This window comes from Lucilia sericata, unplaced genomic scaffold, assembly GCF_015586225.1.
Source record: "Lucilia sericata isolate MDLA Ls3-8-SP2 unplaced genomic scaffold, ASM1558622v1 Contig000105F_arrow, whole genome shotgun sequence".
Lineage (NCBI taxonomy): Eukaryota > Metazoa > Arthropoda > Insecta > Diptera > Calliphoridae > Lucilia > Lucilia sericata.
This window is the reverse complement of record NW_023994137.1, coordinates 383,234-455,322: the sequence shown is the minus strand read 5'-3', so window position 1 is coordinate 455,322 and position 72,089 is coordinate 383,234. Positions and strand designations below refer to the sequence as shown.

Genomic DNA, 72,089 nt, shown 5'->3' with positions numbered 1-72,089 from the left:
TTTTTACGATCGGTCCATAATTGGTCATAGCTCCCATACAAGATCCCCTCCCGAAAATCACTTAAACGCGCATAACTCATTACTAAATTAAGATATCCATACAAAATTTGGTATAAGTATTGGCCATATGCATAGAAATATTACTGTGAAAGTGTTTTCCGATCGGTCCATAATTGGTCATAGCTCCCATACAAGGTCCCCTCCCGAAAATCACATAAACGCGCATAACTCATTACTAAATTAAGATATCCATATAAAATTTGGTATAAGTATTGCCCATATGCACAGAAATATTACTGTGAAAGTTTTTTCCGATCGGTCCATAATTGGTCATAGCTCCCATACAAGGTCCCCTCCCGAAAATCACATAAACGCGCATAACTCATTACTAAATTAAGATATCCATACAAAATTTGGTATAAGTATTGCCCACATGCATAGAAATATTACTGTGAAAGTTTTTTTCCGATCGGTCCAAAATTGGTCATAGCTCCCATACAATGTCCCCTCCCGAAAATCACATAAACGCGCATAACTCATTACTAAATTAAGATATCCATACAAAGTTTGGTATAAGTATTGCCCATATGCATAGAAATATTACTGTGAAAGTTTTTTTCCGATCGGTCCAAAATTGGTCATAGCTCCCATACAATGTCCCCTCCCGAAAATCACTTAAACGCGCATAACTCATTACTAAATTAAGATATCCATACAAAATTTGGTATAAGTATTGCCCATATGCATAGAAATATTACTGTGAAAGTTTTTTTCCGATCGGTCCAAAATTGGTCATAGCTCCCATACAATGTCCCCTCCCGAAAATCACATAAACGCGCATAACTCATTACTAAATTAAGATATCCATATAAAATTTGGTATAAGTATTGCCCATATGCATAGAAATATTACTGTGAAAGTTTTTTTCCGATCGGTTCAAAATTGGTCATAGCTCCCATACAAGGTCCCCTCCCGAAAATCACTTAAACGCGCATAACTCATTACTAAATTAAGATATCCATACAAAATTTGGTATAAGTATTGCCCATATGCATAGAAATATTACTGTGAAAGTTTTTTCCGATCGGTCCATAATTGGTCATAGCTCCCATACAAGGTCCCCTCCCGAAAATCACTTAAACGCTCATAACTCATTACTAACTATAAAGTTTGGCAGAAGTATTGCTCATATACAGAGAAATATTACTGTGAAATTGTTTTCCTATCGGTCCATAATTGATCATAGCTGCTATACAAGGTGCCTTTCAGAAAACACTTAAAGGCACATAACTCATTAGGAAATAGTAATACCCATAAAATATTTGGCATTAATGCTATTTTTGTACACATAAATGTTATTCCAAAATTTTTTCACGATTAGTCCAACCTTGGTCATAGCTCCCATATAAGGTTCCCTCCCGAAAATCTCTTAAACGCACATAATTCATTACCAAATATTGATATCATACATTTAGCAAATTATTGCTCTTATATACATAAATTACACTATAAAATTGTTTTACGATCTGTCCATATTTGGTCATAGCTCTCATACTAGGTCCCCTCCAGAAAATAACTTAAATGCACAATATTCATTACCAAATAATGATATAGATACAGACTTTTGAAATTTTGTTTTTATATATAATTCGTCATAGCTCTCATACAAGGTCCTTTTACGAAAATCTCTTAAACGCACATTACTCATTACAAAATAAAGCCATTGATACAAAATTTGCCACAAATATTAGTTTTGTATACAAAAATTCTATTTCAAGATTTCTCACGATCCGCTCATAACATGGGTGCGGTCGGTCCCATACAAGGTTCCCTTCCGAAAATCACTTAAATACACATTACTTATTACTAAATTACGATATAGATATAAAATTTTACTGAAATATAGCTTTTATGTACAGAAATATAGCTTAAAGAATTTTTTACGATCGGACTATAATTGGTCATATCTAGGTCGTGCCCCTGAAAGCACTTTAACCGTATTTAACTAGTTGCATTATCAATTTGTGTAGATATATATGTATTTTGAAAATCCTTTAATTTTCACACACATGCATACATGCAAATTACTAAATATCGCTAAGTGCTGTAAAAATATAAAGAAAATTGCGTTTGTAATGTTCAATAAATCTTGGAATTGTAATAGATTTAAGCTGTTTAAATCTTGGGATTTTTCAATTTAAGACATGAGATAACTTATTTCTACAAATATTTGACCAATTAGAAAAGTCTTAATATAAAAGTAGCTGGTGGAGGGTATTTAAGATTCGGCTCAGCCGAATTTAGCACTCTAACTTGTTTTATTTGAAATGTTTATCTTAAACATAATACAATTAATTCTTACAACCTACTTATATAGTTAATTCCTAACACTACTTATTTTCTATAAAATAATCTGTCATATCGGTATACATATCCAGAAGGTAATATAAGTCCTTTAAATCTTCCTTGTTTTGAGATGATAGAGTTTCATAACAAATCCATCTTTTTCGCATAGTTGAAAGAACAGGATCAGAAGATAGAAGTAAACTATTAAAAATATATTCATTCTGTGATTGCCTGGAGCATTTTCTTGAGCTGAATAGTTGAACATGCTTAAAATCTCGATTCCTCGCTTCCTGGGCTTCTTCTGTTAACTCTCCAAGTGGAAGAATATTCGATTCAATTATTATTTGACCATGACACAATACTTTGTGTACTGTTGGTGTTAGTTCCCTCCATGGATACAGAGATACAAGTAATTTAGAAATTTCAGATGTATATTCCCCAAATCGATTTCCATTAATTTTATATTTACTATTCAGTGCCATTAAAATAGTGTTAACTCTTCGAAGCAACTCCTTGTCGATTCCAGTTATTTTTGAAGTAATTTCAAAATCACGAAAAAACCTTCTCGCCGTATTACCGTCATTTGTACTACCGCAACTTGAAAGTGGTTTGTCGATGTTTAATCCCATCTGAACTTTAAATTCTTCTTGGATTCTGTTCTTTTCCGCAGCTCTCAGTTCTTTCAATTCTTCATTATTTTTTGTTGATTTAGTAAGATTCTCTGGCACACTTCTATATTTGAGGATCGTATTCTGGCATGAAGTGGTGAAATTCCGAAAGACAGGTGTTCTTCATTAATACTTCTGCTTTTGTTTATATTTGAGAATTGCGACTTTTTCTCATTACATATTGAGCATCTCCAGAAGGAAGAAGTTTCTGTTATGGCATTGCTGACCTTTCCATCAATCACTGTTAAGCTTAGCTGATATGATACGTTAATAGAGAATTCCTTTATTTTTATGCAAATGGGCTCCAGTGCATTTATTTCATCTTTTAAATATTCCACTAAATCTTTTGTTGTTTTCTTTGACTCCTTTATATGTTCAAATCCAATGGGTCTACAAAAATTTTTTGAACCCGGAGTTGTATTGATATATATATCTTCAAATGAAATTCCGATGCTTGACGATGATGGATTAAGGGAATATGAACGAATTCGTAATGGCACTAATGATGACATAAATACACTTTTGTAGTCTGCTAATGTCCGACTTTTACAAGCTTGTTTGTATTCTGGAAGTGCTGATAAGCCGTCACATCCCCACTTACATATTAAGACAACATCACAGTTATGAATTTTCCTTAGTTGGTCTTCTGAAAAGTCTGACACAATTCTTGATCCTGTGTTTTCGAGCAAAGATGATATATCAATACACGCTTCCACATCATTAACAGCAATAGGTGATGGTAGGATAGTTTGTTTTTTTCCAAGATCGCCTTCTATGATGGTAATATATTGTGTCCTTTTTCATGCAGAGCTTTCCTTAATATTTGGTACTTATTTCGACTGAGACCCAGTTCCAACATAAGCGCTATTGCTTCCTCTTCAGTAAAATTTGATTATGATGTTGGAGTTGGTATACTTTCCACAATTCGCTTAAGTCGTTTTGGTGATGCATTAGGAAGAATAGTTGCAATATGTACGACATCCATATGTTGGTTTTCCTTTTTCAGCATTTCGTTAAATGTATCAGCAATTTCCTCATTTGAGATTGAAAAAAGTTTTTGTGTGACCCTCTTTTTTTTACCTTGAACATAAGTCTTCGTATGACTTGCAAGGCGCTCCTGTTGATGTGTTGTAAGTTGAGATTTCCGTAGTAGTTTCCATCCAACTACAAAATTTTAATCGAAATTTCTTTTGATTTCCATCCACAGACTTACTTTTTACATCAAAAAGTTTTAAAAAGTTTTCAATTTTTGATATGCCTGTTTTGTCTACTTTTCTACTATATGTAGTTTTTATATAATTTGAAATGTCTTCAATTCTTTCTGGCCCTTTTGAAGATATACTCCATAAAACGGAACACAACTCTTCGTACTTTAATGTAATCTTCATTGTAGATTTATTAAATATGGTACTTAAAATCTGAGAAGTTTACTTATATACCAATTCTTGTCATTTCCGATACAGGTATTCCAAAGTAAAAAATTACGAATTGTCTACCTATTAACATTTAGGACTATATTACTATAACCTGTAATTCAGTCATTGATATTTCTTATTAGTGAATGAATCGAAATTATCATTACCTGTATATTTTTACCTACATGATCATAAACGAAACAGAACGAAATGATCTGTCGAAAAAATTTAGGTAAAAAATAGTTATAAATTTTTGAAAATTTAAGCATAATAGGACCTTTCAATTATAAGGATAAGCAAACAAATAGAAAATAGGTAAATATAAGATTTAAATATGTGCTGTCATACTTAATACTAAAATATGAAAAAGATAAAATTAAAGGACACAGGTTTAAATGAACATATTTTTGAATGTAATTGAGATATTGGCTTGAAATTTTTTGTAAAGGGTCGAGAATTTCCATATCTAACTAAAAAATGATATTAAGGGATAAATATGGACTAAATTGTTGTAGCTATCTGCGATCCTATTAAAATTTTGATATAAATCATAGTTTTAGAAATTAAACAAATATGTAATATATGACAAAATCTTTATTTATGAACAAAACTCAATGAAATTTTCAACGCTTGTTAAATTTGTCATTTCAAATAAGAATATGCAAAAAAAAATTGAAAAGGTCAAAGGGCATCCCGCAATTCCCAAAAATAGGAATGAAAATCCCAAAAATGGGATTTTTTACTTTTTTGCCCATAGGGTCCACATTTCTTTCAGGGCTAGGAAAATACTTTTGGAGTAAATAGAAAACATATTGAGGTTTCCAAAAGTGCTTTCAGTTTTCTGATCCCAGCTTTGGGATTTTAGAACATGTCGCCCAAAGTTGAAGTTTTGATAAAAAATAGGTCATATTCGGAAGGACGCAGTGGCAACATTTTCAAAAAATAGGACAAGTTTTTTACGCCAAAGCGTTCTGCGTAAAGATACCTTTTAGAAAACTATAAAATTGTTATATGTTCTTAATAAAAATTTTATTTTATTAATAAAAGAGTTAAGACACATTTTTGGCAAAAAAACGCCAAAAATCTAAAATTTTTTGAATTTTTAAATTAAAAAACGTATATTTTTGGATCTGTAAACGATATTGATCTGAAATTTTTTGTATATTATTGGAAATTTTGTTGTCTAACTAACAAGAAAAAATTGAGTCCATTTGGTCCAAAATTACGCCCGGTATTCAAAAAAAGGCGGATCAAGGTATGGTAAATTTTGTATCACTAAATTTTTAAATGCCTATAACTCGGATATTATAAGAGATAAGTAGTATGTCCAAGCATGTTTTTTCAAGATCTCGTCGAGCGCTTTCACAAAATATAAAAATCTGTGTATTTGGGTGAAAAACAAAAAAATGGCACGAGCTTAAAAATTTTACATGTCGTAGGTACCCTACTTTGAGCCGCCACAGCGCCGTCCCTGGGGCATCTGCAGGGTTCATCTTCAAAACTTAAACTCGAATACTCCTTGGCTTCGCTCACGCCAAATTTTATCCCGATCGGATCAGCCGTTTAGAAATGCCAGATTTATTTCCAAAAAATTTCCATTCTGCCCCACTGTGCTTTCGTGAGAAGAGTATATATAAGTTTGTCATTCCGTTTGTAATTTCTACAATATAATTTTCGACCCCATATATACATATATTCTGGATAGCGGAGCCCAGATATCTTAGGGATCCAAATCTTCAATAATTCTGTCAGATATGCTTTCTATTTATTTATCCGTCCATAAATAATGGAGATATAAGCAAAAATCCGAGACAACCTCCGAAAATTTCATCATAAAAGAGAATATTTTGCATACACAGAAAAAACTAAAAATATGTTTCAATTATCAAAATAATTGTATCAAGCAAGTTTTGCACCTATCACCAAAATGATGATATCAATTATCAAATTTGTAAAAAAAATTAAAAAAATACTTTTTTTTCCAAATAACGAATTAATCAAAACAATTAATATCAATAATTGAGACAAAATTTAAAATTGATTAATTCATTAATTGTATAAATTAAATATTTAATAAAAATAAAATCTAATTTTTATTAATTTATTAATCAAATGAATTAGTTTGTTTGGTAGAAAATGTATTAAAAACCAATTAAGTTGATGATTAAAACAATCAAATTATTAACTGATTACTCACAATGTTAAAGGAATGCTTGACCTTTAACAATGCTTTGAGCATTTACAAAAAATATCACTTTATTATCAAATTTGAACATATAAAGTGTTTTATAAAATGTCTTGAAACTTGAATATTATATGCCTAAAATCGTATTGACTATTTAAGAATTATAAACATTGTTAGCATAAGAAATCAAAATAAAATATTTAAAAAAAGTTAAAATAGAAAAGTTGGCCAGAAAATTTTTTCCAATCAATTAAAAAACTAATTGAATCAATTAAAAATTTAATCAAATTTGTAAACTTAGGTTGTAAACAACAAAATAATTAAGACAAATAAAAAATTGCTTAAATTAAAACTAAAGAAAGAGAAAAACATGTTAATTGAAAATAAACTACTGATAATTTTTTCTGTGTACAGAAGCAAGATAACAACAACGCAAATATTGTATATGATTGTTGTTGTCGCTGGTAGATGATTGAAAACAAAAATAACGTTGAGCATGTGTGAGAAGAGCGTAATGTTATTATTGTAAAAAAATGATAGCGTTTCATTTCATGGCATTCAGTGGTTCTGTTGATTATGCTAATAATGAAATAATAATTATTGTGTTGTTTTTTTAAATGTTGATGTTCCTAACGTTGTTGTATTTAATGTACCTGCTGCTGATATTGTTGATGTTCTTAACGTTGCTGTGGTTGGTGTTACTGCTGTCGATAGATTTTAAGACGCGAGGGGAAAGACAGAAGGAAAAGATACCGAAACAAAGAGCGTAACAATGCGTTGTTCTCATCGTCCGTATATACATATGTACGTTTATGAATGTATGAGCTTTGATTGTTTTTGTTGTTTGACTACATTCTAATTTCTATTTCTGAATCACTTATTCTGTTGTCAGCTTTCAACTACAACGCAACTACAACCACCAATCACAACAACATTAGGAACATCAACGTTCCTATACACAATAATAAAAATGTAAGATTTTTCTCTGTTTTGAAAAATTTTTATTGACGATGAACGTACTAACGAAATCTTTTTTGCTTACACGAGTGAAAATTGACGATGTTGACTACGCTCGAACTAACGAAAGCGTACCCATTTACATTTACACCCAGATTCTGTAAATATTCAAACACTACATAGCAAATGAAATAGTTCAAAGCTAGTTGTGTACTGGTGAGGGTTTTTGCAAATTATTTTATATGAGATACGTAATTTTATTTAGTTTATTAAACAATATAAGACAAATTAAATAATTCAAAACATCTACATACATATACAAAAGTGTACAGTATGATGTGTTAGTATAACAATATTGACGACTAAACTTGATATATCATCTCACAACCATTGAAATTGTCGACGATCCTACTAACAGTCTCGACTTTGACGATGACGATCATCGTACTGACAATTGTTTTTTAGTAATCCAATGGATGATGAAAACTTGACCAGTACACCACTGTACAACCATTGACATTGCCGATGGTCATACTAACAGTATGGAAATTTATGATGATGTTGACGGTGGTTGTACTAACGCTAGTGTTTTTAGTCTTTTTTTACACGAATGAAAATTGAATATGACGACGATTGGGATTCGATCAATGTAAAAAAAAAACTTGAGCAGTATTTCAGCGATATTACAATATACAGTCTCTTTGTGCAGCTCAAAAGTGTTGACGTTACACATTGTGTTGTTGCTTAGGATGTTAATGTTCCTAACGATATTGTGATTGGTGTTACTGCTGTTAATAGTGATGATGTTCCTAACGTTGTTGTGGTTGATGTTTCTGCTGCTAATGGTGTTGATGTTCCTAACGTTGTTGTGGTTGGTGTTACTGCTGTCGGTATACTATATATTTTTTAAAAGCATTTCAAGACGCGGGGGAAAGATGTTTCTTAAGTACGATCATCGTCAATTAAAATTGTTCAAATAGGAGAAAAATACAACGTACACCCTCAACATTAGCAACAATATCACATACAACAATCTGTACACTAACACAATGGTCAATATCAATAACAATAGCTGTCGTAAAAGCTGCCTAGCAAACGAACTCAACGTACTAAATGTTTAAATGTTTATATTGTACATATATACTACCAAATATAGTAAATCAAATACGAAGCTTAAATTAACAAAAATTGAAATATTTTTTGAAAATATTTCACGATGCGAGAGGGAAGACAGAAGGAAAAGAAGCAAAAACATAGAGCGTACTTTCCAGTTTATGGATATGCATATTCAAAAGCTTTTTTATTACAAAACACAACCATTTAAATTGTCAACGAACGAAATAACAGTGTGATATGGAAGTATAAAAATATTGACGACTAAACTCGAGTAGTACACCACCGCATAACCATTGTCGATGATCATACTAACACTTTGGAATTTGACGTTGACTATCATCGTACTGACATTAGTGTTTAAGTAATAAATTTAGAATGAAAACTTGACCAGTGCACCACTGTACAACTATTGAAATTGCCAATGATCATACTAACAGTATGGAAATTGATCATGATGTTGACGGTGTTTGTACTAAAGCTATGTCTGCGCGGTTGTCAGATCTAACAATATTGTCATATCTAGCAATGTGCTGATAATGACCTAATATTATAAAATTGACAGTTCACACGGTTGCACGATATTTGTCCGAAAATCTGACAATACATTGCAAGGCAATTATCTGAGAACCATTTTATCTGACAATATTGTCAGCCAAAAAATTGCCAGTTCATACGGTAGTTAGAGTTGTTAGAATTGATTTTTGTCGCTCAAGCAATTTGATTACGCTTTTGTTTTTTTTTTATCTGACAATGACGCCATTGTCAGATGTTCAAACTCGTGCATCTAGCAATATAAAATGATCCGACAACGTCTGACAATTTTTCGGCAAATGCAACGAAGTGTGTTTACACGATTGTCAGATTTTTTACAATTTTGCTATTAAATTACGGTCTGACTGTGATATAAGATTTTTTTTTTTTTTTTTGACAATATTACTAGAAACAAATTGTAAGTTTACACTATTGTAAGACATTTTCTGTAAATTTTTCTGAAAATATTGTAAGTTTTGAAAAATGAAAGTTGAAGATGATGACGATTGGGATTCGATTAATGTCGAAAAAACTTGAGCAGTACCTCAGCAATATTCCATTATACAGTTTCTGTTTTCAGTTTAAAAGTGTTTATGTTACACTTTGTGTTGTTGCTTAGGATGTCAATGTTCCTAACGTTATTATGGTTGATGTTACTGTTGTTGATAGTGTTAATGTACCTAACGTTGTTGTGGTTGGTGTTACTGCTGTCGATAGATTCTATATTTTTACAAAGCATTTCAAGGCACGCGGGGATGGATAGAAGTGCGGTGATGACAATTACATCACCGCACAAAACTTGAAATTGTCGATGATCTCACCAGCAGTATGATGTTTTAGTATAAGAATGGACATTAACGATGAAAATAGAATATATATACTTTTGTGGGTCTATGACCAAAATTTCGATGTGTTACAAACAAATAAGCGCAGCCGACGAAAAAAGTGCTAGAATTGCACTTTAAATGCCGTTATGGCAACACTGATCATGAGTAGTAAGTTTAGAGGGGTTCTGGACAGGATTTTACAACTCGATGTCTAACATTAGCTTTCTTTTGTTACTATTATTGAGTATTAACGCTCAGAGTTAGAGGTCCATCTGTTTGGCGTTCGATGATTAATCAGTCAGTCAGTTAACAATGCTACTAGAATTAAACATTTTGCAATTGTAAACATTAAAAATATATATTTTTATTGTTTTCAATTATACAATGGTAGACATTAAATAATAATAAAATTTCAGCGCAAAAAGTGCATACTTTTGAGCTGTAAATCTCAGTCCATGGGAACGCTTGCATTAGTACGATTGTCGTCATCATCAGTTTCCATTATGTAGTACATACGAGTTTTCATTTCGTTTGTTTGGTCATCGTCAGTATCCATTGGTGTTATAAAATTGGAACTATTATGATTCATTTCATTTTTACATTTAGAAAGATCTATTGACATGGGTTCCATTTTTAGTTCAAGCTCTAGTATACTTTTATAATACATATACAATTGAACTAATTCAAAACAGGTAAAAATTTGTGCAAATTTCTTGCCTTAATAGCGTCGCAAGATTCTATAAATTTTATATAACAAATGAAATAGTTCAAAGCAAGCTGTGTGCTTGTGACAGTTTTTGTGAGCGAGGCGAGATTTTATTTATGTTTTAATAACTATATTACATACATAAATGAAATAATTCATAACATGTAGTGTATGCTACACTTTAACTCTAGCGCCACGAGATTTTATACATTTTCAAACATTATGTTACAATTGAAAAATGCTCAATGCAAGTTGTGTTCAACTGTCGATAGTGGGAATTTTTGAAAAGTTCAAATTTTTCCAAATAACTTTTTTATATAAAATCTTGAGGTTGCTGGTGCGGGTTTATAAAATTTTTTATAGACAGAATACAATGATACATACTATAGTTATGATTCAGCAAAAAATAAGAAATTGCTTTTCATACACACACATACTTATGTACGATGAGAGCCACGTATTGTTACGCTCGTTGTTTTTGCTTCTTTTCCTTTTGTTTTATCTCACCCATCATGGAATATGCATTTGAAATATATTTCAATTTTTGTTAAGAAAAGCATTCTATATGATCAATATTCTCTGGTCGCACATACATACACACATATGTATATAGCATTAAAATGTAGTACGTGTAGAACGTTTGCTAGGCAATTACTATGACTGCGATTGTCGATGTTGACCGTTGTGTTGGTGTATAGGTTGTTGTATGTGAAGTTTTTTCTGATATTGTTGATGGTGTACGTTGTATTGTAGTTGAGGATGTTCATGTTCTTAACGTTGTTCTGGTTGGTGTTACTGCTGCTGATAGTGTTGATCTTTTTTATTGTGTTGGGAGTTGCCTGTATTGATATTGTATATTGGGCTGTTGTTATCTCTGACGTAGTTAATGTTGATGTTTTAGATCATTGATGGTGTTTCTGTTGTGTATGCTGTTATTTGTGATGTTTTAGGTGTTTTTGCTGTTGTTATTACTGTCATAGTTGTAAAAAATCTCTCTGAACAGCAATGTTAGGAACATCAACACTATCACCCTCAGTAACACCAAACATAACAACGTTACTTCTATGTAACGTACCTTTTTTCAACTGTTTGACAAAAAATTTTATTGACCATGGCTGTACTAAATAAAACTTTATTATAACACGAATGAAAATTGACGTACTAACGGAAGCATCTCCATGAATTGAAAATCAATTAATATATAAAAAACTTGAGCAGTACTTCAGCTGCATTACAATTTACATCTTCTGTATTCGGATCAAAAGTATTGATGTTGTTCGTTGTGTTGTTGTTTGGGATGTTGATTTTCCTAATGTTGTTGTGATAACAACAGCCCAATATACAATATCAATTCCCGAAACAACACAATGAACAAGATCAACACCATCAGCAACATCAACCACAACAACGTTAGGAACATCAACATCACATACAACCTATACACCGACACAACGGTGAACATCAACAGTGGGGATTTTTGCAAATTTAAAATTTTATCAAATAACTATTTAATACAAATAAAATAAACCTAAGCAAGTTGTGTGTACAAAACTGAAGTTCTGCAGCTTCGTGAGATTTTAAATTTTCAAAAATTTGTAAACACTATATTAGTTGCTGGTGCAGGTTTATAAAAATTTTTATAGAGAGAATAAAATGATACTTATTATATATGTATGTGTAGATATGACTCAGCAAAAAATAAGAAATTGCTTTTCATACGGACCCATACTTACATATATACGACGACAGCCGCACACTGTTACGATCACTGTTTTTGCTTGTTTTCCTTCTGTCTTCCCTCCCCTATTATAAAATGCTTTTGAAAAATATTCAAATTTTTTTTTGTTAAGATATGATTTATATTCTATCGTAGTATACATACATATGTTTAAGAATTAGTACGTGTAGATCGTTTGCTAGGCAATTATTATGATTGCGATTGCTGATGTTGACCGTTGTGTTGGTGTATACGTTGTTGCGTGTGATGTTGTTGCTGATATTGTTGATGGTGTATGTTGTAGTGTAGTTTAGGATGCTGATTTTCTTAACGTTGTGCTGGTTGGTGTTATTGCTGCTGATAGTGTTGATCTGTTTTATTGTGTTGTTTCGGGAGTTGAATGTATTGATATTGTATATTGGGCTGTTGTTATCCCTGGCGTAGTTGTTGTTTTAGATCATTGATGGTGTATATGTTGTATACTGTTATTTGTGATGTTTTCGGTGTTTTTGTTGCTGTTATTACTGTCATAGTTGTATGTATGCCCCAAGCAAGTTTCCTTGATGTCAGACCGCATCTTGGTGTATTGCAATCCTGGAGTAGCTAGGTGCTACCAATACCTGTAGTCTTCCGGGACTATAAATTGGTGTTGACAATTTACTGCCTGGCCTAGTCTTTGCATAAATTGGAAAGAGGTCTAACCAGAGCACCACATATCTGGTACTACGGGTGGCCAGTTGCCACAGGACTTGTACTGGCTGGTCACTTGGTTGAGGTTCCTTCGGGATCCACGTAGTGGCTGTGGTGGAAACCTAAGTCGCAGGAAGGGGGTGCTTGGTTAAAAGACTGATACACGGTGAAATATAAATTTTCAAGATACATTTCTGTATCGTTCCTAGATGCAGGGAGCGGTACAAATTACAGAGCATGACTGTGGATTAATCAAATTTTGGAATTGAGCTGATAATGCGAAGAATTGGTAAACGAGGATGAACGATGTTTCTGATGTCTACTTTGATTCTGTAAAGAGAATGGAGTGATTGATGGATTTGACGGATGTGTGATAATGGTGTAACAATGTAAGATAAACGATGTGTTAGACTACGGTCTAGCAAGCCAATGGGGTGCAAGGACGTCACTGCCCTTTCTTTAATTTATTAGCGATTTTCCAATATGGTTGAGTGCAAGCTCAACTTATCACAATGGGTCTCTGTAGCCACAGAAATAAAGTCTTGTCAATTAATATGATCTGTGTTTTTCGGACTACCAATTACGTCCCCTAGGTGCTGTTGCCGAATCAACAGAGCCATAGTAGTGCGGTTGGGCGACATTATGTTGGGGTAGATTGAGCTTGCTCATGACACCTGTCTTTCCCCAACGTGAATACTTTGGCAAGAGATTAGATAGCTCGAGTACTTGAGCAAAGTGCTTGTACATGGGATGCTGATGGTGCTAACATTATTGTAGTTGGCGTTACTGCTGCCTATAGTGTTGATGTTCCTAATGTTGTTGTGGTTGATGTTGCTTATAGAATAATTTGTTCCCTGTATTGAAATTGTATGTTGATGTTGTTATCTCTGGCGTAGTTGTTGTTGATGTTGTTTAGATTATTGATGGCGTTTCTGTTGTCTATGCTGTTATTGGTGTTGTTTTCGGTGTTATTGCTGTTGTTATAACTGTCATAGTTGTATATAATCTCTCTACAACAATGTTAGGAACATCAACACAGCAGCAGTAACACCAACCATAACAACGTTACTTCTATGTAATGTAACTTCTTCCTTCTATAAAATTTTCCATTGATGATGGCTCTACTAACGAAAGCTTTCTTATAAGACGAATGAAAATTTACGTTGTTTTTAACAACAACATTAAAAACATCGAAACATCCTAAACATCAATACAACTTCCACCATCAACACTACCTACATTAGATTGCTCCAAAAAAACGAAGTATTAAATTTTGCCCATCCCCCTTTAGAATTATACTATGGGTTGTAAAATTATGTCATTCAAAAATTAGGCTGATAGGATAATGTTAACAGGTGCAACGGCTCTAAAGTTTCCAAGTACATTTACAAGGGGAAAAAATCGATTTTTTCAGTTTTTGTTCAAATTTTGCCATGATTAAATTTGGCACATACCTTTTGACCCAAGGATGAAGCTTGTATAACTCATATAACTGTTCCCCCCGAATAGGGCTTTTAAGCTCATAAATATGTAAAATGTATTTGTATCACTCCAAAAAATCGGCAAAAATTAGTTTTATTAATGATACTTTCGTAATGAGCGGGCTTCATTTGACCTTATCCCCCATACAAAGTTCCTTTCAAAAAAAGACTTGATGCTTAAAATACAAAGTTCCTTTCAAAAAAAGACTTGATGCTTAAAATTCATTTATAAACACTAATATCACGATGATATTCTGCATAAATATCTTTAATGTAGACGTAAATTCCTCCACCAAAATTTATAAGAATAGGGCATATTTACCCCATGTCTCCATATGACCGCTCTCTTAGAAAAACCCTTTTTGTCAAAAAATTGTTAAAATATTTCTGAATTAAGGTAAAAATTAAATTAAAAACTTTATTATTAAAAAAAAGTAAGAGTATACTAAAAACACTAACGTGAGTACGATCAGCATCATCATCGGCATATTCCACATCGTCAATTTCCACTGTTATACTAATACATGATACTGCTAGTGAGATCATCGACAATTTCAATGGATGTGCGGTAGTGCACTGCTCAACTTTTCGCCGTCTATGTGTCCACGAAAACGTTGTTGTCAGAGTACAGGTCACAATTTTGAAGATAATTTAATAAAATTTGACTCAAATGTTATCTCTGGCCCGAATACTCCTAGCAAACGGATCTAGCCCACATTTAATGCCTCTTTCAGAAAACTAGCTTTACAACAATAAATTACTTAAATATACCCGAACTGAGATAAAATTTATAGTAAAGCATTTATATGCAAAACAAATCACATTTTATACTCATAACTGGTATAGGATATGATGTAGTTGGCCATGTGCGATTATAATTTCTTACTTGTTTTTATTACTTTCAATTAATAACACACATTTTAAATATATATAATTCTTAAAGTATTATTTGGATATAATTTTAAAGAGAAGTGCATACTTTTAAGTTGCATACAAAATCTAGGTTCATTGGTATTCTGGAAACACTATCGTTATTACGATCATCATCAACGTTATTGCGATCATCATCAGTTTCCATACTGTTAGTACGATCACGACATCGTCAATTTCCATTGGTATACTAGAAACACTAACGTTATTACGATCATCATCAGCTTCCATACTATTAGTACGATCACCTTCCATTGGTACAACAAATAAGCTTTCGGTATTACAATCATCGTCAATTTCCATTAGTGTACTAGAAACACTAACGTTATGACGATCATAATCAGTTTCCAAACTGTTATTACGATCAACGTCCATTGGTATAACAAATACGCTTTCGGTATTACAATCACCGTCAATTTCTATTGGTATAGGAGAAACACTAACGTTATTGCGATCATCATCAGTTTCCATACTGTTAGTACGATCAGCGTCATGTGTAAGTGTGTACATGTGTAAGTGAAAGTATTTAATACAAATGAGAAATGTTCCACAAATTCTAATCTTAGAAGTGAACTCCTTGACGGTCACTAAAAACTGAAGAATCTAGACAGATTCACACTTAGTTTTATAGAAATTAGAGTACATCATTAAAGTTCACGAGAACTCTTACAATCCTCGACAATTTCAATGGTTGTGCTGCGGTGCACTGCTAAAGTTCACATCCTCATGGTACACGAGAAACACTAAGGTACGATCACCGTCATGTGTAAGTGTATACATATGTATACACTTTCACGTGTTATTCGGCTATGCCAAATCTTATGTATATGCATGCATAAATTTCGATTAGTATAGCACATATTTGTTTCGAATTTTATCGCTGTACTCGGACAATTATACCAGCAATTAGCGTTAAAGTATTTTTTTGAAGGGGGTCTATGCGAAAACGTGGACCAATATTATATATATATATATATATATATATATATATATATATATATATATATATATATATATATATATATATATATACATATATATATATATATATATATATATAGTGCCCGTCAAGGTCTGAAGAATCTAGACAGATTCACACTTAGTTTTTTAGAAATTAGAGTACATCAATAAAGTTCACGAGAACTCTTACAATCCAATGGTTGTGCTACGGTGCACTGCTAAAGTTCACATGCTCATGGTACACGAGAAACACTAACGTACATATTTGTTTCGAATTTTATCGCTGTACTCGGACAATTATACCAGCAATTAGCGTTAAAGTATTTTTTTGAAGGGGGTCTATGCGAAAACGTGGACCAATATTGTACATTTGCAATATCAAATAAACCTTACCTGTAGGGAATATTTGTGTAAAATTTTAACCCTATATAAATATATATATATATATATATATATATATATATATATATATATATATATATATATATATATATATGAGCCCGGTCGAAGGCCGTCTGTCCACAACACTTGTTTAAGGAAATCCAAAATGCATTATCCACCAAATATTACAAAATGAAATATCTGCTATACGAACCGAAATTTATGCAAATTTTACGAAAATCAGTCTATACATAAGACTTGGCATAGTCGAATAACACGTGAAAGTGTATACATATGTATACACTTACACATGACGGTGATCGTACGTTAGTGTTTCTCGTGTACCATGAGGATGTGAACTTTAGCAGTGCACCGCAGCACAACCATTGAAATTGTCGAGGATTGTAACAGTTCTCGTGAACTTTAATGTTGTACTCTAATTTCTATAAAACTAAGTGTGAATCTGTCTAGATTCTTCAGTCTTTTGTGACCGTTAAGGAGTTTACTTCTCTCATTTGTATTAAATACTTTCACTTACACATGTACACACTTACACATGACGCTGATCGTACTAACAGTATGGAAACTGATGATGATCGCAATAACGTTAGTGTTTCTCCTATACCAATAGAAATTGACGGTGATTGTAATACCGAAAGCGTATTTGTTATACCAATGGACGTTGATCGTAATAACAGTTTGGAAACTGATTATGATCGTCATAACGTTAGTGTTTCTAGTACACTAATGGAAATTGACGATGATTGTAATACCGAAAGCTTATTTGTTGTACCAATGGAAGGTGATCGTACTAATAGTATGGAAGCTGATGATGATCGTAATAACGTTAGTTTTTCTAGTATAAAGATGGACATTGATGATGATCGTGATCGTACTAACATTATAGAAACTGATGATGATCGCAATAACGTTAGTGTTTGTAGTATATCAATGGAAATTGACGATGATTGTAATACCGAAAGCGTATTTGTTATACCAATGGAATGTGATGGTACTAACAGTATGGAAACTGATGATGATCGCAATAACGTTAGTGTTTCTAGTATACCAATGGAAATTGACGATGTCGTGATCGTACTAACAGTATGGAAACTGATGATGAACGCAATAACGTTGATGATGATCGTAATAACGATAGTGTTTCCAGAATACCAATGAACCTAGATTTTGTATGCAACTTAAAAGTATGCACTTCACTTTAAAATTATATCCAAATAATACTTTAAGAATTACATATATTTAAAATGTGTGTTATTAATTGAAAGTAATAAAAACAAATAAGAAATTATAATTGCACATGGCTAACTATATCATATCCTATACCAGTTATGAGTATAAAATGTGATTTGTTTTGCATATAAATGCTTTACTATAAATTTTATCTCAGTTCGGGTATATTTAAGTAATTTATTGTTGTAAAGCTAATTTTCTAATTTTATTAAATTATCTTCAAAATTGTGACCTGTACTCTGACAACAATGTTTTCGTGAACACATAGACGGCGAAAAGTTGAGCAGTGCACGACCGCACATCCATTGAAATTGTCGATGATCACACTAGCAGTATCATGTATTAGTATAACATTGGAAATTGACGATGTGGAACATGACGATGATGATGCTGATCGTACTAACGTTAGTGTTTTTAGTGTACCAATGGAAATTGAGGATGTAAACTTTAGCAGTGCACCACCGCACAACCATTGAAATTGTCGAGGATTGTACTAACAGTATGGAAAATGATGATGATGATGCTGATCGTTTTATTTTAAGAATAAACTAATATAGTTTTATTATATCAATATTTTTTTTAATTTATATTCTGCAGTACTCGTGGAATTTAACGAAGTACTCCAATATCTATGTGTGAGTCTGATTCATCGTTTTTTAATGACCGTCAAAGAGTTAAACTTGTAAGATTAAAATTTTAATACATTTTTCATTTGTATTAAATAATTTTACTTACTACTTACACATATATACACATATATACATACATATACACTTACTCATGACGCTGATCGTACTAACAGTATGGAAACTGATGATGATCATAATAACGTTAGTGTTTCTCGTATACCAATGTTTCTAGTATACCGATGATGATGCTGACGTTGATGTTTTTGGTATGCCAATGGAAATTGAGAATGAAACCTTGAGCAATGCACCACAACACAGCCATTGAAATTGACGATGATTGTACTAACAGTATGGAAAATGATGATGATGATGATGATGCTGATCGTACTAATGTTAGTGTTTTTAATATACCAATGGAAATTGAGGATGTAAACTTGAGTAGTGCACCACCGCACAACCATCGAAATTGTCGATGATCGTACAAACAGTATGGAAAATATACCAACTATCTGGTATGGAAACTGGGGACTATTCCAAACAAATATTGGTGCATACATTAATTTCGGTTCGTATTTCATCGTTTCGAATTTCATCGCTGTACCCGCACTTTTATACCTGTAATTAGCGTTAGTGTAATTTTTTGAAGGCGGCCTTATATGGAGAGTCAATTATGGACCGATCCTCAAAAAATTTGTTTCAGAGATTTTTGCTTGTAAGAAACTATCTTATGTTGAATTCCATCGCTATGCTCGTGTATATTAACCAGTAATGAGCGTTACAATCAGTTTTTGAAGGGGACCTTATATGGGGTGTAGGGTCAATTATGGATCGATCCCCACAAAATGTGCTACTGATATTTTGGATCATATGAAACTCCTTTATGTCAAATTACATCGCTATACTTGTATTTTTTAGCCAGTAATGAGCGCTAAAGTAATTTTCTTAAGGGGACATTATATGGACCGATCCTCATAAAATTGGTACAGAGACTTTGGCTCGTAGAAAACTTACTTATATCCACTTCCATCGTAAAACCGTATTTTTAAGCCAGAAATGTACGTTATAGTAATTTCCTAAAGGGGACTTTATATGGGGGTAGGGTTAATTATTTACTGCTGCTGATAGTGTTGGTGTTCCTCACGCCCAATATACAATATCAATACAGACAACACCCGAAACAACACAATAAACAAGATCAACACTATCAGCAGCAGCAACAGCAACCACAACAACATTAGGAACATCAACACTATCCGCAGCAGTAACACCAACCAGAACAACGTTAAGAACAACATCAACATCCTAAACTACAATACAACTATCAACAATATCAGCAACAACATCACATACAATAACCTATACACCAACACAACGGTCAACATCATGGTAATTGCCTAGGAAACGATCTACACGTTCTAAATGTTAAAGTACATACTAGAAAAGAATATGAATCATATAGAATGCTTATCTGAACAAAAATTTTCAAACGCATTTCACGATGGGGGAAGGAAGACAGAAGGAAAAGAAGCAAAAACAATGAGGGTAACAACGCGCGGCTCTCATCGTACATAAGTATAAGTGTGTATGAAAAGTAATTTCTTATTTTTTGCTGAGTCATATATACACATATCATGAATTCCAGAAAAGAACACAGAAAACTGACAATTGTTGACCTCATGTCTTTCAATATCCTTCATATTAAAAATATATGTTATTTATGTAGAAAATAAAACAACTTATATATAACCGTCTTATATTTTGAAAATTTTAAGAAACGCGAATTTTGTGGCGCTTTAAATAGAAAAAATATTTTCATATTTTTTATAAAAAGCTCAATTCGTCAATTATTGCACTTTTGAAAAATTTAAAACAGGCAGAACGATTTCAAAAATGCATTAAAAAAGGCATTTCCATAAAAAATGCCCTTTCTTAAACCTTTTAATATAAAAATTATATTAGAATGAAAGACCACTGCCATAGTATAAGATTGTGTTTTAAATCAACAAAATCGGATATAAACTAAAGATATGAACCTTCTTTTATAGCTTTTTGAATTTTTTTGTAGTTTTCGAACAAATTCTAAAAGCCATAAAACTCGCGTTTTTTGTAATTTTTAAAAATTTAATGTAGATATGTCTTGTATGTCTAATAAAGTATGTGTTTACAAAAAAAGTAAAGAAATCTGAAGATCCGCACCTATGAATTATTTCATTTGTAAGATACTGTTTAAAAATTTATGAAAATTTAAAATCTGTAAAAACACGCGACATTGCTAGAGCTCATTATTTGCACACACAACTCTCACTAGCACACAACATGCTTTGTTATATAGTGTTTGAACATTTATAGAATCTCGCGACACTGCTAAAACACTTACCTGTTTTGAATTAGTTCACAACACAACAGTCACAATATTGGTCTTAATTGCCACGTGAGCTCACAAATTAAGGAATCACACGGTTGGGGCATAAAATAAGTAAGAAATTGGGCATTTGAGGCAATCGTATCATCCTACCTTAACATTAGCTTTCTTTTGCTATTATTGAGTATTAACGCTCAAAGTTATAAATAAAACTAACATTATCTGACTTGGCATCATCACCTCACAGAAACAATCAGCTAAATCATGAAATTATTTACAATTTCTTGAAAAACTTGGTTCTTTTGTTATCTTTTAAATTTATATGAAATTGTTTTTGAAGATTGGCAACAAAACACAACTATTGTATAATTTAATAACTTTTTATAATTCATAACATGTAGTGTGTGCCTATCTTTAGCTCTCGCACCACCAGATTCTATAAATTTTCAAACACTAAATTATAATTGAAGAAAGCTCAATGAAAGTTGTGTTCAACTGTCGCTAGTGTGGATTTTTACAAATCTCAAATTTTATCAAACAACTATTTTATACAAATAAAATAAACCAAAGCAAGTTGTGTGTGGAAATCTTGAGCTCTAGGAGCGTCGCGAGTTTTTACAGATTTTAAATTTTCATAAATTTTTAAACACTATCTTACACATGAAATAATTCATAGCATGTTGTCTGCAAGAGTTGCTGGTGCGGGTTTATAACAATTTTTATAGACAGAATAAAGTGATACATATTATATATAGATGTGACTCAGCAAAAAATAGGAATAAGCATTCTATATGATTCATATTCTTTGATAGTATATACATATAGTCTATGTTTGTATATAGCTTTAAAATTTAGTACGTGTAGATCGTTTGCTAGGCAATTACTATGACTGCGATTGTTGATGTTGACCGTTGTGTTGGTGTATAGGTTGCGATTGTTGATGTTGACCGTTGTGTTGGTGTATAGGTTGTTGTATGTGATGTTGTTGCTGATATTGTTGATGGTCTACGTTGGATTGTAGTTTAGGATGTTGATGTTTTTAACGTTGTTCTGGTTGGTATTACTGCTGCTGATAGTGTTGATCATTTTTATTGTGTTGTTTCGGGAGTTACCAGTATTAATATTGTATATTAGATTGTTGTTATATCTGACATTATCAGCAGCATCAACCACAAAAACATTAGGAATATCAACACTATCGGCAGCAGTAACACCAAACCACAACGACATTAGGTACATCAACATTCTAAACAACAATACAACGTAGACCATCATCAATATCAGCAACAGCATCACGTACAACAACCTATACACCAACACAACGATCAACATCAACAATCGCAGTCATAGCAATTGCCTAGCAAACGATCTGCAAAGAACATAAATCATATAGAATGCTTATTCCCATTTTTTGCTGAGTCATATCTATATATACGTATCTTTTTATTCTGTTTATAAAAACCCGCACCAGCAACTCTTACATACTTATATAATACTTATACAAATGAATTGATTAAAAAAAGGTAAGTGTGTGCAAATTTCTCGCTTTAGTACCGTCGCGGTACTCTATAAATTTTCAAACTCCTTATAACAAATGGAATAAATAGTTCAAAGCAAGTTTTGTGTGCAGGTGAGAGTTTTTGCATATCACGAACTTTAGGAGTGACGCGAGATTTTATTTTTTAATAACTATATTACATAAATGAATTAATTCATAACATGTAGGGTACACCACGAGATTCTATAAATTTCAAACACTATATTACAATTGAAAAAAGCTCCAAGCAAGTTGTGTTCGACTGTCGCTAGTGGGGATTTTTGCAAATTTAAAATTTTATCAAATAACTATTTAATACAAATAAAATAAACCAAAGCAAGTTGTGTGTACAAATCTGTAGATCTGCAACATCGTGAGATTTTAAATTTTCATAAATTTTTAAACACTATATTAGTTGCTGGTGCAGGTTTTTAAAAGTTTTTATAGACAGAAAAAAATGATACTTATTATATATGTGTAGATATGACTCAGCAAAAAATAAGAAATTGCTTTTCATACGGACCCATACTTACATATATACGACGACAGCCACACACTGTTACGCTCATTGTTTTTGCTTGTTTCCCTTCTGTCTTCCCTCCCCCATCATAAAATACTTTTGAAAAATATTCCAATATTTTTGTTAAGATATGATTTATATTCTATCGTAGTACATATATTCATATGAATATACATACATATGTTTAAGATTTAGTACGTGTAGATCGTTTGCTAGGCAATTATTATGACTGCGATTGTTGATGTTGACCGTTGTGTTGGTGTATACGTTGTTGCATGTGATGTTGTTGATGGTGTATGTTGTATTGTAGTTGTTCCGATTGGTGTTATTGCTGCTGATAGGGTTGATCTGTTTTATTATGTTGTTTCGGGAGTTGAATGTATTGATATTGTATATTGGGCTGTTGTTATCCCTGGCGTAGTTGTTGTTTTAGATCATTGATGGTGTATATGTTGTGTATGCTGTTATTCGTGATGTTTTCGGTGTTTTTGCTTATTTTGTTTATTACTGTCATAGTTGTATAAAATCTCTTGACAACAGCAACGTTGGGAACATCAACACTATCAGCAGCAGTAACACCAAACATAACAACGTTACTTTATTTATTTGAAAATTTTTTATTGACAAAGGCCGTACTAAATAAACATTTCTTATAACACAAATGAAAATTGACTTACTAACGAAAGCATATCCATGAATTGGAATTCATTTAATGTCGAAAAAACTTGTGCAGTACTTCAGCTGCATTACAATTTACATCTTCTGAGTTCCTCTCAAAAGTATTGATGTTGTTCGTTGTGTGGTTGTTTGGGATGTTGATGTTCCTAACGTTGTTGTGGTTGGTGTTACTACTGCCTAGAGATTCTATAAATTTTCAAATACTATATATAACAAATGAAATAGTTCCAGGCAAATTGTGTGCTTATGGGAGTTTTTGCTATCTCGATAACTATATTACACAAATTAAATAACTGAAAACAGATCGTATATGCTTATCTTGAGCTCTAGCAAATGAAATACAACTTTGACAGTAATAACAACAGCAATAACACAAATAACAGCATACACAACAGAAACACCATCAATGATCTAAAACATCAACAGCACCTACGTCAGAGATAACAGAGATAACAGCCCAATATACAATATCAATTCCCGAAACAACACAATAAACAACATCAGCAACATCAACCACAACAACGTTAGGAACATCAACATCACATACAACCTATACACCGACCCAACGGTGAACATCAACAATCGCAGTCTTAGTAACTGCCTAGCAAACGATCTGCACTTTTTAAATCTTAAAGCTATATACATACATACATAAACTATATATAGTACCAAAGAATATGAATCATATAGAATGTTTTTTGCTATTTTTGCTGAGTTATATATATATAATATATATAATTTTATTCTGTCTATACAAGTTTTTATAAACCCGCACAAGCAACACTTCCAATACACCTTGCTTTGAATTTTTTCATTTGTAATATAAAGTTTTAAAATTTATGAAAATTTAAAATCTGTAAAAACTCGGTAAAGCTCAAGAGCTCAAGATTTGTTTATAAAATAGTTATTTGAAATAAAATTTAATTTGCAAAAATCCCCACTTGAACACAACTTGCATTGAGCTTTTTTCAATAATAATATTTTGTTCGAAAATTTATAGAATATCGTGGCGCTAGAGCTAAAGATAAGCACACACTACATGTTATGAATTATTTCATTTATGTAATATAGTTATTAAATAGTTGTTAAAAACAATACAATCTCACATCGCCCCTAAAGTCCAAGATTTGCAAAAATGTCAACAGCATCTATAGAACCTCTCTACATTTAAATTTTTCTAATTAGTTCATTTGTATAAGTATTATATAAGTACTAGAGTTCGCCCAGCGGTCGAAATTCGACCAGAACCAATGCTGTAAAAATTGTATGAATGTGTAAAATAAAACCATATTTTTGTAGTTCAAATCTGTGGTAAAAAAATAACTTTATTGATATTATCAAAGTGTATAATTTGCTTTGATTAATGTTTTCTTTTAGAAAATGTGATGGGTTTTAGTAAAAGTCCCATCAGAAGTTTAAAACCTCAATTGTTAAAATTAGGTATACAACTTGTTTTACAAAAGTATGTCAACTATTTTAAAAATAAAAAATAACGAACATTTCTTCTATCGAGTTATTATCCCCTACATATTTACGCTACGTTCACAATGCTGGAGTACTCTACTGTACACACCAGTAAAGAAATGTTAGCTGTTCAAAACACTTAGTGGAAATGTTCTAAATAATTTGTCAAAACAATAAAAATATTTAAAATAAATAATGTCTTATCTAATTATAAATAAATTTTATTTGGATGTCATTAGTAGTCCATCCATCAGGTATATGCTGTTTACAGCATATACCATCCATCAGGTATATGCTGTTTAAATTCTCCCTTATAACACTCGACAAAGACTTCAGCAGACCTACATTTATTAAATTTTAATGTCTTCTAATAGAATTTAAAAGTAGATATTCTATGAGGTCTTCTAATGGGCCTTCTATTAGCCTTCATATAGGAGCGCATAACGATATGCATTGGCATATCCAATTACACACTGATTTTGTATATGCATAAGAAGAATTTAACGCCTTAATTTTTCATATATTTTGTAAGTACTGTTTGAAAGAAAACATTAATTAACTATAAATTTCAGTCTTTTGCTAATATATGCAAGTTTAATAGCAAGTAAATGAATAATAAACGTAAATAAGTACGGTTAAACACTCTTCATCCCAAAAGACATGATTTATATTTAGCAGTTTCATCTAGCAGTTTTATCTATTTTTATAAAGCATATAACCATCACCTATTCAACTTACAGTTTTCACTTTACACTACTATTTCCTAATTGGTTATGTTTGTGTCTGTCTAGTGTAACACATAGTTTATATTTTCTCTATGTGTAAAATCGCTAGAACAATATGCATTGTATGGCAACTCCCCACTTTAGTGTGGTGAGTTTGCGTTGCTCTTTATGTCAAAGGGCTTGACACATTTTTTTTTATTCTCATTGCTTTTCAACCACCGGACAGACAACAAATGCAAAATTAATAAAAGAAATTGAAATAAAATAAAAGTTTAAGAATTAAAATAAAATTAAAGTTTAATTAAATAAAAACAAAAGGAAAAGTGAACTTAAATAAAATAAACAGAAATACAAACCAAAAGAAGTAAACAAAGCTTTTTAATAAAATAAAAATAAGGGTTGTTTTTTGGCAACACAACAACAAGTGTTTGTGTGTATATAAAAACACATTTGGCCCTGACCTGCCGCATCAAGAGAAAACCAAGTGGACGGCTGCCGGAGACAGTTTGCCAACAACCAGCACCTAGGAACCAGCTCAGCATCTAAGAGGTAATAACCGGGATTCCCGATTTGGCCCCAAACATTGGTCCTTCGCCCGTAGAAAAAAAAGGTGCGTAAATTGAAATTATTAAAGTGCAAAGTGTTTCATATGCATATATTGTGGTTCATTATTTGTGGCTCGGAAAAAGTGAGGTTGTGTAACTTTTTGAAATTACATCGTGAACTTTTACATTAAGCCGCCATTTTTCCTTACGGTCATTTGTATTTGTTGTTTTATTTTTGGAACCTAAATAAATTTGTCGTCCATCTTTTTTCTCAAGTTTTTAAACTTATTGGAAATTGTGATTTTGGCGCATTTTAACTTAGTGGTTCTCTTTAACTCTTTTATTGGAAAATAAAGTTTTGTGGTTCTCTTTAACTTTGTATGGTGTTAAAAAACTTCAGTTTCTCTTTTCAATTCTTGATTTTATTTAAAGAAGTTTGTGACTATGTGATTTGTTTTAAATTTTTGGGAAAATATATTTTTGTGGTTCTCTTAAATAAATTAAAATATGTCGATTTTTGAAAAATACATAGTGGCTGCGGATGAATTAATCAGCTTTGAGGTTATGCTTAAAGCTGAAGATTTTTCTAGTTATACGGACGATGCTTTTGATTTTGAAAGATCAGAATTAGATAAATCATGGGAAAATTATAAAAGCATTTATAGTGATTGTTCTGATGTCACAATAGAAAAAAAGAAAGAATTGTTAATGGTACAAACAAAGCATCCGCAGGTCCGCAAGACATATATAAGATGTATAAACATTATTTCCAAAGCAAAAGCAAACTTAGGTAAAAAAACTGAAGAAAATGTAGAATCAGCAGTTCCCAATCTTTGTGGTTCCATATCCGTACCTCCTTGTGATACTGGTGTTTTTCATGGGGATTACGTTTCGTGGCCCACATTTAGAGATATGTTTACTGCGATTTACATAAACAATACAAGACTTAGCCCAGTAGAAAAGTTATTTTACTTGTTCAGAAAAACTGATGGTGAGGCTAGAGATATAAATAGGAATGTAGCTCTAACAGGAGAAAATTTTGAAATTGCATGGAAAAATCTAATAACTCAATATGAAAATAAACGTGTATTAATAAATAGTCAATTGAAAATATTGTTTAATCTGACTCCCTGTAATCAAGATTCAGCATCAGAGATAAAAAGACTCCAAAGAGAAATCAACAATTGTATGGCAATTTTAAAATTGTATAATGTTGATATTGGTTCATGGGATCCGATATTTGTGTTTCAATGCTCTTCGCGCTTATCTGAATGTTCACTGAATCTTTGGGAACAATCGGTTAGAAATAAAACAGAGGTTCCCAAATGGGAAGAATTAAACAATTTTTTAACAGATAGATTTCATGCTCTAGAAAGCGTTTCTGATATTATATCCTCGAATAATACGCATCCCAGTGGTTCCCAATCGGCACTTAATAGTAACAATAACCATACATCAACTAAAGTAAAACAATTTAAGGCCCATAATACTAAAGTTGAAACCATTTTTTGCAAATTATGCAAAGAAAACCATAAAATCAGCTCCTGTACCAGATTTTTGAATATGGATTATAGAAATCGTGTTTCAACTTTGAAAAAATTTCGTTATTGTTTTAATTGCCTCAACATTGGACATATGTATGGTGATTGTAGTAGCACAAACGGTTGCTCCAAGTGCAAAAGGAAGCACCATACTTTAATGCATAGGGATTTTGTAAATAAAAACAATAATAGCCAAAATCAAGGAAATACTAGATTTCAGGGCGAAAGTCAAAATAGTTCTGTCCAACAAATACAGTCCACAAATACAAATCAATTACAGTCCACTAATATCGCAGGTCCGTCTGGTGTTGTTCAGTCACATCACACATCAGTAGCTAAGAAAGTGATGTTGGCTACAGCTTGGGTCAATATAATTAGTTGTGGTTCCTATTACAAAGTTCGAGCACTCATAGATCCTTGTTCGGATGAAAGTTTTGTTTCTCAGAGAATACAAACTGTATTGAAGTTGCCCACTAAGCCAGTTTCCGCAGAAATTACTGGTTTAGGAGGAGAATTAGTAAGCAAATCTTCAAAGATTGCGAACTTTATAATTGTTTCTCTGTTTGATCATAATGTATCTCTAAATATTCAGGCGTTAGTAGTTCCTCGTGTAACAGGGAATGTACCTACACATTCATTTAAGCCACAAAAGAATACAGATTTGCCCAATCTGAATTATGCTGACCCTAAGTTTTATGAAAGTAGCGAAATAGACTTATTGTTAGGAGGAGATTTGTATCCCCTAATTCTTCGTGATGGAGTTCAACATGGAATTTTCGAATCTTTAGTGGCCCAAGAGACAATTTTTGGCTGGATTGTCACAGGCCCAACTCCAAGTAATGATTCCTCACGTTTTTCAATAACCAATTATATGACAAAAGTTTCCATGACGATCAGTTAACAAAGTTTTGGGAGTTAGAAGAAGTTTCTCGTAGAAAGATTTTATCAGAAGAGGATAAAAAATGTGAAGAGATCTATCGTTCTACTACCACAAGAAATTCTGAAGGAAGATATATAGTATGTTTGCCCTTTAAAGATACTTTTTCGTCACTTGGCCCAAATCGTCATATTGCTCTTAGTCAATATTTAAGAAATGAAAAGGTTTTAATGCGAAATCCTGAATTTAAGGCTCAATATGATGAGGTCCTAAAAGAATATATAGCTTTGGGACATATGGAAAAAATTACAAATTCTGAAAGTAGCTCAAGTTATTACTTACCTCATCATGGAGTTTTTAAGCCTGACAGTACCACTACAAAGTTAAGAATTGTTTTTAACGCTTCAAGTGCTTCTTCTAATGGTAACAGTCTTAACGATTTGCTGTTTGTAGGCCCTATATTACAAGCTGATTTAGTAGCCCTAATTCTAAAATGGCGTTTCTTTCAGTTTGTCTTCAATGCAGATATATCTAAAATGTATCGACAAATTTTACTTAAATCTGAACATAGACAGTATCAGAAGATAGTTTTTCGTAGTTCTGGGGAAAATAAAATCGAAGATTATCAATTGAACACCGTCACTTTTGGCGTTAATTGTGCCCCATTTTTGGCCCTAAGAACGCTTTTACAGTTAGCTGACGATGAAGAACGATGTTTTCCGCTAGGCTCTAGAATTCTTCGCGAGTCAATGTATGTTGATGATGCTCTTGTTGGAGCTCATTCGATCCCTGATGCTTTGGAGGCACGAGACCAATTAATTGGTATATTGGGTACAGCTGGGTTTGAGTTGAGAAAATGGGCCTCAAACTCTAAACAAATTTTAAAAAATTTGCCCCAAGAGCATCTTCTTAACTCTTCCTTTTTGTCGCTCGATGATAAAAGTAATGCTAAAACACTCGGTGTCCGTTGGAATGCGGCAGAAGATTACTTTTATTTTACAACTGAGAAGATTAAGTTCAAAACAGCTTATACAAAGAGGGAAGTACTCTCAATTATAGCAAGGCTATTTGATCCAGCAGGTTGGTTGGCCCCAGTGATTATAACAGCAAAGATTTTGATGCAGCAAATGTGGCTCGACAAAATAGACTGGGACGAACATATAAAACCTGTGGCTCTACAAAAATGGAAGACATTCATTTCTAATTATAATGAGATTGATACAATTAAACTTGATCGTTGGGTTCAATATACGCCTAGTTCTTATATTGAATTTCATGGCTTTTGTGACTCTTCTGAGTTAGCTTACGCAGCTACACTATATATACGTATTGTGAATGGTGATAAAGTTTATGTAAATCTACTAATTGGCAAAACAAAAGTGGCTCCAGTTAAAAGGCCATCTTTGCCGCGTTTAGAGTTGTGTGGCGCAGTTCTTTTAGCCAATTTAGTAAACAGCGTAATCCCCAATTTCAAATTGCATACGTATAACTTATATTTGTGGTCCGATTCGACAATAGTTCTTGCTTGGTTACGAAAACCGCCATGTAATTGGAAAACCTTTGTGGCAAATAGGGTAGCAACAATATTAGAAAAAGTAGGAAACAAAAATTGGTTTCACGTAGCTTCTAATCACAATCCTGCCGATCTAGCAACCCGGGGGCTGATACCTTCGGATTTAAGAGAAAACAAACTTTGGTGGCATGGTCCTGATTGGCTCAGATTAAACAAATCGTCGTGGCCCGAAGGTCCATTAGAATTCGAAACAGTAGAAGAATCGAAACAAGTCCAAGTTAATATTGCTAGATCCGCTGAACGAGAAGATATACTGGACCGTTTCTCAAGTTTGCCCAGAGCATATCATGTTATTGCTTATATATTTAGATTTTTTAATCTTGCGAGCAAAAGCAGACGTAAAAGCTGTAATTACGAAACTGTTAGAATTTCGGCTCAAGAACTTGTATTTGTACGAAATCGGCTATTTTTTCTCTCTCAACAGTCGCACTTTTCTAGTGAGTTTAGTTGTTTATCATCGAAACGGAAAATTGACTCTCGCAGTTCTTTATTAACGCTTACGCCTTTCTTAGACAAAAATGGTATTATTCGTGCTAATGGTCGTCTTGGGTCTACAAAATGTTTGTCGTATAATGAACGTCATCCCATAATACTTGCTTATGGCAGTAGATTAGCACGTCTATACGTTGAGTTTGTCCACTATTTGGTCTTACATGGTGGCCCTCGTTTAGTCCTAAATGTCGTTCGTCAGGAGTGTTGGATTATAAAGGCTAAAAATCTAATAAAAACGGTCATCCACAACTGTAAAATCTGCGTTATACATAGAAAAAAGCTTCAAAATCAGATCATGGCAGTGCTACCTGAAGAAAGAACTACTTTAAGTCGCCCTTTTACTAACACAGGTGTTGATTTTGCCGGCCCATTTGAAATCAAAAGTTTCACTGGTCGATATTGCCGTATCACTAAAGGCTACGTGTGTCTATTTGTTTGTTTCTCTACTAAGGCGATTCACATTGAGGCCGTTAGCGATTTGTCCACTCCTGCATTTCTAGCAGCTTTGGCTCGATTTGTTGCTCGTCGTGGTTGCCCTAGTCGCATTTTCTCTGATAATGGAAGAAATTTTGTTGGCGCTGCAAGAGAACTTGAAAATAACTTCGAAAAACATATAGAAGAATTACGTGATTCGGCAGTAGAAAAATATGGTCATCAACATCTTGAGTGGCACTTTATTCCTGCAGCAGCTCCTCATATGGGAGGACTGTGGGAGGCAGGAGTAAAAAGTTTGAAAATGCACTTTAAAAAGTCAGCTGGACAAATGAAATATACGTTTGAAGAGTTTTCGACAATTTTGGCAAAGATAGAATCGTGTCTCAATTCGCGTCCTCTTGGCCCTACGTCCGACAGCATCGATGATTTGTCCGCTCTTACTCCTGGTCATTTTTTAATAGGCTCTGCTATTCTTACTCCTGCTGAACCTGAAGAGCTTAGCTCGCCAATTAGTATAGTAAACCGTTGGCGAAAAATCAAAGCATTGCAGCAAGAAATTTGTCACCGCTGGAAAGACGAATATTTAAAAGAGTTGCACAAGCGTAATAAATGGAAAAGTCCCCAAATAGACTTAAAAGAAAATGACCTCGTTGTTCTTAAAAGTGAACCTTGTTGTCCAACTGAATGGCGCTTAGGTCGTGTTGTAAAAGTTTATCATGGTTCTGACGGTAAAGTTCGAGTGGCTGACCTTAAAACTCAAAATGGCGTAATCACTCGACCGATACACAAATTAGTTTTACTCCCTAATTGCACTGATTAATAATTCAATATCACCTTTTCTAAAATAAAGTTGCTCATTTAAACTTCTAGATTAAAAAAAAAAAAAATGGACTTCAACACCGATTATGGTTGCCCGCTTTGTAATCGCCTTCACGCCATACGACAGTGTTCACGTTTTATTGTGATGCCCGTGGAGCTAAAGCTCCGAGTTGTTGCCCAAAACTTGTTATGTTATAACTGCCTGGCTCAGTCGCACAGCCGAGCGAATTGTAGAAGTATAGATCGGTGCCGTCGCTGTATGCAGGACCATAATACTTGGTTGCACCCTTTGCCGCAGGGCCGTATTTGGTTTCCCATGACAGCGTTGATACGGGTAGTCACCAATCATGATACTGACGTCTTCATTAGAGCATTAATAGATCCAACAGCGGCCAGGTCAGCAATCATGAAACGTGAAGTCGAAGAATTGGGCTTACGGATTTCTAAAGGACGTACTGACATCGTTGTATACCATCGTCGCGAGGAGAAACGTCGCATAACGGTTGAATGTATTTTAGAAGACAAGATTTACGGCCGTAGCCCTATTGTTAATGTGGAGCGAGCAGACAAATATCCACGTCCAACAACTGTAGACCGTGCCAATGCGGACGTACACTGGCATATTAGTTGCCCTTACCAGCTTATCCTAGGAGCTGATACTATGAGCAGAATTCTGATTGGACCAGCTATGAGTCGCCCAGGACAACTATATGCCCAGAATACCATATTCGGCATAGCATATTTTGGAGAAGGTGTCAAAAGAACCTGAAGTATATTATTTATGCTATAATCTGTTGCCCTCAAAAGGCTTTAAAGTATTATTTACATTTTGTTTGATATGTACTCTTTAACGTTTATTAAACTTAAAAACATTTGAATGTACTATTATTTTTTATATACTTGAATTGTTCTCATATGTTAATTATATTTGTTAACTTTTGTTATTCCTTTTTTATAATTAACAATAATGAACTTAAAATGTTAATTTGTTGCTCTAGATAAGATAATTGAATTTGTTATACTACTTATATCTAATTTTGTATTTGATTTTATATTTTGCACTACCGTTGCAAGGTGGGCGGTATGTTTGTGTCTGTCTAGTGTAACACATAGTTTATATTTTCTCTATGTGTAAAATCGCTAGAACAATATGCATTGTATGGCAACTCCCCACTTTAGTGTGGTGAGTTTGCGTTGCTCTTTATGTCAAAGGGCTTGACACATTTTTTTTTTATTCTCATTGCTTTTCAACCACCGGACAGACAACAAATGCAAAATTAATAAAAGAAATTAAAATAAAATAAAAGTTTAAGAATTAAAATAAAATTAAAGTTTAATTAAATAAAAACAAAAGGAAAAGTGAACTTAAATAAAATAAACAGAAATACAAACCAAAAGAAGTAAACAAAGCTTTTTAATAAAATAAAAATAAGGGTTGTTTTTTGGCAACACAACAACAAGTGTTTGTGTGTATATAAAAACACATTTGGCCCTGACCTGCCGCATCAAGAGAAAACCAAGTGGATGGCTGCCGGAGACAGTTTGCCAACAACCAGCACCTAGGAACCAGCTCAGCATCTAAGAGGTAATAACCGGGATTCCCGATTTGGCCCCAAACAGGTTAGAATAACCCAAAAACGAAAAATATCATCAAATCCTCCCTGTGCTAAACCTGCATATAAGCGATATACATATCCATTTATTGCGGTATGTACCGGCATGACCAACTAAACTTTACTTATATTTTTTACAGGCTTTTTTTATTACTTACTGACACTGAATCAATTCATTAATCCATCATTTAAATCTTCAAAATCAATCAAAACTAATAATTATGTACCACAATTCAGTATTTTATTTCACCGATTTTTTTTTTGTTAAACATAACCGAAAAGTATCGGCAGTGTAACGACCAATAAAAAGTTCACGTTAATAATTTTATATTTTAAAAATATTTCAATACATAACTTTTGACATTCTTGTATTTTTCCAATCTTTGTCTTTAAAATATTATACGGTCGTTAAAAAGTTAGGGAATTGAAAATTAGTTAATGTAACCGATATTTGTCATTACTTTACGATAAAATTTAAAAAATTACTGAATTTCCGTACTAATGCCCTACCAATATTTTTCCAGGTCAAATACGAATATCAATACATTGTTTGACATATCTTCAGGTGTCCCCAAGCATTATTTACACATCTTTTTATATTCCCAGTTCGTTGTTTCCTCGGGAATGTATATATAAATATGAATATAAAACTGAAGTCCTAATTCTTATAAAAATATTCCTTTCGATTTGGTAACAATCTTAACTATATTATAACAAAATAGATCATTATCTCATTCACAATTTAGCACTTTACACAAAAATATAAAACAATAAAATCCTATTTTCTCTTTGCCTAAGCTTGTTTACATACATATTTGTTTACAAAATTCTTATTAAAAACAACAACAAAAACAAATATCATGCAAAATACAAAAAGAAAACGGTAACAGAGAAGTTAAACGTTTCTGCACGTTTCTGCACTTTTTTTAAAAAAGTAAACAACACGGTTTACTTTTTTGTTTTGTTTCTTGCTTTGTTTGTTTGTTTTTAATTTCAAGAATACGTACGTGTGACTATTGTTTCCATGTATTAGTAACAACTTTAAACGCTTATAGCTCGTAAAATTCATTCTCACTCATTAATATATATATTGTGCACATCTGCGAACAAATACCTTTAAAATGATATATTTTTTGCCAAGATCAGATGTATACTGTAAGAGTAAAAGGGGTCACAAAAAATCGTCTTGCCTATTAATTATATAGATACTAGAGCTTGAACTAAAAATGTAATCCATGTCAATAGATTTTTTTGAATGTAAATTTTAAGTAAATTTTAATGACGGTGGTATAGTGTTGACGTTTTATTCGTTAGTACGATTGTCGCCATCATCAGTTTCCATACTGTTAGTACGATCATCATCAATTTCCATTTCGTTTGTTTGGTCATTGTCAGTATCCATTGGTGTAATAAAACTGGAACTATTATGGTTGATTTCAATTTTACATTCAAAAACACATGGATTCCATTTTTAGTTCAAGCTCTAGTATACTTATATAATACTTATACAAAGGAACTATGTAATTTAAAACCGAGCTTGAACAGCGTCGCGATATATCCTATAAATTTTCAAACACTATATAACAAATGAAATAGTACAATGCAAGTTGTGTGCAGGTGAGAGTTTTTGCAAATCACGAGCGACGCGAGATTTTATTTTTTAATAACTATATTACATAAATGAATTAATTCATAACATGTAGGGTGCACCACGAGATTCTATAAATTTCAAACACTATATTACAATTGAAAAGAGCTCCATGCAAGTTGTGTTCAACTGTCGCTAGTGGGGTTTTTTGCAAATTTAAAATTTTATCAAATAACTATTTAATACAAATAAAATAAACCAAATCAAGTTGTGTGTACAAATCTGAAGATCTGCAACGTCTTGAGATTTTAAATTTTCATAAATTTTTAAACACTATCTTAGTTGATGGTGCAGGTTTATAAAAGTTTTTATAGACAAAATAAAATTATACTTATTATATATATGTAGATATGACTCACCAAAAAATAAGAAATTGCTTTTCATACGGATCCATACTTACATTATACGACGACAGCCACACACTGTTACGATCACTGTTTTTGCTTGTTTTCTTTCTGTCTTCCCTCCCCCATCATAAAATGCTATGATTTATATTTTTTCGTAGTATGTATATTGATATGAATATATGTTTAAGATTTAGAACGAGCAGATCGTTTGCTAGGCAATTACTATGACTGTGATTGTTGATGTTGACCGTTGTGTTAGTGTATTGTTGGTGGTGTACGCTGTGTTGTTGTTTAAAATGTTGATGCTCCTAATGTTGTTGTGGTTGGTGTTACTGCTCCTAATCACAGCAGTAATACAAACCATAACAACGTTACTTCTACATAACGTAACTCCTATAAAATGTTTTATTGACGATGGCCCTACTAACGAAGGCTTTCTTATAACACGAATGAAAATTTACGTACTAATGAAAGTACACCCATTAATTGGAATTCGATTAATGTCGAAAAAACATGAGCAGTTCTGTTCTGTATTCAGCTCCAAAGTATTGATGTTGTTCGTTGTGTTGTTGTTTAAGATGTTGATGTTCCTAACGTTGGTGTAGTGGGTGTTACTGATGTTCCCAACGTTGTTGTAGTTGGTGTTACTACTGTCGAGAGATTCTATAAATTTTCAAACACTATATAACAAATGAAATATTTCAAAGCAAGTTGTTTGCTGGTGAGATCTAGAGGCTATGCCATATTTTATCTATTTTAATAATTATATTACACAAATTAAATAATTAAAAACATGTAGTATACGTGTATCTTGGGCTCCAGTTGCTCTGAAGTACAACTTTGACACAACAGCTATAACACACAACAGAAACGCCAGTAATAATCTAAACAACATCAATAACAACAGCGCAATATACAATACAAATACAGGCAAATCCCGAAACAACACTATCAGTAGCAGTAAATCCAACCACAACAAGGTTAAGAACATCATCAGCAGTTATCATCAGCAGCAACACCAACCACAACAACGTTAGAGACGTCAACATCCTAAATAACAATACAATGTGCACCATCAACACTACCTTCAATATCAGCAACAATATCACATACAAAAACCTATACCCCAACACAACGGTCAATATTAACAACAATCATATACATTCATAGTAATTGCTTTGCAAACGAACAACACGTACATACATATATACTAGGCATTAGATCGAAAAAGACGAAGTCTCGCATAATTTATTAGAATGCTTCGATGTATTTATACCATAAACTACTTTAAAGTATACCAAACGCCTTAGAATAATTTTCTGAGGTCTCAACTCTTATATAAGGACTATTTCATCACAATTTCATTGACAATCAAAGTTTTTTCAATAATCTGTCCAAATATCAACATTCTAGCTTTAACCGTTGATGATTCAGTCAGTCAATCAATCGGTCACTCAAGGCTTTTATATATGTATGTATGGGCAATTTCGTGTCAAATTACCCAAATTTTATAGACACAATTTTCAGATCTATTGGTCAAGAACTGGGTTAGAAGGGATCAAAATTGGACATTTTGGTCATACAGGGCTTTTTTCAAATGAGTGTAACTTTTCACTTATTGGTCCTAGCAAAAATTGTCCAAAGGAGTTTAGAGTTTCTAAAAATACTTTCTTCAATGTCAAAGAAACCGATAACCAAAATTTCATGATTCTAGCTTTAACGGTATGGGCTGGGCGATGATGAATCAGTCAGTCAATCAATCAGTCACACATCGCTTTTATAGATAGATAGTTAGAAGATAAATAAATACAAAATTTTGTTATTTTATTTCATATTACATATTTTTATTTATATATTTTTTTCATATTACATATTACTAATAAATTACATAATTTACATATCTTTATCAAGAATAATATCATCATCTTCCTCCATAATATTACTGTTATCGCTTAAATTTAATGGTTTTATTTCAGAATCTGATGAATTAATTCCATAATGACCCCATGCATATGTTTCAACACCATTTTCTCTTATAAATCTCTTATCATCTAAATAACTTAAAGTTAACTTACGTATGTGTTGAGTGTAAATTTGGTGTACCTTAGATCTAAATATATACATGGAGTCATGATATAGTTTTTTCTCTTGTAAACATTCTCTGAAATTATTAATTGATAGTTTAGCTGTTACATACTGTTTAACACCTTTAATTTTTTTAATTTCTTTTTCAACCCTATCAATTTTAACTGAATACATTTTTGCCCTTAAACCAATGAATTCCTTAATAACTTTGCCATTGCACTCATCTTTCATCATTCCTAATACTTTTTTATTTACAAGCGGGATATTATAAATATTATCTTTCGGATATGCAGATGTATCGAAATGAGTAGTAATATCATTTCGAATATCATCATACAAGTCATTTGTTCTGATATCATATATAAATGAATCTGTATCCATGTAATTTAGATTAATGTTATCAAGATATTTAGGTTTCATATAATCGTAGTGAAAATTATACATTTTCCATTTTGATAACTCTAAAACTGAAAACCCAATATATATCGGTTTATTATATACGGTTTTTGCTCTTCTCATTTCGATTACAACCATATTTTCATTAATTTCAAGCTTACTATGGAAGTTCGGTTTAGCTATAAGAGCTCTAGCCCCTAATCGTTTACCTCTGTTCTCCCATTCACTGACTATTTTTATGTCTTTTCTCTTGTCAACATTTTCCATGGTCTTACCATATACAGCATTATTTAGTAACTTGAAGAAATTTTGTTCAAAGGAATTTTTTGCTAATGTTCTATGCTGATTGTTTAAATCGATGTACTTTTTTAGCCAATCTGATTGATTAAATTTAAGAATTCTATGGATTTTCTTTAAAATTAAACCATTTTCAATACATTGTTGGAGATTTTTGTAGTGAATTACGTAATTTGTTTTATTGTTTAAATCTGTGATTAACTTTTTCTGTTTCATTGTTGCAATTTTTTTAGTCTCTGCACAAAATGGTAAGTCATTATGGTAGTCATGTAATGAACTGGGGTAGTCTAAATCTACTTCTAATATATACCCTATTGGAGAATCGTCTTTAATATCATTTAAGTTAAAATTTTCAATGTTTTCAACCCATTCAAAATTTTTAAAAGGAAGGTATTGAGACATTGCATAACCGTATAAATTATTTACATCTAAATATATAAGATAATTTGATTCCTTCGAGGAATCATAATCACTTACATATTTATTATTGGCTATGGAATGACGGTTACTGCATTGAACAATACCACCCCTTATACCTCGAACGATAAAATTATACATATTAATATCTGTTAATAGTTCTAATTCTATTTTTGTAGTTTTCAACATTGCATCCCAAGACAGACCAGGTGTAGTATAATATTGGCAAGGATCTAAGTTGTAAATGTTTTTACAAACTTTCCTAAAGTTTTCAAATACATCACAAAGTAGAAGAACATCTGCTTTGAGATATAAAAGTAAATAGTCTAATAAAGTTTTACACTGGAATGTACTCCAAACATTTTCTGCATGTTGATATTCTTCTTCACTGCACGACTCATTAGTCATTTTATTGAAGAAGACTTCAGGAGGAGGTAATTGTGTTTCCTGAAGTCGATTCTCTGAATCTATATAATCATAGGGAAAAACACCTTTACGTTTCATTAGACTAAATTCATTACTATTACTATACACTGATTTTACAATATTTAAGTCATCATCGGATAAGTAACTAGCTAATTTTTCTAAACTTGATGCCATGAATCGAAATGAGTCGAGAAAACGTAATTCAATTGTGTCTTTTTCATTCACTGAAATTCTTTTTGATATTGATATATATAATTCCTTATTTAAAGGAATAATATTTATATCACCTTTAATAGATGAAAGTTCTCTAATAAACAAATGGCAATCATATGCCGAAAGATTGTGGAAAAATATAGGGATGAATTTTGCTATTTGATATTCTAAGTTACATTTATTGTGAGCAGGTCCTCTGTATTCACCCGTTAAATGACAATGATCTGCCACTCTATCATTATCTAATAATTTCTCGCAAATATGACATGTTGTAGCTTCATTTTGTTTCCTTTCTTGAGATGGCGTTAAAGAATTCATTGTTTTCTTTACACTTAAATGGTTATTATAAATATCTGAAGTATCAGCTACTAAACTTTTAAAAAAATGTTTTGGAGAATCTTCACCACTATATATTCTAAACTTGTCTAAACTAGAGTCAAATGAACACTTAATATAGTAACTATATGCATATGGGATATGCTTTTGTACCGACTCAACTTTAGTAGAATTCTTGAAATTTGTTGATTCTAAAATGCATTCAAAGTCAGCATAAACGACAAACGGTACATCCAATTGGTTCTTAAAATTTTTGAAATTGAGAATGTTATCACCTGATTTCGGCATTATAGTAACCATTTTGTTGCATCCCTCTTTGTGTTTTAATAAGGCTGGTTCATTATGAAAGTGGATGAGGCATGTATTACATACATGTATTGCACATTTACGTTTTGTTAGCCGACTTCTCAGCAATCTAAAATTATATGAAAAAAAAGAAGAAATTTAGGAACGATCTTTATAAAAATATAACTTCTATATTTTTATAAATATGTTTACCTTGATATATTTTTTATCCACACATAATGAACCCGTTCGTCTTCCTCTAATAACAACAAATTAATGTGGATTTTCTTTTCCTTCTGTGTGAAATAGAACGGACCCACTACATTGTCCCCTTCCAATCCGAAAACATTGACGCTGATGTCGGGGTTATTTTCTTCAAATATCTTTATCATATTAACGGCTAAGGGAAATTTTAAACTTTTAAAATTTAAAACCCTTCCGTTTTTTAGCGTTATCATTTCATCTTTAATTCTATCATTAATATTATAAGATTTCCACAAATTAACATGGGTTTTTACTTTAAATAATGCAGATATTATGGCCCATTTGAAGCAGTATTCGTCCTTATTATTTATATTAATGCAAGCTTTCTTTCGCATTATCTTTTCTGGCAATTTAATATAATTTGAACCTTTTAAACATTCGTATTTATTTATATTTAGTTTTAAATTCGCAATATCCAATAAGGTCCATCCACTGTCTCTCTCCTGAAACTCACTCATTTTCTTTATTATCTTATCACAATGATTTGAGTAATGTTGTTGTAAATCTTGCGATGCTGTTGTTGAGTCTATTATCTGCATTTTAGTTTGATGCGATATCTCTCCAGTTTCAGATGTTTCATTTTTAATTAACACGTAATTACAAATCAGTTCAAAATTGAATTTTATCGACATATGTTTTTGTAAATTTTGTTGCAGCAACTCAATTATTTTGTCTTTAATTGTACTTAAAAAATCTTCCACAATTATATTTGATTTATCTTCATTTTCGCATATATATGTAGCTATGCGATTCGTGAAAGATGATCTAATGCATTTTATATTATTATTATCAATTTGTTGAACACAATTTGCTTTATGAGTGTTTGTACGTAAATGAAGTGGCCAATTTTGTTGCTGTATATTTGATTTACACTCCGGACAATAAACAGTGTTTCCTTTATTTTCACTATGTTCAATTCGGTGTCTATGACTTAACAATTCCTGCCGAGAGCGAAAAATTAAGTTGCATGGTGTACACTTCAACGATGATGATGACGGACCATCGTGATGCAATCTCGTATGGCTTTTTAGTGACGAGTTCTGAGTAAAAACTTTTTCACAAATTTCACAAATGAAGCTAGCCATTTTTTTGCTGTTATTTGTTGACCGATTCCGTTAAATATCAAAACAGGACTGACTGTATTTTCTAACAAGTGGAGCTATTTATACTAAGAGGGGGAGACTTATTTTAAAAAGTTCTAGAAATTTTTTTTTGGTCCAAAATTAAAAAAAAAATTCGAAAATTCGAACTAATGTTCGAAAAAAAAAAATAAAACTGATAAAACCAGTTCCCGTAGACCAAATCGTCTCTTCAACAACAAAATTTGATGATTTTTTTGATGAAAATCAAAACACTTTTGATTTACATATATATTAATGGTAAAAGTTTTATGGGTAGCAGTGTTGACCCATTTTCATAAATTTTTTATCACCATGCGGAACAAAAATAAATAAAAACAAATAAGAAACCTATATTCGCCCTTTCCGAATGTTATATACTCTTAATCATATATAGTGTGTTTAAAAAAAGATTCATTTTATAAAATTTCAATTTATTTCATTTTTCCCGACTACCATTACTTTAGCAAAACACAAAAAACAAAAACAAAATACACAAAACAATGAAAAGAACAAACATACACCCAAACATAAGTTTTTTCGAATACAATGTTGTTGTTAGGTTGTTTTTTAAAGCGTTTTTTATGATTTTTTTTAGAGGTTATCTGGATTTTTACTTTGTTATTTATATACGGATTTTGCTGATTTTAAATAGGAAACTTCTCGAAAGCATGTCTGACCGAATTATTGAAGATTTGAAACCCGAAAATATTTGTGACCTTCAGAAAATTGATTTCAACATACAGACAGACGCAAAAAACCAACGTCAACCAACCAATATAAATACAAAAACAAAATACACAAAATAATAAAAAGAACAAACATACGTTTTTTCGAATACAATGTTGTTGTTGGTTGTTTTTTTAAACGTTTTTTTATGAATTTTTTAGAGGTTATCTGGATTTTTGCTCATACATATCTGCGTTATTTTTATACGGATTTTGCTGATTTTAAATAGGAAACTTCTAGAAAGCATGTCTGACAGAATTATTGAAGATTTGAAACCCGAAGATATTTGTGACCTTCAGAAAATTGATTTCAATATACAGACAGACGCAAAAAACCAACGTCAACCAACCAATATAAATACAAAAACAAAATACACAATATAATAAAAAGAACAAACAAAAGTTTTTTCGAATACAATGTTGTTGTTGGGTTGTTTTTTAAAGCGTTTTTTGATGAAATTTTTAGAGGTTATCTGGATTTTTACTCATACATATCTGCGTTATTTTTATACGGATTTTGCTGATTTTAAATAGGAAACTTCTAGAAAGCATGTCTGACAGAATTATTGAAGATTTGAAACCCGCAGATATTTCTGACCTTCAGAAAATTGATTGCAACATACAGACAGACGCAAAAAACCAACGTCAACCAACCAATATAAATACAAAAACAAAATACACAAAATAATAAAAAGAACTAACAAAAGTTTTTTCGAATACAATGTTGTTGTTGGGTTGTTTTTTAAAAATATCTGCGTTATTTTTATACGGATTTTGCTGATTTTAAATAGGAAACTTCTAGAAAGCATGTCTGACAGAATTATTGAAGATTTGAAACCCGAAAATATTTGTGACCTTCAGAAAATTGATTTCAACATACAGACAGACACAAAAAATCAACGTTCAATTATTTGTTGTCAACCAACCAATATAAAAACAAATACAAAATACACAAACCAATGAAAAGAACAAACATACATACAAACATAAGTTTTTTCGTATACAATGTTGTTGTTGGGTTGTTTTTTAAAACGTTTTTTTTTTAATTTTTAGAGGTTATCTGGATTTTTACTCATATATATATTTGTTATATAACACGGATTTTGCTGATTTTAAATAGGAAACTTCTCGAAAGCATGTGTGATTTCAACACACAGACAGACACAAAAAAACCAACGTACAACCATTTGTTGTCAACCAACCAATATAAACACAAAAACAAAATACACAAAATAATAAAAAGAACAAATATATATCCAAACGTACGTTTTTTCGAATACAATGTTTTTGTTGGGTTATTTTTTTGACGAAATTTTTAGAGGTTATCTGGATTTTTACTCATACATATCTTTGTTATATATATACGGATTTTGTTGATTATTAAAGATTTGAAACCCGAAAATATTTGTGACCTTCAGAAAATTTATTTCAGCACACATACAGACACAAAAAACCAACGTACAACTATTTACTGTCAACCAACCAATAAAAAACACAACAAAAAAACACAAAACAAGGAAAACAACACGCATACATCTAAACATACGTTTTTTTTCTAATAAAATGTTGTTGTTGGGCTGTTTTAAAGCCTTTTTTGATGAAATTTTTAGAAGTTATCTGGATTTTTGCTCATACATATCTGCATTTTTTTTATATGGATTTTGCTGATTTTAAATAGGAAACTTCTAGAAAGCATGTCTGACAGAATTATTGAAGATTTGAAACCCGAAGATATTTGTGACCTTCAGAAAATTGATTTCAACATACAGACAGACACAAAAAATCCGCGTACAATTATTTGTTGTCAACCAACCAATATAAAAACAAAATACACAAACCAATGAAAAGAACAAACATAAGTTTTTTCGTATACAATGTTGTTGTTGGGTTGTTTTTTAAAACGTTTTTTTTTTAATTTTTAGAGGTTATCTGGATTTTTACTCATATATATATTTGTTATATAACACGGATTTTGCTGATTTTAAATAGGAAACTTCTCGAAAGCATGTGTGATTTCAACACACAGACAGACACAAAAAAACCAACGTACAACCATTTGTTGTCAACCAACCAATATAAACACAAAAACAAAATACACAAAATAATAAAAAGAACAAATATATATCCAAACGTACGTTTTTTCGAATACAATGTTTTTGTTGGGTTATTTTTTTGACGAAATTTTTAGAGGTTATCTGGATTTTTACTCATACATATCTTTGTTATATATATACGGATTTTGTTGATTATTAAAGATTTGAAACCCGAAAATATTTGTGACCTTCAGAAAATTTATTTCAGCACACATACAGACACAAAAAACCAACGTACAACTATTTACTGTCAACCAACCAATAAAAAACACAACAAAAAAACACAAAACAAGGAAAACAACACGCATACATCTAAACATACGTTTTTTTTCTAATAAAATGTTGTTGTTGGGCTGTTTTAAAGCCTTTTTTGATGAAATTTTTAGAAGTTATCTGGATTTTTGCTCATACATATCTGCATTTTTTTTATATGGATTTTGCTGATTTTAAATAGGAAACTTCTAGAAAGCATGTCTGACAGAATTATTGAAGATTTGAAACCCGAAGATATTTGTGACCTTCAGAAAATTGATTTCAACATACAGACAGACACAAAAAATCCGCGTACAATTATTTGTTGTCAACCAACCAATATAAAAACAAAATACACAAACCAATGAAAAGAACAAACATACATCCAAACATACGTTTTTTTTTAATACAATTTTGTTGTTGGGTTGTTTTTTAAAGCGTTTTTTGATTAAATTTTTAGAGGTTATCTGGATTTTTGCTCATACATATCTGCGTTATTTTTATATGGATTTTGCTGATTTTAAATAGGAGACTTCTAGAAAGCATGTCTGACAGAATTATTGAAGATTTGAAACCCAAAGATATTTGTGACCTTCAGAAAATTGATTTCAACACACATACAGACACAGAAAACCAACGTACAATTATTTGTTGTGAACCAACCAATTTAACAACAAAAACAAAATACACAAACCAATGAAAAGAACAAACATACATCCAATTATAAGTTTTTTCGAATACAATGTTGTTGTTGGGTTGTTTTTTAAAGCGTTTTTTGATTAAATTTTTAGAGGTTATCTGGATTTTTACTCATATATACATATCTTTGTTATTTATATACGGATTTTGCTGATTTTAAATAGGAATCTTCTCGAAAGCATGTCTGACAGAATTATTGAAGATTTGAAACCCGACGATATTTGTGACCTTCAGAAAATTGCTTTCAACACACAGACAGACACAAAAAACCAACGTACAACTATTTGTTGTCAACAAACCAATAAAAAACAAAAAAAAAAAAAAACAAACACAAAACTAGGAAAACAACACGCATTCATCCAAACGTTTTATTTCTAATACAATGTTGTTGTTGGGTTGTTTTTTAAAGCGTTTTTTGATGAAATTTTTAGAGGTTATCTGGATTTTTACTCATATATATCTTTGTTATTTATATACGGATTTTGCTGATTTTAAATAGGAAACTTTTCGAAAGCATGTGTGATTTCAACACACAGACAGACAGACAGACACAGAAAACCAACGTACAACTATTTGTTGTCAACCAACCAATAAAAAAACACAAAACAAGGAAAACAACACGCATTCATCCAAACGTTTTTTTCTAATACAATGTTGTTTGTTGGGTTGTTTTTACTCATACATATCTTTGTTATATATATACGGATTTTGGTGATTATTAAAGATTTGAAACCCGAAGATATTTGTGATCTTCAGAAAATTTATTTCAACACACAGACAGACACAAAAAACCAAAGTACAACTATTTGCTGTCAACCAACCAATAAAGAACATAAAAAAACACAAAACAAGGAAAACAACGCGCATACATCCAAACGTTTTTTTTCTAATGCAATGTTGTTGTTGAGCTGTTTTTTAAGGCCTTTTTTAATGAAATTTTTAGAGGTTATCTGGATTTTTGCACATATCTCCGTTATTTTTATACGGATTTTGCTGATTTTAAATAGGAAACTTCTCGAAAGCATGTCTGACAGAATTATTGAAGATTTGAAACCCGAAGATATTTGGGGCCTTCAAAAAATTGTATGTGTTTACGTATGTTGTTGTTTAGGATGTTCATATTCCTAACGATGTTATGGTGAGTGCTACTGCTGTCAAGAGATTATGTAAATTTTCCAACGCTCTATAACAAATGAAATAGTTCGAAGCTACATCTGTGCGGTGAGGGTTTTTGGAAATGATTTTATTTGCGATACTTGATTTTATTTCTTAAACATATTAAACTATATAACTCAAATTAAATAATTTAAAACATCATTCGTTTACTAAAAGACCAGAAAAGTGCAAGAAAATATTCATCCTTCTAATGTTTTTCGTATAATTTTACTTGTTTTCAAAAATTTAAATTATTTTCGGTGTAACAAGGTTTTATTACCCATATTCAAGATTTCGGAGGTGTTTTGCAAATTTCAAAAACAGTTTCTTATTCTACTCGGATCCACCATGAGAAAAAAGTATCAAGTATCAGTATTTAAATGTTCGTTTATTTTGTCTCACCGTATATCTTAATCAACACATTAATGAACAAAAATTGCGAATATATAAAATAAAAATATTTTGACGTAAGTAGTTGTTGTTATCATATTTTGATTGTTATTACTACTTTTTGAACACACTATGGTGAATTGTACATAAGATTCGGCAAAAGCGAATATAAAACTCTTGTTTTCTTTTCAAGTCCTTCTCTAAATTAGGCGTATACTTAATATTTGAAAAATCAATAAATCTTTGTCACGTATACGCACAGGTGTCGTTAATAACAATAGTGCAATTTCACAATGTAAATCATTCAACATGAAATGATCGAAGTAAAGGACTAACTATCATAAGCATACACTAGCTAAAGTCAACTTAAGCCACTGTCACACGTCAAGTTCTGTCAAATTTTATTTGCTTATGCAAAGAGCGTTGCTTGCATCACATTCTTTTTTTTTGGATTATTTGAATTGTTGGCTGAGCTCATAAGCAAAATGCCAGGGTATGCCAAGTTGGTTTAAAGGAAATCCTTCAAATTGACCAATATCTTCATATTGGAAGCTGGAAACCTCTAAACACTTAAGTTAAATTTGAGTTTTTAAAGGTAAAGTTGAAGAGATTCAATGTTCTCCACCAGGGTATAAATAGTTGAGGTTTAATGGTCTCCACATGGGTATAAGCGGTTGAGTTTTAATGGTTTGAGTATTCTATGGTCTCCACCAACAAAACATAACCTTTCTTGAGGCGATACGAAAGCACGCAAAACTGTCGAAAGCCAGGCAACAAACACAAGCCTGAACGCGTTTAAAAAATATTCCGGGCTCTACATGCTTAATTTCATGTTTCTAGTCAGTAGCTACGTAACGTAATGTTCTTCCTTTGCTTTGTTTTTATAAAGAAGCAATTGCAATAACAAAAAATTTTACCGTTTGACATTGTGTTTTGTTATTGTTTGTCTATTTTGTTATTATTATTATTATTATTATTATTATTATTATTATTATTATTATTATTATTATTATTATATTATTATTATTATTATTATTATTATTATTATTATTATTATTATTATTATTATTATTATTATTATTATTATTATTATTATTATTATTATTATTATTTTCAGATGTTGTCTCAGATTTTTGCTCATATCTCAGATATCTTGGTCTTCTGAAAACTGATTTCAATAAAAATACAGACAGACGGACATGGCTTAATTGACTCCGCTACCTATAAGGATCGAGAATATATATACATTATGGGGTCGCAATATTATATTATAGAAATTACAAACGGAATGACAAACTTATATATACCCTTTTCAAACCCCCGGGGCATGTTTCCATGATGTATGACAATCATCTTGGTGTATTGCAATCCCGGGGTAAAGAGGTGCTACCAGTACCTCTAATCAGCCGGGACTATAAACTGGTGTTTACATTTTACTGCCTGTCCTAGTCTTTGCATGATTTGAAAAGGGATCTAACCAGAGAACCACATAATCTTGTACTACGGTTGGCCAGTTGCCCACAGGGCTTGTCCTGGCTGGTCAGTTGGTTGAGGTTCCTTCGGGATCCACGTAGTGGCTGTGGTTTAAACTGAAATTCGCGGGAAGATATTGTTGGTTTAAGGTGATATACTCTATATATAATGCGATATACCCTATATATAATGCGTTGGCTTCTTCTCTATTCAAATGACACAGGTCTGTTATTGGGTTCAGTTGACTTTCGAAATTCTTACATCCTTTGTTACAGATCGGTTTATGAAGAGGGATCTTGGGCATTTCGGACTACCAAACCAACAGAAGCCATCTCAGTAGTGTGGTTGGGCGACTTTAAGAGGTCCAGGAATGCACTGGGGTGAATCTTTAGATGATGAGAATGTTTGTAGGTACAGAGCATTCCTCATAACATCAATAGCGTGTTTTCAACTGATGTTGGGTACGCGCCTTCTATTGACTCTAACCAGTGATTGCCTTTTCCTTTGTTGGGGTTAGATTGAGCTTGCTCATGACACCTGTCCTTCCCCAACGGGGCTACTATGGCAAGAGATTAGATAGCTCGAGTACTCGAACAAAGTGCAATCAATGTTGACGCATACTTGAATCCATAAACAAAAAATTAAATATAAAGTAATACATATATACAAACACACAAAACCAATTATAAAAACGATCCCCATACTAAGTGGACAGTCCACACAAAATGTAAAATGATCGATAAATAAAATTACACACACACTCAAACTATCAGGTGGACACAGTGTTGCCATATATTTTTTGAAGAAAACTTTTTATTTTTATGAAAAAAACTTTTTTTCAACAAAAAAAACATTTTTTGTACTAAAATTACAAAATACCCAAGAAAAATTAGTGAAAAAATGAGCAAATTGAGGAATTTTAAATAGTTTAATGATAATTGGTACAGAACTTTTCCTTAACATCAGTAGCAAGGAATTACTGGATATTGTGGTCTTAGACACCATAAATTTACACTTGAAATGTCATGATGAATCTATGTAGATTCTGTGTACTACAAGAGGAAACCTCTGAACTTTTGTAACTACCCGTCATTGGGAACTCGAAACACGAAGATTTTGTCTTACCCAGACCCAGATGATATCTTCAAACACTCACCGATTAATCCATTTATCTTCATGCGCGAATTTGGCCTAGTATGGTGAACCAATGGGCTGCACAAAATCTCTACAATATGGTCGAAGTGCATTGTGTCCTTAACGTCTATTCTAAGGGATTAAGGTCATCAACACCGGTCAATTTTTTTCAGTTTTTAGGAATATCTCGAATATTAATGGTATAAAATATTATTTTGTTAATGGTAAACATTGTTTTTTTATTTTAAACTTATTTATTGATTAAATAAAATAAAAATTGAAAAGCTGTATAAATTTTCAAAAAACTTTTTTTATTGGAATAAAACTAGAACTCTTTTTTGAATCTCAAAAAACTTGCAAAAAAAGGGAAAACTTGACATATGGTAACACTGGGTGGACAACACATACACATTCTCTCTTCTCTTCTCATCTCACTCTCTACTTTCCTTCGCTCTTCCAATTATTCTCTTATTCTTTTCTCTCCCTATTTTACTCTTTCCTCTCCCTCTCCTTCTCTTACCCCCTTCTTTCCCACACTTACTCCCTTCCTCTTCCTCTCCCTCTCTTAATCTCTTCTCTCTCTCTCTCTTACTTTCTTTTACTGTTTCCTCTCACTCTCTTCCTCTCCCTATCATTCTCTTACTCTCTTCTTTCCCTCACTTACTCTCTTCCTCTCCCTCTTTTAATCACTTCTATCCCTCTCTTACTCTCCGACTGCTTACCAGACTGTTACCCAATGGCGAAAAAATCACGCACACCAAATTTTGTATGTAAAAGCCTGTCCAGAACCCCTCTAAACATACTACTCATAATTAGCCACTCGATATCGAAAACTGATACATACATAAAGTGTTTATTGCATCACCGAGTATCTACGCTACCCATACTAAGAACTTGAATGCATCATTTATATAGCAATAGCATTTGTTTCTAAACCCATCGTATACAAAACTTACAGTAACATTTCTGTACATAAAATCTATTTTTTTGTTAAATTTTATATCTACAGTCAAACTCGTTTATAACGAATATGCGTTTAAGTGATTTTTGGAAAAAAAACCTTGTAGGGAAGCTACGACCAATCATGATCTGTCCATTTCTGTATACAAAAGCAATATTTGTGCCAAATTTTGTATCTATATCATTATTTAGTAATGAGTAATATACATTTTAATGATAAAATGTATAAAAATTGCATGAGAATGTTTAAAAAATGCTTAATTTTTTAAAATTTCGATTCATAACTTTTCCCGAAGTAAATCGATTCTGCCCATTTTCAATACCAAGCTGTCTACGACAATATCTTTTGGCCGAATTTCAATAATTTATTTAGCTTCGCTTTTACATGAACGTGTTTTATACAGACAGACAGAGGGACATAGCAAAATCGATTCAAAATTTCATAAGGACCATGATTTTGTCTCAGATGAATATTTCTAGGTGTTACAAACTTATATATACCCTCTGACACTACTGATGGTGGTGGAGGGTATTTAAGATTCGACATAGCCGAATGTAGCACTCTAACATGATATTTAATAACAATTCTTAACTATTTGTATTAAATCGTCATATCTAAAATTATTTAATTAAAATTTATAAATTATTATTTAAAATTTATAGAATCTTGTGACGCTAGAACTCAAGATTAGCACACCATGCCAATCCGTCAGTCTATTGAAAGCACGATATTATCTGAACGACATGAAAATTGACGATGAAAACTTAAGCAGTACACCATCGCACAAACATTAAAATTATTGACAATCGTAATAACAGCATGATGTGTTAATCTACGAGAGCGAAACGCTATGAGCTCTCAAATGAGCTCTCTTGTACTCTTTCATTCACGCGTACGTATGATCACACATGTATAAAAACAGAAGAAACCAGTCAGAGAACTAAATTTTTACACTCTGCCTTTTGTAGACTCTACTCTGTCTTGAGCAGTACTATTATCGACGATCGAAATAACAGTATAATGTGTTAGTATAACAATGAATATTGACGACTAAACTTGAGGAGTACACCACCGTACAACCATTGAGATTGTCGATGATCGTACTAACAGTATGGAATTTGACGATAACGATCATCGCACTGATATTCGTGTTTTAGAAACAAATGAACGATGAAAACTTGACCAGTATACCATTGTACAACCATTGAAATTGCCGATGATCATACTAAGAGTATGGAAATTGATGATGATGTTGACGGTATTTGTACTAACGGTAGTGTTTTTGAGATTGTCGACCATTGAGATTGTCGATGATCGTACTAACAGTATGGAATTTGACGATAACGATCATCGCACTGATATTCGTGTTTTAGAAACAAATGAACGATGAAAACTTGACCAGTACACCATTGTACAACCATTGAAATTGCCCATGATCATACTAAGAGTATGGAAATTGATGATGATGTTGACGGTATTTGTACTAACGGTAGTGTTTTTCGTATTTTTTTACACGAATGAAAATTTAAAATGACGACGATTGGAATTCGATTAAAAGCTTGAGCAGTACCTCAGCTGCATCACAATAGACATCTTTTGTATTCAGCACAAAAGTGTTGATATTGTTGTTGTTTAGAATGTTGATGCTGCTAACGTTGTTGTTATGAGTGCTACTGCTCTCAATAGATTCTGTAAACTTTCAAACGCTCTATAACAAATGAAATAGTTCAAAGCTACATCTGTGCGGTGAGGGGTTTTGCTAATGATTTTATTTGTTAAACATATTAAACTATATAACTCAAATTAAATGATTTAAAACATGTACATTATGGTGGCCTTAAAATGCAAGTTGCAGATGTTCCCACCGAAAATGAAAATTTTGTTCATTCTAAGATACTATTTCTCAAAATTTTTGTCCTGACGTCAATATTTGGCGAGCTGGATGAAAGGATAAAATGGGACTTTTTTTAAAGTTTTTATAACTTTCTTCATATTTATGTCAAATGAACCATATGCTATTTTTTTTCCCAAAATTCAGCGATTTATCTCCAAAATCTATATACATGGGAAAGGGCCTGCTGTACTGGGAAACATGCCAGGAGCAGATTTATTTTGTACTAAATATTTTCAGTTTGGGTTAGGAAAAATGTTATTATATCTGGAAAAATTTTCTTAAATTTAGAGTTAATGTCGATATGTGGCCCCATACAGATCGCTTTAGAAATGTTGTAAAGTTAAAGTGAATTTCGAAATGCTGATATACATATCTTGTTTTTTTGGGTGGATCCTTTATTTTCTCTATAAGAGTAATTATATCCTACACCTCTTTTGTGGGGAGTTTATCTGCAATATCGTCATGCTTCAGAAATGTTATAAAGTTCGATTGAATTTCGAAATACTGCCCTATGTATTGTCTTGGGACTTTATGCATCGATCCTTTCGTAAATTATTTCCACTGTTCACTAATTTTTTTTGAATTATGGTGAATTTTTATAGGAAACTTCTAGAAAGCATGTCTGACAGAATTATTGAAGATTTGAAACCCGAAGATATTTGTGACCTTCAGAAAATTGATTTCAACATACAGACAGACACAAAAAATCCGCGTACAATTATTTGTTGTCAACCAACCAATATAAAAACAAAATACACAAACCAATGAAAAGAACAAACATACATCCAAACATACGTTTTTTTTTAATACAATTTTGTTGTTGGGTTGTTTTTTAAAGCGTTTTTTGATTAAATTTTTAGAGGTTATCTGGATTTTTGCTCATACATATCTGCGTTATTTTTATATGGATTTTGCTGATTTTAAATAGGAGACTTCTAGAAAGCATGTCTGACAGAATTATTGAAGATTTGAAACCCAAAGATATTTGTGACCTTCAGAAAATTGATTTCAACACACATACAGACACAGAAAACCAACGTACAATTATTTGTTGTGAACCAACCAATTTAACAACAAAAACAAAATACACAAACCAATGAAAAGAACAAACATACATCCAATTATAAGTTTTTTCGAATACAATGTTGTTGTTGGGTTGTTTTTTAAAGCGTTTTTTGATTAAATTTTTAGAGGTTATCTGGATTTTTACTCATATATACATATCTTTGTTATTTATATACGGATTTTGCTGATTTTAAATAGGAATCTTCTCGAAAGCATGTCTGACAGAATTATTGAAGATTTGAAACCCGACGATATTTGTGACCTTCAGAAAATTGCTTTCAACACACAGACAGACACAAAAAACCAACGTACAACTATTTGTTGTCAACAAACCAATAAAAAACAAAAAAAAAAAAAAAACAAACACAAAACTAGGAAAACAACACGCATTCATCCAAACGTTTTATTTCTAATACAATGTTGTTGTTGGGTTGTTTTTTAAAGCGTTTTTTGATGAAATTTTTAGAGGTTATCTGGATTTTTACTCATATATATCTTTGTTATTTATATACGGATTTTGCTGATTTTAAATAGGAAACTTTTCGAAAGCATGTGTGATTTCAACACACAGACAGACAGACAGACACAGAAAACCAACGTACAACTATTTGTTGTCAACCAACCAATAAAAAAAACACAAAACAAGGAAAACAACACGCATTCATCCAAACGTTTTTTTCTAATACAATGTTGTTTGTTGGGTTGTTTTTACTCATACATATCTTTGTTATATATATACGGATTTTGGTGATTATTAAAGATTTGAAACCCGAAGATATTTGTGATCTTCAGAAAATTTATTTCAACACACAGACAGACACAAAAAACCAAAGTACAACTATTTGCTGTCAACCAACCAATAAAGAACATAAAAAAACACAAAACAAGGAAAACAACGCGCATACATCCAAACGTTTTTTTTCTAATGCAATGTTGTTGTTGAGCTGTTTTTTAAGGCCTTTTTTAATGAAATTTTTAGAGGTTATCTGGATTTTTGCACATATCTCCGTTATTTTTATACGGATTTTGCTGATTTTAAATAGGAAACTTCTCGAAAGCATGTCTGACAGAATTATTGAAGATTTGAAACCCGAAGATATTTGGGGCCTTCAAAAAATTGTATGTGTTTACGTATGTTGTTGTTTAGGATGTTCATATTCCTAACGATGTTATGGTGAGTGCTACTGCTGTCAAGAGATTATGTAAATTTTCCAACGCTCTATAACAAATGAAATAGTTCGAAGCTACATCTGTGCGGTGAGGGTTTTTGGAAATGATTTTATTTGCGATACTTGATTTTATTTCTTAAACATATTAAACTATATAACTCAAATTAAATAATTTAAAACATCATTCGTTTACTAAAAGACCAGAAAAGTGCAAGAAAATATTCATCCTTCTAATGTTTTTCGTATAATTTTACTTGTTTTCAAAAATTTAAATTATTTTCGGTGTAACAAGGTTTTATTACCCATATTCAAGATTTCGGAGGTGTTTTGCAAATTTCAAAAACAGTTTCTTATTCTACTCGGATCCACCATGAGAAAAAAGTATCAAGTATCAGTATTTAAATGTTCGTTTATTTTGTCTCACCGTATATCTTAATCAACACATTAATGAACAAAAATTGCGAATATATAAAATAAAAATATTTTGACGTAAGTAGTTGTTGTTATCATATTTTGATTGTTATTACTACTTTTTGAACACACTATGGTGAATTGTACATAAGATTCGGCAAAAGCGAATATAAAACTCTTGTTTTCTTTTCAAGTCCTTCTCTAAATTAGGCGTATACTTAATATTTGAAAAATCAATAAATCTTTGTCACGTATACGCACAGGTGTCGTTAATAACAATAGTGCAATTTCACAATGTAAATCTTTCAACATGAAATGATCGAAGTAAAGGACTAACTATCATAAGCATACACTAGCTAAAGTCAACTTAAGCCACTGTCACACGTCAAGTTCTGTCAAATTTTATTTGCTTATGCAAAGAGCGTTGCTTGCATCACATTCTTTTTTTTTGGATTATTTGAATTGTTGGCTGAGCTCATAAGCAAAATGCCAGGGTATGCCAAGTTGGTTTAAAGGAAATCCTTCAAATTGACCAATATCTTCATATTGGAAGCTGGAAACCTCTAAACACTTAAGTTAAATTTGAGTTTTTAAAGGTAAAGTTGAAGAGATTCAATGTTCTCCACCAGGGTATAAATAGTTGAGGTTTAATGGTCTCCACATGGGTATAAGCGGTTGAGTTTTAATGGTTTGAGTATTCTATGGTCTCCACCAACAAAACATAACCTTTCTTGAGGCGATACGAAAGCACGCAAAACTGTCGAAAGCCAGGCAACAAACACAAGCCTGAACGCGTTTAAAAAATATTCCGGGCTCTACATGCTTAATTTCATGTTTCTAGTCAGTAGCTACGTAACGTAATGTTCTTCCTTTGCTTTGTTTTTATAAAGAAGCAATTGCAATAACAAAAAATTTTACCGTTTGACATTGTGTTTTGTTATTGTTTGTCTATTTTGTTATTATTATTATTATTATTATTATTATTATTATTATTATTATTATTATTATTATTATTATTATTATTATTATTATTATTATTATTATTATTATTATTATTATTATTATTATTATATTATTATTATTATTATTATTATTATTATTATTATTATTATTATTATTATTATTATTATTATTTTCAGATGTTGTCTCAGATTTTTGCTCATATCTCAGATATCTTGGTCTTCTGAAAACTGATTTCAATAAAAATACAGACAGACGGACATGGCTTAATTGACTCCGCTACCTATAAGGATCGAGAATATATATACATTATGGGGTCGCAATATTATATTATAGAAATTACAAACGGAATGACAAACTTATATATACCCTTTTCAAACCCCCGGGGCATGTTTCCATGATGTATGACAATCATCTTGGTGTATTGCAATCCCGGGGTAAAGAGGTGCTACCAGTACCTCTAATCAGCCGGGACTATAAACTGGTGTTTACATTTTACTGCCTGTCCTAGTCTTTGCATGATTTGAAAAGGGATCTAACCAGAGAACCACATAATCTTGTACTACGGTTGGCCAGTTGCCCACAGGGCTTGTCCTGGCTGGTCAGTTGGTTGAGGTTCCTTCGGGATCCACGTAGTGGCTGTGGTTTAAACTGAAATTCGCGGGAAGATATTGTTGGTTTAAGGTGATATACTCTATATATAATGCGATATACCCTATATATAATGCGTTGGCTTCTTCTCTATTCAAATGACACAGGTCTGTTATTGGGTTCAGTTGACTTTCGAAATTCTTACATCCTTTGTTACAGATCGGTTTATGAAGAGGGATCTTGGGCATTTCGGACTACCAAACCAACAGAAGCCATCTCAGTAGTGTGGTTGGGCGACTTTAAGAGGTCCAGGAATGCACTGGGGTGAATCTTTAGATGATGAGAATGTTTGTAGGTACAGAGCATTCCTCATAACATCAATAGCGTGTTTTCAACTGATGTTGGGTACGCGCCTTCTATTGACTCTAACCAGTGATTGCCTTTTCCTTTGTTGGGGTTAGATTGAGCTTGCTCATGACACCTGTCCTTCCCCAACGGGGCTACTATGGCAAGAGATTAGATAGCTCGAGTACTCGAACAAAGTGCAATCAATGTTGACGCATACTTGAATCCATAAACAAAAAATTAAATATAAAGTAATACATATATACAAACACACAAAACCAATTATAAAAACGATCCCCATACTAAGTGGACAGTCCACACAAAATGTAAAATGATCGATAAATAAAATTACACACACACTCAAACTATCAGGTGGACACAGTGTTGCCATATATTTTTTGAAGAAAACTTTTTATTTTTATGAAAAAAACTTTTTTTCAACAAAAAAAACATTTTTTGTACTAAAATTACAAAATACCCAAGAAAAATTAGTGAAAAAATGAGCAAATTGAGGAATTTTAAATAGCTTAATGATAATTGGTACAGAACTTTTCCTTAACATCAGTAGCAAGGAATTACTGGATATTGTGGTCTTAGACACCATAAATTTACACTTGAAATGTCATGATGAATCTATGTAGATTCTGTGTACTACAAGAGGAAACCTCTGAACTTTTGTAACTACCCGTCATTGGGAACTCGAAACACGAAGATTTTGTCTTACCCAGACCCAGATGATATCTTCAAACACTCACCGATTAATCCATTTATCTTCATGCGCGAATTTGGCCTAGTATGGTGAACCAATGGGCTGCACAAAATCTCTACAATATGGTCGAAGTGCATTGTGTCCTTAACGTCTATTCTAAGGGATTAAGGTCATCAACACCGGTCAATTTTTTTCAGTTTTTAGGAATATCTCGAATATTAATGGTATAAAATATTATTTTGTTAATGGTAAACATTGTTTTTTTATTTTAAACTTATTTATTGATTAAATAAAATAAAAATTGAAAAGCTGTATAAATTTTCAAAAAACTTTTTTTATTGGAATAAAACTAGAACTCTTTTTTGAATCTCAAAAAACTTGCAAAAAAAGGGAAAACTTGACATATGGTAACACTGGGTGGACAACACATACACATTCTCTCTTCTCTTCTCATCTCACTCTCTACTTTCCTTCGCTCTTCCAATTATTCTCTTATTCTTTTCTCTCCCTATTTTACTCTTTCCTCTCCCTCTCCTTCTCTTACCCCCTTCTTTCCCACACTTACTCCCTTCCTCTTCCTCTCTTAATCTCTTCTCTCTCTCTCTCTTACTTTCTTTTACTGTTTCCTCTCACTCTCTTCCTCTCCCTATCATTCTCTTACTCTCTTCTTTCCCTCACTTACTCTCTTCCTCTCCCTCTTTTAATCACTTCTATCCCTCTCTTACTCTCCGACTGCTTACCAGACTGTTACCCAATGGCGAAAAAATCACGCACACCAAATTTTGTATGTAAAAGCCTGTCCAGAACCCCTCTAAACATACTACTCATAATTAGCCACTCGATATCGAAAACTGATACATACATAAAGTGTTTATTGCATCACCGAGTATCTACGCTACCCATACTAAGAACTTGAATGCATCATTTATATAGCAATAGCATTTGTTTCTAAACCCATCGTATACAAAACTTACAGTAACATTTCTGTACATAAAATCTATTTTTTTGTTAAATTTTATATCTACAGTCAAACTCGTTTATAACGAATATGCGTTTAAGTGATTTTTGGAAAAAAACCTTGTAGGGAAGCTACGACCAATCATGATCTGTCCATTTCTGTATACAAAAGCAATATTTGTGCCAAATTTTGTATCTATATCATTATTTAGTAATGAGTAATATACATTTTAATGATAAAATGTATAAAAATTGCATGAGAATGTTTAAAAAATGCTTAATTTTTTAAAATTTCGATTCATAACTTTTCCCGAAGTAAATCGATTCTGCCCATTTTCAATACCAAGCTGTCTACGACAATATCTTTTGGCCGAATTTCAATAATTTATTTAGCTTCGCTTTTACATGAACGTGTTTTATACAGACAGACAGAGGGACATAGCAAAATCGATTCAAAATTTCATAAGGACCATGATTTTGTCTCAGATGAATATTTCTAGGTGTTACAAACTTATATATACCCTCTGACACTACTGATGGTGGTGGAGGGTATTTAAGATTCGACATAGCCGAATGTAGCACTCTAACATGATATTTAATAACAATTCTTAACTATTTGTATTAAATCGTCATATCTAAAATTATTTAATTAAAATTTATAAATTATTATTTAAAATTTATAGAATCTTGTGACGCTAGAACTCAAGATTAGCACACCATGCCAATCCGTCAGTCTATTGAAAGCACGATATTATCTGAACGACATGAAAATTGACGATGAAAACTTAAGCAGTACACCATCGCACAAACATTAAAATTATTGACAATCGTAATAACAGCATGATGTGTTAATCTACGAGAGCGAAACGCTATGAGCTCTCAAATGAGCTCTCTTGTACTCTTTCATTCACGCGTACGTATGATCACACATGTATAAAAACAGAAGAAACCAGTCAGAGAACTAAATTTTTACACTCTGCCTTTTGTAGACTCTACTCTGTCTTGAGCAGTACTATTATCGACGATCGAAATAACAGTATAATGTGTTAGTATAACAATGAATATTGACGACTAAACTTGAGGAGTACACCACCGTACAACCATTGAGATTGTCGATGATCGTACTAACAGTATGGAATTTGACGATAACGATCATCGCACTGATATTCGTGTTTTAGAAACAAATGAACGATGAAAACTTGACCAGTATACCATTGTACAACCATTGAAATTGCCGATGATCATACTAAGAGTATGGAAATTGATGATGATGTTGACGGTATTTGTACTAACGGTAGTGTTTTTGAGATTGTCGACCATTGAGATTGTCGATGATCGTACTAACAGTATGGAATTTGACGATAACGATCATCGCACTGATATTCGTGTTTTAGAAACAAATGAACGATGAAAACTTGACCAGTACACCATTGTACAACCATTGAAATTGCCCATGATCATACTAAGAGTATGGAAATTGATGATGATGTTGACGGTATTTGTACTAACGGTAGTGTTTTTCGTATTTTTTTACACGAATGAAAATTTAAAATGACGACGATTGGAATTCGATTAAAAGCTTGAGCAGTACCTCAGCTGCATCACAATAGACATCTTTTGTATTCAGCACAAAAGTGTTGATATTGTTGTTGTTTAGAATGTTGATGCTGCTAACGTTGTTGTTATGAGTGCTACTGCTCTCAATAGATTCTGTAAACTTTCAAACGCTCTATAACAAATGAAATAGTTCAAAGCTACATCTGTGCGGTGAGGGGTTTTGCTAATGATTTTATTTGTTAAACATATTAAACTATATAACTCAAATTAAATGATTTAAAACATGTACATTATGGTGGCCTTAAAATGCAAGTTGCAGATGTTCCCACCGAAAATGAAAATTTTGTTCATTCTAAGATACTATTTCTCAAAATTTTTGTCCTGACGTCAATATTTGGCGAGCTGGATGAAAGGATAAAATGGGACTTTTTTTAAAGTTTTTATAACTTTCTTCATATTTATGTCAAATGAACCATATGCTATTTTTTTTCCCAAAATTCAGCGATTTATCTCCAAAATCTATATACATGGGAAAGGGCCTGCTGTACTGGGAAACATGCCAGGAGCAGATTTATTTTGTACTAAATATTTTCAGTTTGGGTTAGGAAAAATGTTATTATATCTGGAAAAATTTTCTTAAATTTAAAGTTAATGTCGATATGTGGCCCCATACAGATCGCTTTAGAAATGTTGTAAAGTTAAAGTGAATTTCGAAATGCTGATATACATATCTTGCTTTTTGGGTGGATCCTTTATTTTCTCTATAAGAGTAATTATATCCTACACCTCTTTTGTGGGGAGTTTATCTGCAATATCGTCATGCTTTAGAAATGTTATAAAGTTCGATTGAATTTCGAAATACTGCCCTATGTATTGTCTTGGGACTTTATGCATCGATCCTTTCGTAAATTATTTCCACTGTTCACTAATTTTTTTTTAATTATGGTGAATTTTATTATCACATCATTCATTTACTAAAAGAATAGAAAAGTGCAACAAAATATTCATCTTTCTAAAGTTTTTCGTATAATTATACTTATTTTCAAAAATATGAATTATTTTCAGAGTAACAAGTTACGAAAACCGGTTTTTGCCCGTATCTCAAGATATTGGAGGTGTTTAGCAAATTTCAAAAACAGTTCCTTGTTCTACTCGGATCCAGCATCAGAAAAAAGGATCACTTTCCAGGTATTTAAATTTTCGTTTATTTTGTCTCACTGTATATCTTAATCGACACATTAAAGAACAAAAATTCTTAACATTTAAAATCAAAATAGTTTGACGTAAGTAGTTGTTGTTATTTGTTGTTGATTGTTATTACTACTTTTTGAACACACTATGGTGAATTGTACATAAGATTCGGCAAAAGCGAATATAAAACTCTTGTTTTCCTTTCAAGTCCTTCTCTAAATTAGGCGTATACTTAATATTTGAAAAATCAATAAATCTTTGACACGTATACGCACAGATGTCGTTAATAACAATAGTGCAATTTCACAATGTAAAACTTTCAATGTGAAATGAACGAAGTAAAGGACTAACTATAATAAGCATACACTAGCTAAAGTCAACTTAAGCCACTGTGCGAATACATACATATAAAACTTATATAACAACTTTAATGTTCTTATACTTATGTACGTCAAGTTTCGTCAAATTTCGTCAAATTTGCTTAAGCAAAGAGCGATGCATGCAACACATTCTTTTTTTGGATTATTTGAATTGTTGGCTGAGCTCATAAGCACAATGCCAGGGTATGCCAAGTTGGTTTAAAGGAAATCCTCCAAGTTGATCTATATCTTCATATAGGAAGCTGGAAACCTCTAAACACTTAAGTTAAATTTGAGTTTTTAATGGTAAAGTTGAAGAGTTTCAATGTTCTCCACCAGGGTATAAATAGTTGAGGTTCAATGGTCTCCATCAGGGTATAAACGGTTGAGTTTAAATGTTGGTCTCCACCAACAAAACATAACCTCACTTGAGGCGATACGAAAGCACGCAAAACTGTCGAAAGCCAGGCAACAAACACAAGCCTGAACCCGTTTAAATAAATAAATGAATAATCGCGATGACGCGAGAGTTGTTCCCCAACTTAGACCTGAATTAAGACTGTTGCAAATGAAAAGATACAAGTAAGAGTTCTATATTCGGCTGTGACGAATCTTATATACCCTTCACCATGATGTGTTAAAGAAAAAAATCTATTACAAAAAATCAAAAAATACCAATTGTAAAACGGAAAATTACCAAAAAGTTCCCTTTTGAGGGTTGTTTATTATGTTTCAGAGGTTGTCTCAGATTTTTTATCATATCTCCGTTATTTATAGACCGACTTTGCTGATTTTAAATAGTGTTCTTCCCGGTCGTATGTCTGATAGAATTATGGAAGATTTTGATCTCGCAGATATCTAGGGTCTTCTGAAAACTGATTTTAACAAACATACAGACGGGCATGTCTTAATCGACTCCTCTACCTATAAGGATCCAGAATATATATACTTTATGGGGTCGGAAAATTATATTGTAGAAATTACACACGGAATGACAAACTTATATATAACCTTCTCAAGAAGGTGAAGGGTATAAAAATTTAATTTATGAATCTTCTTCTTCAATAAAAGGCATGGTATTTAAAAACAAATACAAAAAACAATTATAACAAGTAAGAGTGCTATATTCGGCTATGCCGAATCTAATATACCCACCATCAAACCGTATGCCGTAAAAGGAATGCTCTCCTATAAACATCAGGGTGATATTACTCATCAAATTTACTAATATGACCTTATATGAGAGGTAGGGTGAATTATTGACCGTTTTTATAAAATTTTTCATAACTTTTTAGACCGATTTTGGTTCACATAAAACATGTTTACATCAAATATCAGATCCCGACACTTTCCGGTAGGAAGATTTACATTCCCATAAAAGTTCTTTGCTTTTGGCTCGTAAGAAACTTACTTATGTCAAATTTCATCTCCACACTCGTACTTGTAAGTCAGTAATGAGCGTTAAAGTATTTATCTGGAGGGGACTTTATATGGGGCTAGGATCAATTATGGAGTGATCCACATAAAATTTGCTAGAGAGGATTTAGCTCGTAAGAAATTTGACATAAGTAAGTGTCAAATTTCATTGGTTTGCTCGTATTTTTATGAAAGTAATGAGCGTTATGGTCGTTTTTTGAAAGGAACCTTATATGGGGCATAGGGTCAATTATGGAGCAATCCACATAAAATTTGGTAGGGAGATTTTGGCTCGCATAGAACTTATGTGTGTCATTGCTATACTCGTATTTTTATAACAGTAATTATCGTTAAAATAATTTTCTGAGGGGGATCTTATCAATTATCTACCGATCCACACAAAATTTTGTAGAGAGATTTTGATTAGCATGAAACTTATGTGTGTCCAATTGCATCGCTATATTCGTATTTTTAAGCCAGTAATGAGCGTTATAGTGATCCTCCGAAGGGCACCATAACCGTTTTTCCCAAAAATCTCTATATTAACGAAGTTATAGAGGTTTTAAGTTTTGACTCAATTTAAGTACCAAAAATCGATATTTGGTAGGAAATATAAGTGATCACAGATTAACGCGTTTTTCTGAAAAAACTCAATATTAACGAAGTTATAGAGGTTTTTAGTTTTGACTCATTTTTAGTACCAAAAATCGATATTTGGTAGGAAATATAAGTGATCACAGATTAACGCGTTTTTTTTCAAAAAACTCAATATTAACGAAATTATAGAGGTTTTTAGTTTCAACTCAATTTTATTACCAAAAATCGATATTTGGTAGGAAATATAAGTGATCACAGATTAACGCGTTTTGGCTCAATTTTAATACCAAAAATCGGTATTTGGTAGGAAATATAAGTGATCACAGATTAATGCGTTTTTCTCCAAAAAACTCAATATTAACGAAGTTATAGAAGTTTTTAGTTTTGATATTTGGTAGGAAATATAAGTAATCACAGGTTAACGCGAGTTACGATAAGATATTGTTAATAAAATATCATCACTAATTTAATTGTTATTAATCTCTTCACTAATTCAATATATTGCTTTATACATTACCGTTATATCTTGTTTTCATAATTTTAAGAATTTCATCATTGTGTTAAGTTTTATAATTTTAATTTAGTTTTATAAGAACTCTTGAACAATAAAGTCAATTTTATTGAAAAAAATTGTGTTGTAATTTAAAAATTACATAAGTGGCGCAGTCGTGTTTTCGAACCAACACTTTAATAGAAAACTATTAAAGAAAGTTTTAATGGAAATATATAGACAAAAACTATATAAAAAAATAAAACTTAAAAAAAACTAACAATATAAAACTATCAATATAAATAAAACAAAAAATTACAAGTTATTAAAAATTATATAAAATACAAACAATATAATTAACATAACGAGAAAGAATTTATATCTATATAATTAATAGGCAAGACGATTTTTTGTGACCCCTTTTACTCTTACAGTATTCTGATCTTGGCAAAAAATATATAATTTTAAAGGTATTTGTTCGCAGATGTGCACAATATCTATATAATTAATAGGCAAGACGATTTTTTGTGACCCCTTTTACTCTTACCGTATACATCTGATCTTGGCAAAAAATATATAATTTTAAAGGTATTTGTTCACAGATGTGCACAATATATATATTAATGAGATCGGTTCAGAATTTTAGGAGCTATAAGCATTTAAAGTTGTTACTAATACATAGAAACATAGTCACACGTACGTATTCTTGAAATTAAAAACAAACAAAGCATGGAACAAAACAAAAAAGTAAACAACACGGCTTTTTGAATAAACGAGAGGAGAGTGCAGGAACGTTTAACTTCTCTGTTGCTGTTTTCTTTTTGTATTTTGCATGATATTTGTTTTTGTTGTTTTTAATAAGATTTTTGTAAACAAATAAGTACGTAAACAGGCGCAGGCAATGCGAAAATAGGATTTTATTGTTTCATATTTTTGTGTAAAGAGCTAAATTGTGAATGAGATAATGATCTATTTTGTTATAATATCGTTACGATTGTTACCAAATCGAAAGGAATATTTTTATAAGAAGTAGGACTTCAGTTTTATATTTAGAGTTTTCGATTGAAGGTTTTTCGTTATTTAAACTTTTCATAATAATTAAATTGAAGGACTTTCCTGAGGAAACAACGAACTGGGAATATAAAAACATGTGTAAATAATGCTTGGGGACACCTCAAGATATGCCAAAAAATGTACTGATATTGGTGTTTGACCTGGAAAAATATTGGTAGGACATCAGTACCGGAATTCAGTAATTTTTTTAATTTTAAGTATTGATATCGTAAAGTAATGACAAATATCGGTTACATTAACGAATTTTCAATTCCATAACTTTTTAACGACCGTAGAATATTTTAAAGACAAAGATCGGAAAACTATAAGCCTGTATAAAATATATGTAAGTAAAGTTTAGTTCGCCATGCCGGTACATGATACACCGCAATAAATGGATAATAGGTATATCGCTTATATGCAGGTTTAGCACAGCGAGGATTTGATGATATTCTTCTTTTTTGGGTTATTCTAACCAATTAGGAAATAGTAGTGTAAAGTGAAAACTGTAAATTGAATAGGTGATGGTTATATGTTATATACAAATAAATGCTAAATATAAATCATGTCTTTTGAAATGAAGAGTGTTTAACCGTACTTAGCAATTTATCGTTTATTTAATAAATGTAGGTCTGCTGAAGTCTTTGTCGAGTGTTATAAGGGAGAATTTATACAGCATATACTTGATGGAAGGACTACTAATGACATCCAAATAAAATTTATGATTAGATAGGACATTATTTATTTTAAATATTTTTATTGTTTCGACAAATTATTTAGAACATTTCCCTCTGTATTTTGAACAGCTAAAATATCTTGGTGTGTACAGTAGAGTACTCCATCATTGTCAACGTAGCGTAAATATGTAGGGGATAATAAGTCGATAGAAGAAATGTTCGATATTTATTATTTTTAAAATAGCTGAAATACTTTTGTAAAACAAGTTGTATAACTAATTTTGACAATTGAGGTTTTGAACTTCTGAGGGGACTTTTACCAAAAACCCATCACATTTTCTAAAAGAAAACATTAATCAAAGTAAATTATACACTTTGATAATATCAATAAAGTCAATTTTTTACCGCAGATTTGATCTACAAAAAAAGTGTTTTTTTTTAGCATATTTATGCATTTTTTCCAGCATAGGTTCTGGTCGAATTTCGACCGCTGGGCGAACTCTAGTATATATTAATGAGATCGGTTCAGAATTTTACGAGCTATAAGCGTTTAAAGTTGTTACTAATACATAGAAACAATAGTCACACGTACGTATTCTTGAAATTAAAAACAAACAAACAAAGCAAGAAACAAAACAAAAAAGTAAACCGTGTTGTTTACTTTTTAAAAAAAAGAGAGGAGAGTGCAGAAACGTTTAACTTCTCCGTTACCGTTTTCTTTTTGTATTTTGCATGATATTTGTTTTTGTTGTTGTTTTTAATAAGATTTTTGTAAACAAATATGTATGTAAACAAGCTTAGGCAAAGAGAAAATAGGATTTTATTGTTTTATATTTTTGTGTAAAGTGCTAAATTGTGAATGAGATAATGATCTATTTTGTTATAATATAGTTACGATTGTTTCCAAATCGAAAGGAATATTTTTATAAGAATTAGGACTTCAGTTTTATATTCATATTTATATATACATTCCCGAGGAAACAACGAACTGGGAATATAAAAAGATGTGTAAATAATGCTTGGGGACACCTGAAGATATGTCAAACAATGTACTGATATTCGTATTTGACCTGGAAAAATATTGGTAGGGCATTAGTACGGAAATTCAGTAATTTTTTAAATTTTAAGTATTGATATCGTAAAGTAATGACAAATATCGGTTACATTAACGAATTTTCAATTCCCTAACTTTTTAACGACCGTATAATATTTTAAAGACAAAGATTGGAAAAATACAAGAATGTCAAAAGTTATGTATTGAAATATTTTTAAAATATAAAATTATTAACGTGAACTTTTTATTGGTCGTTACACTGCCGATACTTTTCGGTTATGTTTAACAAAAAAAATCGGTGAAATAAAATACTGAATTGTGGTACATAATTATTAGTTTTGATTGATTTTGAAGATTTAAATGATGGATTAATGAATTGATTCAGTGTCAGTAAGTAATAAAAAAAGCCTGTAAAAAATATAAGTAAAGTTTAGTTGGTCATGCCGGTACATACCGCAATAAATGGATATGTATATCGCTTATATGCAGGTTTAGCACAGGGAGGATTTGATGATATTTTTCGTTTTTGGGTTATTCTAACCAATTAGGAAATAGTAGTGTAAAGTGAAAACTGTAAGTTGAATAGGTGATGGTTATATGCTTTATAAAAATAGATAAAACTGCTAGATGAAACTGCTAAATATAAATCATGTCTTTTGGGATGAAGAGTGTTTAACCGTACTTATTTACGTTTATTATTCATTTACTTGCTATTAAACTTGCATATATTAGCAAAAGACTGAAATTTATAGTTAATTAATGTTTTCTTTCAAACAGTACTTACAAAATATATGAAAAATTAAGGCGTTAAATTCTTCTTATGCATATACAAAATCAGTGTGTAATTGGATATGCCAATGCATATCGTTATGCGCTCCTATATGAAGGCTAATAGAAGGCCCATTAGAAGACCTCATAGAATATCTACTTTTAAATTCTATTAGAAGACATTAAAATTTAATAAATGTAGGTCTGCTGAAGTCTTTGTCGAGTGTTATAAGGGAGAATTTAAACAGCATATACCTGATGGATGGTATATGCTGTAAACAGCATATACCTGATGGATTGACTACTAATGACATCCAAATAAAATTTATTTATAATTAGATAAGACATTATTTATTTTAAATATTTTTATTGTTTTGACAAATTATTTAGAACATTTCCACTAAGTAACAGCTAACATTTCTTTACTGGTGTGTACAGTAGAGTACTCCAGCATTGTGAACGTAGCGTAAATATGTAGGGGATAATAACTCGATAGAAGAAATGTTCGTTATTTTTTATTTTTAAAATAGTTGAAATACTTTTGTAAAACAAGTTGTATACCTAATTTTAACAATTGAGGTTTTAAACTTCTGATGGGACTTTTACTAAAACCCATCACATTTTCTAAAAGAAAACATTAATCAAAGCAAATTATACACTTTGATAATATCAATAAAGTTATTTTTTTACCACAGATTTGAACTACAAAAATATGGTTTTATTTTACACATTCATACAATTTTTCCAGCATTGGTTCTGGTCGAATTTCGACCGCTGGGCGAACTCTAGTATCTATAAATACAACAAATTAATAATAAACTTCCGAAACCAAAATATATAATTTCTACGACAACTAAAAAAGTCATAAAATCAAACAATAATTGTTGCAAATTGTTCAAGGTCAACCAAAAATAATATTAAAAAAAACAATAAGAATATTTGTACTAAGACTAAAGGTTATTGTCTTATACTTTGAAACAGCAACAAAAATCAAAGTAAAACAGACAAAGAATAAAAACAATAACAAATACTAGTAACTGAGTACATATGCAGTAATAACAATAATTTTGAAGTCCCCTTCAGAAAATGACTTAAACATAAATAAGTCACTTATAAACACTACTTAGTATTACGATGAAATTCTGACTAATTAACTTTAATATTAATGTAAATCCCACCATGAACATTTATATGGATAGCTCATATTTCCCCTTGCCCCCATATAACCTCTCTTCTATAAAATCACTTTTTTTGCTAACAAATTGTTAAAATATTTCGGAATTAATAAAAAAACTACTTAAATACTTTATTATTAAAAGTAATCCTAATAATAAAAACATACACATGACCAGCTATACATTCTCACTTGTTATAATTGTTTTTTTATTTGTATATATTAACTTTTATTTAATTTATTGTTTATAGATTTGAGCATGCGTCAACATTGATTGAAAGAGAGCAAGGTGGTTAAAGAGTTTTTCTATTGTTCGTGCATTTGGTCTATCTGCTTATTATAGATCGTTTTTCTAATTGTTTAAAACAAAAAAATGCAAGTTCAGCAAAAATCAATGTATTTGTACCATGTGTGGAGAATATTCTTCACTCGTTTGCAATCGTTGACGTTGAATATTGCTGAACTTTACGCGGCAGACGCGTTACAAACTACAGTGTGCGACTTGTTAAATGAAAATACGCTATTTCAACCTTTTAGACAGAAGCCTACAATACGTTGCCTATAACGTGTTGTGTACTTCCGTGTTGTGCACTTCCACCTTTACTTTTTCCCCTACTCTTTCCACTTGTATGAAAATATAATCAGTCTTGTTTTGATATTTAACTGAATCGGTCAACAAATAACAGCAAAAAATGGCAAGCTTCATTTGTGAAATTTGTGAAAAAGTTTTTACTCAGAAGTCGTCACTAAAAAGGCATACGAGATTGCATCACGATGGTCCATTATCATCATCGTTGAAGTGTACACCATGCAACTTAATTTTTCGCTCTCGGCAGGAATTGTTAAGTCATAGACACCGAATTGAACATAGTGAAAATAAAGGAAACACTGTTTATTGTCCGGAGTGTAAATCAAATATACAGGAAAAAAATTGGCCACTACATTTACGTACAAACACTCATAAAGCAAATTGTGTTCAACAAATTGATAATAATAATATAAAATGCATTAGATCATCTTTCACGAATCGCATAGCTACATATATATGCGAAAATGAAGATAAATCAAATATAATTGTGGAAGATTTTTTAAGTACAATTAAAGACAAAATAATTGAGTTGCTGCAACAAAATTTACAAAAACATATGTCGATAAAATTCAATTTTGAACTGATTTGTAATTACGTGTTAATTAAAAATGAAACATCTGAAACTGGAGAGATATCGCATCAAACTAAAATGCAGATAATAGACTCAACAACAACATCGCAAGATTTACAACAACATTACTCAAATCATTGTGATAAGATAATAAAGAAAATGGGTGAGTTTCAGGAGAGAGACAGTGGATGGACCTTATTGGATATTGCGAATTTAAAACTAAATATAAATAAATACGAATGTTTAAAAGGTTCAAATTATATTAAATTGCCAGAAAAGATAATGCGAAAGAAAGCTTGCATTAATATAAATAATAAGGACGAATACTGCTTCAAATGGGCCATAATATCTGCATTATTTAAAGTAAAAACCCATGTTAATTTGTGGAAATCTTATGATATTAATGATAGAATTAAAGATGAAATGATAACGCTAAAAAACGGAAGGGTTTTAAATTTTAAAAGTTTAAAATTTCCCTTAGCCGTTAATATGATAAAGATATTTGAAGAAAATAACCCCGACATCAGCGTCAATGTTTTCGGATTGGAAGGGGACAATGTTGTGGGTCCGTTCTACTTCACACAGAAAGAAAAGAAAATCCACATTAATTTGTTATTATTAGAGGAAGACGAACGGGTTCATTATGTGTGGATAAAAAATATATCAAGGTAAACATATTTATAAAAATATAAAAGTTATATTTTTATAAAGATCGTTCCTAAATTTCTTCTTTTTTTTCATATAATTTTAGATTGCTGAGAAGTCAACTAACAAAACGTAAAGGTGCAATATATGTATGTAATACATGTCTCATCCACTTTCATAATGAACCAGCCTTATTAAAACACAAAGAGGGATGCAACAAAATGGTTACTATAATGCCGAAATCAGGTGATAACATTCTCAATTTCAAAAATTTTAAGAACCAATTGGATGTACCGTTTGTCGTTTATGCTGACTTTGAATGCATTTTAGAATCAACAAATTTCAAGAATTCTACTAAAGTTGAGTCGGTACAAAAGCATATCCCATATGCATATAGTTACTATATTAAGTGTTCATTTGACTCTAGTTTAGACAAGTTTAGAATATATAGTGGTGAAGATTCTCCAAAACATTTTTTTAAAAGTTTAGTAGCTGATACTTCAGATATTTATAATAACCATTTAAGTGTAAAGAAAACAATGAATTCTTTAACGCCATCTCAAGAAAGGAAACAAAATGAAGATACAACATGTCATATTTGCGAGAAATTATTAGATAATGATAGAGTGGCAGATCATTGTCATTTAACGGGTGAATACAGAGGCCCTGCTCACAATAAATGTAACTTAGAATATCAAATAGCAAAATTCATCCCTATATTTTTCCACAATCTTTCGGCATATGATTGCCATTTGTTTATTAGAGAACTTTCATCTATTAAAGGTGATATAAATATTATTCCTTTAAATAAGGAATTATATATATCAATATCAAAAAGAATTTCAGTGAATGAAAAAGACACAATTGAATTACGTTTTCTCGACTCATTTCGATTCATGGCATCAAGTTTAGAAAAATTAGCTAGTTACTTATCCGATGATGACTTAAATATTGTAAAATCAGTGTATAGTAATAGTAATGAATTTAGTCTAATGAAACGTAAAGGTGTTTTTCCCTATGATTATATAGATTCAGAGAATCGACTTCAGGAAACACAATTACCTCCTCCTGAAGTCTTCTTCAATAAAATGACTAATGAGTCGTGCAGTGAAGAAGAATATCAACATGCAGAAAATGTTTGGAGTACATTCCAGTGTAA

General features: G+C 31.6%; 3 protein-coding genes across 3 annotated transcripts in view; 2 read left to right on the top strand and 1 right to left on the bottom strand.

The window, feature by feature from the left end:
• The first annotated feature begins 27,128 nt into the window (after positions 1-27,128).
• On the top strand, positions 27,129-37,003 carry LOC119600140. Its single transcript, XM_037950229.1, has 5 exons — positions 27,129-28,679; positions 28,755-28,979; positions 29,060-32,305; positions 32,657-32,976; positions 36,766-37,003. The coding sequence occupies exons 1-5, from the start codon at positions 27,129-27,131 to the stop codon at positions 37,001-37,003; spliced, it is 5,580 nt and encodes a 1,859-aa protein (XP_037806157.1).
• Positions 37,004-37,813: 810 nt separating this feature from the next.
• LOC119600173 lies at positions 37,814-41,666 on the bottom strand. The gene is made up of 2 exons (XM_037950263.1): positions 40,635-41,666; positions 37,814-40,551 (listed from the first exon to the last, which is right to left on the bottom strand). Exons 1-2 carry the CDS (start codon positions 41,315-41,317, stop codon positions 37,860-37,862), a joined length of 3,375 nt encoding a protein of 1,124 aa, XP_037806191.1. The 5' UTR covers positions 41,318-41,666; the 3' UTR covers positions 37,814-37,859.
• Positions 41,667-69,571: 27,905 nt separating this feature from the next.
• The window catches only part of LOC119600174, a 4,203-nt gene continuing 1,685 nt past the window's right edge, over positions 69,572-72,089 (top strand). Inside the window, exons 1-2 of the mRNA XM_037950264.1 lie at positions 69,572-70,953; positions 71,037-72,089. The exon at positions 71,037-72,089 is cut by the window's right edge and continues 1,685 nt beyond it. Coding sequence (XP_037806192.1) covers positions 69,818-70,953; positions 71,037-72,089 — 2,189 coding nt within the window. The 5' untranslated portion in view covers positions 69,572-69,817. The remainder of the gene's footprint in view (positions 70,954-71,036) is intronic.

Bases quoted from the DNA above. Each gene is read 5' to 3' on its own strand.
- LOC119600140 (XM_037950229.1), top strand. From the start codon at position 27,129: ATGTCGATTTTTGAAAAATACATAGTGGCTGCGGATGAATTAATCAGC. The intron at 28,680-28,754 runs GTAAGCAAATCT...CTAAATATTCAG, and splicing joins CTGGTTTAGGAGGAGAATTA to GCGTTAGTAGTTCCTCGTGT. The intron at 28,980-29,059 runs GTCACAGGCCCA...CATGACGATCAG, and splicing joins AGACAATTTTTGGCTGGATT to TTAACAAAGTTTTGGGAGTT.
- LOC119600173 (XM_037950263.1), bottom strand. From the start codon at position 41,317: ATGTCGATAAAATTCAATTTTGAACTGATTTGTAATTACGTGTTAATT. The intron at 40,552-40,634 runs GTAAACATATTT...ATATAATTTTAG, and splicing joins TGGATAAAAAATATATCAAG to ATTGCTGAGAAGTCGGCTAA.